Raw genomic sequence first — 71,287 nt, 5'->3', positions numbered from 1 at the left:
CTTTAAAAAATAAAATAAAATACCCTTTTTTTAAAAAGGTTTTTTTTATTTATTTGACAGACAGAGAGATCACAAGTAGGCAGAGAGGCAGGCAGAGGGAGAGGAAGGGAAGCAGGCTCCCCGCTGAGCAGAGAGCCTGATGCAGGGCTCGATCCCAGGACCCTGAGATCATGACCTGAGCCGAAGGCAGAGGCTTTAACCCACTGAGCCACCCAGGCGCCCCATAAAATACCCTTTTACACAGAGTTTAGACTGTAGAACCTCATGAAATTCATCAAGGTTGAATGTCCATTCAGCGGATACACAGAAACCACCCACGTCCATGCATCCACACACCCACACTTGCGCACACACACCTCGTACACACCTGCAAATTGAGGTGAGGAACCCGTGGACGCCCACTGGGGGCTGTGGCTCAGCCAGGCACTCAGGGAACTTGGGGCACTCAGGCAGCTCTGTGCTCTGGGGGGCGAAGACGGGAGGGCTGTCCTGCAGATGTGACAGTGCTGGGTCAACGGCAAAGCTTGGGTGCCGCCGGACTGCCTGGCTCGTCACCTTCACCCCGTTTCAACATCCACGATGACTCACGAAACAAAACCTAAGCACGGATATCCTCCTCCCCCTCACAGAAACAAGCTCTGCTTCCGCTGTGGCCACCGACCAAAGGACGGCGTCTCCCCTAGGTGCTAACCTGGTGTGCCCACAAGGACCCCCGGTCTGGCGGAGCCTGCCCTGAGCCCCACACAGCTGGTGGACAGCAGTCAGAGTCGTGGGAAACATCACATTATTTAAAAGATATACATTGTGATGGTTAAACGTTTATAACCTCCCCGTGATTTTGCTGGAAGTTTACGGCACGAATCCTCTCAAAGGCCTGAACAAATGTCTCCCTAGTCACACACTGTCAGGGAGTGCACCATTCCTCTGCTCGAAGACAGACATCTGCTTCTGAAAGTTCCCTGCAGAGGTGATAGATGACCAAGGTCCCCATTAGGCTCAAGACGGGGAATGTGTCCTAAATCAAAGCCCTCGGCCTGGCCTGCCCACACGCACCTGCCTGGCCCCATTCCATCAGGGAGGTTCTCAGACCCTCGAGCGCTCCCGCTGAGCCTGGGATGCCCAACGGTCCCAGCTACGGTGGGAAGTGCTCTGCCCTCGCTCGTGTGGACAGCTCGAGGGGACAGCCCATGGCCCTCTGACCAGAGGCTGAAGTCCCAAGTGACCACGGATGACCACCCAGGGCCCTGTGCTGGTACGGCCAGCAGCAGCCAGGCGCCCTTCCAGGGGACACCTGTCCCTTCTCAGCCGGGCCCTGGGCATCGTATGGTATCTATTCGCTACATCACTCCTGACTTCGCTGTGGCAGGTTTTCTTCTCCAAGACTCCTTTTAAGGATGGAAACCAGCAGGAGGGCCTAGGAGAGACCTGTGGGCCAAGCTTCAAGCAATCAACCCTATTTCGTCCCATCGGCCAGGACGGATTCATCGTTTCCCAGCTGTGCCTCAGGCTCCTCATCTGTGATGAGCAGCTCCGGCCAGCACCTACGGTGGGTGGCTGTAAGGCTGAGCACGGCGTCCGGCACACAGGGAGGCCTGGGGCCACCAGCTGTCACCGTTCCTGCTTCCGGCCTCAGGCCCAGACACTGCCAAGCCCCAAGTGGGGCCAGCTGGTGGACAGAGGGCCGTGGCCAGCACGGGAGCTGCCCTGCTTCTACTAACACTGTTTGGTGACTGGGGACAAGCCACCAACTGCGTACGGGTGTCTGTTTTCTCATCGGCAAAACATAGGGATTTGGGTCCAATTATTGGAGGCGTCCCCTTCCGCTGCCACAGTTTGATGAGTCAGATCGAATCGGTCTTCTGTTTTTGTCTCCAAATCCACCTTCTTTAGGAAAAATAAAACTATTTTCTGCAAAGATGGGCAAAAATCCAGATACCCCAGCTCTTCTGGCTGGCAAGGTCAAGGTTCAGAAGGAAGGGCCCAGCACATCACTACCGGGGGCCTGTGGGTCACCACGGAAGTCCTGGTTGGGGGAGGGCACAACCCTTCGTGAGGGACCTCGTGCCAATCCACCATGATGCTCATCCGGGGAAGGACCCCCCGAGGAGGCTCTCGGAACCAAGAAACCCCAAGTAAGAGACAGTTTTCTGGGCCATCTGAGCTGACCGAGTGTCCAGGAAACATGGGCTCCAGGCTGGGGCACCAGGCAGCTCCGTCCCCAGAGCCCGGAGCATGTCCTGCCAGGTCTCAGGGAGGTCACGAGAGGAGCCAGCGAAGACTACTGCAGCCCTGGGCAAGCCGAGAGCAGTGGCATGGGACGCTGGCCGCCTCGCCCGCTCTGCCAGCTCCTCACACGCACGGCGAGGCCTGCGGACTCCCGCGGGTCCTGCAGAGTGGGGGGCATCACTGAGGGCGCAGCCGGCAATTCCCAAACATTGACAACGACCGTGTGTGTGGAGCGGAAGAGCCCTTCCCAGTGGTCCGGCGTCCTGGGAGCAGGAGCGGCCCCCTCAGTGACAGTCACTTCTCAGGGCAGGTGAACAGAAGGGCTGGCGCCTGACCAGACGGTGGACACCACCCAGCCCCACCGCACCTCGGCACGGGGAGGCTGCGAGAGATCCCCTCTGTCTGTCTCCACACCACCGCTCACACCCAGACAGATGGTCGGTCCCACCGCTCACACTCAGCGTTCTGACACAGACGGTCAGTGCCACCGCTCACACTCAGCGTTCTGACACAGACGGTCAGTGCCACCGCTCACACTCAGCGTTCTGACGCAGATGGTCCCACTGCTCACACTCAGCTCTCTGACACGGATGGTCAGTGCCACCGCTCACACTCAGCGTTCTGACGCAGATGGTCCCACCGCTCACACTCAGCGCTCTGACACGGATAGTCTGTCCCACACCAAGGAATGCTCTGACACCAGCTGAGTGTCCTGTGGTTTTAACTCCACTGGGACGTGACCAGTCAACCCGGACACAGCTCAGACCCTGCAGGTCAGGGGCTCAGTCCCACGAGACCACCCCTCCCCCACGGCAGACCCCGACAGCAAGTCCAGGCCGTTCCCCGTGCTTCTGCCGACTGGCTGTGGATCAGAGCTGCCCACCACCCCTGGCTCAAGTTCCACAATTCACTGGAGTGGCTCACAGAACTCCGTGAGTCGTTTTACCTCCTAGATGACTGGTTTACGATAAAGTATACCACTCAGGAACAGCGAAGGACAGCCCAGCCACCCAACCTGTTCCAGCCATCTCATCCAAGGTCCCGACACGGAAGGAGGTCGCGCAGGCCATGTGAGTGAGACGAGCTTTGCCAGCCGCTGACCTACCAGATCAAAGAGCGTGTGCATGAACACTGGAGAGGACAGCATGACGACCCTGCGAAGCCACAGGATCAGGAGAAATACTGAATTGTTGCCTTTGAAGCCAAATGAATAAAGGTCGGGCACGACTGAGGGTTGCCTACACCCCACCCACCGTGCCCCACCCATAGTCAGTGAGGCCAGAGGAGCCTCTAAACCTCCTAAGTGGCCCAAGGGTCATCCTTTACAAAGCACGCCGCAGAATCTGGAGTTTGCCAGAGTGTGACCTGTTTCAGGCAAGGTGGGTCACCAGCATCCAGCCAGGGCCGTCTCATGCCCCCCACACACTGGGTTCAGTACTCCGTCCTAAAATTGTTTCACACATCATGTTGCACTGGGCCCCTCCAATATGACCCTCCATGACATTGACCCTTCGTGGCAGGTAGGCTGCCGTCCCCCGGGGAACCATACAAAGTCCCTGCGGGTTTCTGCTTGCTTTCTGGTCCTTGAGGTCATTTGCCGCATCAAGAGATCCTCCTCCTGGGGCCACGTTCTGACTCAGGCCAACACACAGGTCTTTGCACAAAGCGAACCGAAGAAGGAAACGGCAATAACGTTGCCCTCGAGGTGGCTATATTTCAGAGCAGCTGTGCACACTGAAGGGAAGTGCTCCCTCCCCAGTCACCGTGCACGGTGGGCGGGAATGACAAGCCATCATGGAAACCATGTGACAGCTCCTCAAAAAATCAAACCGAGAATGACTCTGTGACCCAGCAATTCCACTCCTCTGTACCTGCCCGAAAGAACTGAAAACAGGGGCTCAGAGAGACAGGCGGGCACCCAGGTCTGAAGCCGCATTATTCACAGGAGTGAAGGGTGGACACAGTCGGGTGTGCACTGTCAGAGGAGGAGACAAGCAGAGGTCCACCCTACAAGGGAACTTTGTTCTGCGGTAAACAGGAGGGAAAGTCTGATACTGGCTGCGGATGGATGACCCTTGAGGACATCAGGCTCAGTGAAATAACACCGTCACAGAAGGACAAATATTGTGTCCTTGCGAAACTCGAGGGGTTCTGGCAGCTACTTGGGCTCAGAAGAACCGCGCTCCCCCGGCTGTGGCACACAGGCCTGCGCGACCCCAGAGCCTGCTGTGAGCGCCACGGGCAGGGCCACGGACGGAGTAGGACTGTGTCCATGGGAGGGAGCGGGTGGGACCCCTCCTGCTACACAATGCAGCAACGCAGTGGCCACCATCCAGCACCGGCTGAGACACGGAGGGTAACGAGGCCCACAGCTCCTTTCAAATGCAGGCTCCGTGCGCGTCCCACAGTCTGTGGAGCCAATCCCGGGCCCCAGCCCCGGAGACACCAGGCGGCGGAAGACCCTCCCCGGAGCGGAAGGCCACGTGTCCTCCCCCTGACACCTCCCTGCGTTGACCCTGGCTGAGCAGAGAGGCTGAGCCGGGTCTGTGCTTTCTCTTGTGCGTGAGCGTATATGACTACAGCACCTAACCCCGTCCCAGGGCTGCAGCCGGGGGTCCCCTCCAGTGTCCCCCGCAGGAAGCCGCAAACTCCCGCTGCTGTACTTCTAGCTGGAACATGGGCCCGTGTTCATCCCGTTACACTGCACCTGCCGCGCCAGCCCCACCCACGTGTCTGCGACCTGGATACTGACTGCCTGACCCGCTGCCGTGTCACCCCCCAGCACCAGAGGCTCCCGCTGTAACCTCTCCCAGCGCTGGGGTAAATGTACAGAGATTATTCCAGAAGCCCCAGTAGGGCTGGCTTGCCGTACTCCCTTAGTGAGCATTTACTCGGAGTTTGAAGTGTGAGTCCTTAACTCTGCCAGTCTGGTTCCCGGGGCAGTGGTGGCGGTGGCGGCAGGATCCCAGAGCCAGAGAACCGTGGCCTGAGGGCAGCAGGGAGCCATGGCCAGATCACACAGGCCGGCAGGCATGCTAACGTGGGTCTAGTCGGAAGTGCGGTATTGTTGGGGGGCCCCGCCCAAGCTGGGGGTACGGGGTGGGCAGGGCTGCAGTAACCATTGGTGCCACCGGGTCTCTAAAGGCCAGCAGGGCTTTTCTCGGCCCATGAGCAAACCACGGGCCCCGCAGGTACCAGGCAAAGGCCCACCGAAACGCTTCCTCACAAGCACTCTGTCCATCTTCCCGCAACGCAATCACAAAATACAACGTTTAATGTGTTTTTATGGAGGAAGACCCAGGAAGGCCGAAGTGCCCTGGAGAAGGGCCGGGGCGGGGGGGGGGGGGGGGGGGGGGGGGGGGGAGGGGACGGGAGAGGGCAGGGAGTTGGCAGGGAGGGACCTCCAGCAGAGCCAGAGGCCACAGTCAAGAGGAACAGGGGAGGGGGCTGTGGCACAGACCCTCCCCAGGGCGCAGGCAACATCAGGCATGGAGGGATAGGGTGAGGGGAACGAGCCCCGAGGGGCAGGAGAGCCAGCTCCAGGCGGGTGGGACAGTCAGAGCAGCCCATGGAAGTGGGGGTTCGGGGGCGAGCACCGCCCTCCTCCCACCTCACCGAGGGTCCATCTCCAGGGACCTCATGCAGCAAAGCACGGACCTTACACTCCCATCATCCACACAACCGACATATGCACACAGACCAGGGAGCCAGCTCCGTGCTACCACCAGGGCCATGACACCCCCCAGCCCCCACCCAGCCCCGCCCCCACCCAGCCCCTCCCCCACCAGCCCCCATGCGGCTTCGACAGCCACCCCTGAGGGACAACATCTGTGCAGAAAACCCCTCAGCTCGGCCACTCAAGGCCAGACACTACCTGTAAAAGGGAGGGAACTGTCCACACAAATACCTTTGGGGGAGCCCGACCCTGCCCCTTAGCAGGGACTGAGGGCGCAGGCGCGGACCCAGCCTCTGTGGGCCTCTAGGGTCCTCGCTGCTGATGGACTCTTCGAACGGCTCCAGTGGCTTCCTCTGGCCCGGAGTCAGGCTGCTCCTGCCCCAGTGCTCTCTCGCTCAGCCTAAGGGACCTTCCAGCTCCCACTGAAGTCCATCTCATTCCCACCCTCAACCACGAAGCCACCGATGGCTCCCCCATGCTGCATGTCCACTCAGAGTCCACAATCTCGTGCGGACCTTGTGTGACGCGATGGGTTGTGTGCTGGCCTCAAAAGATGTATCCACACCCTGGTGTGCAAAACCAAGGAATGTGACCTTATCTGGAAATAGGGTCCTCGCAGATGTAAGGTAAGGACCTCGTCCTGGATTATCTGGGTGTTCCTTAAATCCAATAAAAGTGTCCTTTGCAGGGACAGAAAGGAAGACACGGAGAGACGTCCACGTGAGGATGGGGGCAGAGACTGAGGGGAAGAGGCAGGAAGGACCCCCAGAGCCTCCAGAGGGAGCGCGGCCCTGCCCCACCTTGACGTCAGACTTCTGGCCTCCAGAACATGCGAGGATCAGTTCCAGTTGGCCAGTGTGGGTCACTCGCCGCAGCCGCCCCGGGATAGCTTGTACAGTTAGCACGCGGTGTGCCCGTGGGGAGTGAAGAGCTAATGTCCTACTCCCGCCCTGAAAAGCATGTCTGGGGAAGGAGATACACAGGAGAGACAGTAGGGAAACTCTCTGTACGGAGCCACCAAGGAAATATTAGCAGTTCCCAGAGCAGCCCTCAGGCAAGTCAGGGAAAAGAAGGGATCCCGGTAAAAGCAAAGGAATCTAAACACTCAGGCCCTGGAGGGTAAGGACCGGAGCCTCGTTCAGAAATTCCGGCACCAAGAATTCAGAACTGCTTGCCCCGAAGTAGGGTTTCCGTAGCACCGAGACAGGGTGTGCGGAGAAGCAAGCATCTGGCAGACAACCCGAAATCACCAAGTGTGGGCGAGGCCTGTTCTGGGGACTCCAAAAGGGGCACGGGGAGGAGAGACAGGGGCCCTACGGCGCACAGGCTCTGGTCCCTGGAGCGGCCGCCGCAGGCCGGAGATCGGGGTTCAGCTCAACATCTGTGGCACTGGGCGGCCCCTTGACCGGAGCGCGCCCCCGGGGAACGCGCGCTCTTCTGGGACTCAGGTTCTTTTGCCTTTTCACAGCAACACACTTCTGTTTCCGTTTTTGTTTTTGTTTTTAACGTTGAGTGACTTCAAACAAAAGCAGTGATGAAATATACACGAGCATTACCATGCGTGGCTTTTTAGCTAGAAACATTTCCTCACGGGTAGAGAACCTGCTTCAAAAGGTGCGGAGCTCAGAGCCATTTGATTAGGTTAACACGGGAGAAACAACATTTGCAGGAAGCACAAAGCCGATAACCACGTCTGGACCAGGAAAAGCAAAGTATTAATGAACACGAATGAGACACTGAGCTCCTGGACGCCTACCTGAGCCCGCAGAAGCGTCCACAAGACGCAGCGCCGCACCCGCGGGTGCCAAGAAGCACCGGGCCAGGCCCTGGGCCCCGAGCCCGGCTAACCACAGCTGCCCTGCCCCGGGGGACACAGGTCGCCTGCCTCCGTGAAGACAATTCTGAGGCCATCCGAGCTCCAGGGCTCCCTGGGGCTGCTCTGTCGGGGCCGCGGCTGCGCTCAGCGCCTCCCTTTGCGCCGTCCTGCCCACAGGCCCTTGCAGACGTTGCTCCAAGAGCCCTTGCAGAAATTCCTCACTCGAAAACCTTTGCCTCAGAGTCCGCTTCCGGGGAACTGGACCTGTCCTGGCTGAACCCCCCCACCCCGTCCCCACTTCAAGAACGCCTCCCCCTTCAGTGTCCTGGAGGGACCCGAACTCTCCCATCTTCCAGCTGTTTTCCGTGGTGTGCATTTTCCTTTGTGGGTTCTTCTCACTGTCTCAGGGCCGTGAGTTTTGTTTTGTTTCGTTTTAAAGATTTCATTTTTAAGGAATTTCTATGCCCAACGTGGGGCTCGATCCCACAACCCGGAGATCAAGAGTCACACGCTGCACCGACTGAGCCCGCCAGGCGCCCCTGGGCTACGAGTTTCTTACTGTGATTTGTCGTTTTGTTTGCTACTTTTCCCGTGGATATTTTCCCTTTTATCTGTTTTTAAATTGCTTCAGCCTGGCCCTAAAGCCTGTAGGGCTAAAGCAGTTTCTACAACAAGCATTTGGGGCTGGAAAATCCCTGTTTTCTCCACTCCATCTGGTCCCCACCTTTCCCGGACCCCCTTCAGAATCTGTTTACCCCATCCTTTCCTCCAGTGCTGGGCCTGGGGGTTTTCCTCCTGAACGTGGTTTCTTCTATTTATGTACTTACGCATTTCAGTTTGCTTATCGCTGGCGTCAGGACCAGAGAAGGGAGGCCCCACTCCCCCACCTCGGCTTCGAAGTCCCGCCCAGCTCTTCAGACAAATGCACGTGCTCAGAGGCCCTTCTGCATCCTGAGCCTCAAGCTGCCCCTCCCTGTTGTCTTTACTGCTCTTTGTCCAGCCTGGGAAGCCACCCAGGGAAGGCAGCCTCTTCTGATGTCCTGCCAATATGTGGTCCCTGATGGTGGTTCCAATGCCTTTTTGGGCTAAACATCCCTGTGCTGCCTAAAACACAGTTCTGGAGACTTTTACTCCTAAGAAATCCTCCCCTGGATACACTCCCATGTGTCAATTCATATTTCTCTTAATAAAATTTTCTTAATAAAATTCTCACCATTTCATTTTGCCATTGACAAGTCTACTTAGACTCCTAATTTCACTGCCGGAATCCTCCTGCGTGCACAGAAGTGTGCTCTCATGGCTCAACGACCCCCCCAGGACACCCCAATAGGTGGCCAGCCTGCCCTCCCTGGAATATTCTGGACATGGAGAACACAAGAGTTACCAGCCAGTTCTCAGACCACTGGGCAGACACTGGACATGCTGGTTCTTTCACTGAGTCCAAATCTTCCTTCAAAAAGATGAAAGTGCAAGGACACCAATCACACCAGCCCTTCTCACGGAAAGCTGGGGGGGGCATGCAGGCCAGACACCCAAGCACCCGTGAAGTAAGGGAGGGATTAAACAAACTGAGGTAAACCATGCCCAGGGAGAGACGAAATTTGTAAATGCTGACATCGTGTTTCTAAAGCCACAAACTGTCCAGCACACACTGTTGTGGTGGGAGTGGGGGAGGGGTCCAGTCTGCTCCAACTGTTCCAGCAGAGCTGCGAGGCCAGCGGGGTTCTATCTAGAAGCTTCCTCCTGTTCGTAAACAGCTGCCATGTCTGCTCTGCCCGCCCACCTGCCACAGGAAGACCGACGTCCCCCAAGGGAGCCCCAGCCTCCGTCCTGCAGCCCCAGGGCTCCGAAGGGCCAGGCACAGGCAGCAGACGTGGGGCCCTTCACAGCCGCCTCGCAAAGCCAGTCGCACGCCGCCCGGCTCCCAGGGAGACCCCCTCAGGGGAACGGGTTTCTGCAGAACATTCCAGAGGACGCTCACAAACCCTGGCCAGCTGAGCTAATTAAGAGAAGGAACATCATGGTGAGAACACCGGGAGCTCCTGCCGCCTCCACGGCAGCAGCAAGAGGCAAACACAGGCCGCGCGAACCCCAAGAGCAAGCAGGCTACTTCTCCACGCCCGACTAACGCCCCCTTCCTTTGGGAGATAAGTTCCCACAATTCTTTCCTCGACTAGACCAATAAGCTGCTACCTAAGTGTTTTCGTTTGTTTGTTTTTTGCTTAAAAGCTTTCTTCATCCCTCACCTCAGCTCTGAAACCAAAGGCCCACGTCGAGAAGCTTCGCGAGGCAGGGAGGAAGGTTTTAACTCCTTGGTCCTCAGTCCTTCCGGTTCTCGCTCCATCCGGCGCCTCGCCCTGTCCTCTGTCCTTGGTGCTGGACGAGGAAACCCGACGGCGCAAGTCCTGGGGTGGGGCCACGCTCCCCCTCTGACCAGCTGGTGGCCTTAGGCAGCCCTGGAACGTGGGAGTGCCCCCTGGGAAGACGGGCCTGCCTTCTTACCAGTGCACGTGCTGCCTCCCCCCAACCAGCGGGCCCCCCAGATTCACGGAGACCCACGGTTGAGGGGGAGAAGTTGGGGCTTTGGGCTCAGACCCACAGACCTGGGCTCAAATCCTGCTGTGCACCCTGCCCCATCCTCACCTCTCTGGACCTGTTTTCGGCCTCCAAAATGGAGTCTCAGTCACTGTTCGGCTTTGCTGCGAGGCTCCAGTGTGAGCAGGGCACCGGCTCACTAGGCACTAAACACCCCAGCCTGGCACAGTCCCTCTACCTCGTCTGTGTGCAGCCTGGCGCTGCAGAAGAGGCACGGTCCCCAGCAGACCTGAGCCCCATCCAGGACGCTCGCAACAGAGACAAATGTATTAACCTGTGCTGGATGAGGACGCTCTCTCACTCGCCAACCCTGATGCGTCTTCCCAATATACTAACAGCTCTAACGAAGATGTGTACAAGATTAACACGCGCAATTAGAAAGAGGGCCTTTCTGTCTCATTCGATACAGAATCAGCTTTTTATTGCACAATTTATAATATCTCCACATTTTCAAAGTCAAGGAACACAGAAGGGAACTCGGCGCGCCAGAGTGTATCACGTATAATGATCTTTGGAGGAAAATGCGAACAAACGCATGAGATAAATCTCATTGCTCACTGAATAGTGAAACCCCACAAGAAACTGTGTTCACAAGAACCCTTTAAATTGGCTGGATACACCCTTTGTGACCTTCAAGAATGTGGTGAAGTGACCTGGCCAGCATTTTTGACCTGAAATAAGAACATTTCAGGAATCACAGTAGCAGATTCTCAGTGGGTTTTCATAGCCTTGCTGCCAAGGTCAGGAAGACCAGCGCCAGGAGCACTGCGCTGGGCCACATTCACCTGCAGGTGGGGTGGGAGCAGGTCCCGGTGCGCGTCTACCTGCGGGCTAGAAGGCACAGGGCAATGGCCAGGAGCCCCGAGCTGCCCAACAGGCTCTGCCCATGGCCACCGAGCTTTGCAGAAAGGACACCTCCTCCCCCGTGCCTTGTCCATGGTGGTCAGAGGCGGGGAGGGCACTGCCTCCCTGAACACGAAGGAGGCAATCATCCAGAAAATCACTGACCTGCGGGCCGTGCCAGCATCACCGGGCTTTCTGGCCCCCACGGTTAGATAGAGGTCCTCTTCCAGCCAGCATCTCTGACATGGCAAGCTGAGAGTGGCCGCCAAGGCACAGGTGTGCCCCTGGGCATTGTGGGGGGCACAGAAGGCAGAGCACCCACCAGCCAATTCGAGGATCTGCCCCTCAAAGCTCCAGGCACAGGACACAGGACCACACCTGGAAGAGTTACTGTGTTATCACCTGACACCTGCAAGTCCCCCAGCCACCTAACAGGGAAGGGGGTTAGCATGGGGAGGGAAGTGGGGAGGGGACATGAGAGGAGGGAGGGTGTGAGGGGGAGAAGTGAAGGAAAGGGTGTGGGGAGGGGAAAGAGGGCAGAAGAGGGTAGAAGAGAGGGAGGAGGGATGGGAGGAAGGGGAGAGGAAGGGGAGGAAAAGAATGGAAGAGGAGGGAGAGGGAGGGAGGATTGAGGAGGGAGGGAGGAGGAGGGAGGAGGGTGAAGGGAGAGGAGGGAAGAAGGCAGGGGAGGGAAGGAGGGAGAGGGAAGGAAGGAGGGAGTTGTGGGGGGTGGGGAGGGCAGGCAGGGCTTTCCACAGATCCACAGCAGCCAAAGCTTATGGGAAAGAAACTATTTCTTGTGCAATTCGTATAACAAGAGCATTAAAAATAACCTGTGGGAATTACTTTGACTTTCAAGAAGCTCTCCTAAAAGGCTACTTCCTCTCTGGAGGGTAAGGAGCTTTCTGATGTTACAAACCCAGGAAGGCAGCAAAGAGCAGTCTGGGGGGAAAGCGGGTTGTAGAGACGCAGAGACGCCAGGAGGTCGGGCTGTTCTCCGGACCATCAGCCACCCACAAGTGGGATCACCTGTTCGTTCCCAGCAAAACCGGCTCTGGGGGCTGCGGGGGCTGCTGGCAGGGGCAGGGCCCCCAACAATGGGGACACACGTAGCACCAGCGACTGGACACTTAAAACGGAGACGGGGATGAGTCTCGCGTTGTGTTGACTTTGCCATAATCATGCAGACGAACAGGTTTTCGAAAGCTTTACGAGCACGCAGTGGGGACCCAGACCTCCTGGTTGTCCTTTGCGCTCCCTGGCGGGGACCCCTCCTGGCTCACTAGAACTTTCCGGGTCTCTGCTCCTTCGGGCTGGGCCCTGGCACCTCCACGGTCCTCTCCCGGCTCCCAGGGTCCCCAGCTAGAAAACAAACCTGGCCGGTCCTCGCCCCAGGACCGCACACGGCCTTCAGCCAGACCCAGCTCCAGGACGTCAGCACCTCAGCTAGCACGGAAGCTCGGGGCTCCATCTTGGGGGCGGAAGCCCTTTGTCGGGGGACCCGCCCCCCCCAGACCTGCGTGTGCTGAGGCCACATGGTGCCAGCCTCCCCCACGCCATCCTTCCTCCAGGACATCAGGCCTCCCCCAGTCAGGGGTTGCGGGGGGGGGGGTAGTGACTCAGGCCCTGGCAATGTGGCCAGGCAGTGCCCTGCCCCGGGTGGCCCCCCAGCCTCTAGAACCCCCTCCCCGCTGTCCCTGCTGACAGCCTCCTGCAACGGACACCTCCACAGCACTCCAGGGCAGCGCCCCTCCAGCCGCTCACCGCTGGACCGGGCCTCCCTCTGCAGCTACCCCCCCAGCTCCTGCCGTGTGGGACCCTCCTGCCCCCATGAGGGAGGCCACTGGGGAGCTCCTCAGGGGTGCCGGAGCCCTGCGCGGTGTGCCCCCCGACCTGCAGGCTCTCCCGAGGGACACACCCCGGCATTTTCCCCTCACTCGGCTCCCCCAGAGTCTGCCTCTAGGGGCCACCACTCCCCGGGGTCCTGCTAGCTCGTCCATATCCCATGTCACAAATCCCCTTTTCTACCTGCTGTGCTACAGCTGAGGGTCAGCCCTGTTGTGGGAAACCAAGGCAGAAGGAAATGGAGGTCAAATCAAATGTCCTTCCACCTTGGGGGCTCAGTCGGCGAAGGGCCCGCTCAGGTCGGAGTCCCGGGACCCGCATCATTGTGCCCCCCACTCAGTGGGGGGTCTGCTTCTCCCTCTCCCTCCAACCCAGCTCATGCTCTTGATCTCAAATAAATCTTTTAAAAGAAATTAAGTGTCCCTAGAACCTGCAGCCCACAGACAAACACTAGAGGCGGCAGAGAGTGAGGCCCGTCCAGGAAGCTCCCAGAGTCCTGATGTCAGGGCCTCGCTGGGGGGAAACCCGCCTCCTTTGACAACAGCCAGGCCTCAGGTGTCCCAAGAGTCTCCTTCAGCAGATGAAGGTCCTTTTGGAGTTTCCCTTCACTTTACTTCCCCAACCACAGCCGGAGGCAAGGATCACAATAGGGCTGAGCCATGGGCAGGCCCAAACTGGGCCGAGGTAGTGTCCTGGGGCCCACAGGGGAGGCTTGGGTCGGCGGGCCAGAGGTCTGCACTGTCTTCAAGCGCAGGGAAGCAGGGAGCTCCAGTCGGCAGTGGGAGGATGGGCCCCTTCTGATCCCAGATCCTCAGGGACCCCATCCCACATCTCAGGTCCTTTTGCTTCCCCTGCCAAGGCTGAGCTCTGCTCAGGTGAAGCTTTGGCTGCCCCCATGGCCGGGGTGGGGGCTCTAGCTGCTGCCCAGGGCCCTCCCCCTGGAACATCCACTGTCCCGGAGTGCCGTCCCCCTGCCCCCCTCGCCATGACGAGCCCCACGTTCCTCCAGCGCCACGGGCTGCCCCTTCCCCAGCCACCAGGCCAGCTCCCCACTGCAGCTCACAGTTCTCAGAAGTGACCCTGGGTCAGGCGGGGCCCCACACCCACCCCCCAGAGGTCAGTCCTCACTACCCGCTCCCAAATCTCACTGCAGTGTCTGCTCTCAGAGCCCCCCTGGAGGGGACCCGCCCTGCCCTGGAGGCCAGTGTGCAGTAGGTTTCCTAGGGGCCCTCAGAGCAGGACCCTCCGGGCAGGGGGAGCCGCAGGGGGTGAGGGGCGAGGTCGGCTTCCTTTGGTCCCCACAAGGGCTTCAGCCCACCCCCGGGGAGCTCTACTACTGGGACGCCCTCCACAGGGCTGACACCCCGGGAAGGGGCAGGACCTCGGGCCTGCGGATGGCAGCCCCCCGCAGCTGGGGGCAGGACGCTTTCCACCAGAACAGCAGCTGGGCACGGCACGGCGTCTTCCACGAACGGGGGCCCTCTGTGTCACGCCACGAGGAGACGCCATGGAGAACGGATGAGCGCCTGGGGAATGGTGGCAGCCGCACAGGGACACGCGGGCACCCCAGGTATGGAGAACTCACCCAGGGACTCAGAACAAAAACCCTCACTTGAAGCAACCACACTCGCCGCTCAGAGCCATTCCTCAAGACCCATCACGGTCCTCCGGCTTCCGCAGCTGCTAAGACGCTGAGGGCGCCGTCCCCATTCACGGAAGGAGCAACAAGGGGCAAAGGGTCACGGACAGCCAAATTCACGGACAGCCAGCACCCAGGATGCGTCTGCCCCGTGCGCTCCCCCCCGCCCCGCACTCACGGCCGGCAGCCCGACCTCGTCTCCGGCGCTGGCAATCCGGGTTCACGGAGGAGTCAAGGGTCTTGGTTAATGCGAAGCTGACTGGGGCCCCCAAATTATGGTAAAACACACAGAACGTAGACGTCACCATTTTTTTTCTTTTTTTTTTTTTAAAGATTTTATTTATTTATTTGACAGAGAGATCACAAGTAGGCAGAGAGGCAGGCAGAGAGAGAGGAGGAAGCAGGCTTCCTGCTGAGCAGAGAGCCCGATGCGGGGCTCGATCTCAGGACTCTGAGATCATGACCTGAGCCGAAGGCAGCGGCTTAACCCACTGAGCCACCCAGGCGCCCCCCGACATCACCATTTTCTAAGTGCACAGTCGAGCAGCACAAAATCCATCACCCTGTGGTGTGGCCGTCCCCTCTGTCCAGCACACTACACACTTTGGGCTCATCCCCCTAACACATTTTTAGGGCCCCCCACATGGACTGCCCTCCTCTGTGCAGGCCCGAGCAGCCCCTCTGGACTCAACATGCGCAGCGGCCCCTGAAGAGTGCGGCTGGCCCCGTCCCTCCGACCCCTGCCCGCACCCCTCAGCCAGGTCCTGCTGCTGGCGCCCTTGCTCCCTGCTCGGACCCCCACCCAACCACACGCGACAGCCGCTCTCAGGGACAGGTGCACCCCACCGCTGCCCCCCACCATGGACTCCACCAGGGAGCACCCCCACCCTTCCCGCCAGGCCCTTTCTGCCTCGCTCCAGCACACAGCTGTCCCTCCAGGGCCCGACTCACTGCTGGCACACTGCCACCCAGGAGTGACCCCTGGGGGCATCCACCACACCCTTCGCACCAGCCCCACCTAAAGAACAAACCGAGGCAGAGCGCTGTCGGGGACCACGGGGCTGCCCAGGAGGACCAGCCCAGCACATCCAGCTTCACAGATGGGGGTGGGGCGGGAGAAGTCTCAGCCAGCAGGGGTGGGGTGCAGTCCGCCAGAGCACACACTCCAGAAACAGCCCTTCCTGCCTTCTCTTCCAATCAGAGGGACGGGCTCCTGGGCTGCCTCTGTCACTCCCAGGGCCTCCCTGTGGCCTGATGCCCAGACATCAGGCTGATGAGGGCAGGGCCACAGCCCCGCCAGGGTCATCTCTACCCTGCCCCAGGGGAGCTTCCAGTCCGAGGTCCCTCCCTCCACCCCATCCCAGTGCTGGCCCCTCCTGCTGTCCCACCACCACCTGGGGAGACCTTGGGGCTCTCTGTGCGCCCCCAGCCAGGGAGGAACCCATGGGGGGGGGGCAGTTGTCTCCTCTCCCACTCCCAGTCGGCCTTCCTCATTCCCCCACCCCCTGTCCCCCAAACCGGGCTCCTTCCTCCCCCAACCCCATCCACTCAGAGAGCTGGGGGAACAGAGGAGGCCTCCCTCCCCACCACAGGATTCCCCAGGACACAGCCACTAAAGGCAGACACCTGCTGGGACGAGGGGAGGGGGACTGAGGGGGTGTACACGGAGGATTAACACAGCAGAAAAGCCAGCAGAGCTGATATGCAAATATCTCGAAGTCTGACATCCCTCTAGGCACACAGCAACTGAAACCTGCAGAAAGCCCAGAGTCCCTGATTTCCACCCTCCAGCTGCTCCTTGTAAATCCTTGGAGCCAGGCCTGTGGCTTTTACTGAGCTCTGAGGTCTCCTTTCTAAGTGAAGTCCACACCAAAGGGCAGTGCATTTTAGAAAGCAACTTCGGGAACCCAGCCACCGGAGCTCCAGACGAAGCCTTCGGACTGGGGAAGGGGAGGCCGGGGCCGACTGGACGGTGGCCCTGGGGCGGGGATGCTGGGTGCTCATCTGGGCTTCCGGAAATAACGAGTAGTGAAGGTTCGAGGGTGTTTTTAGCAGTAACTGGACATTCGTATTACTGTTCACAAGTTGCTTTCTCCATATTCTGCTACCCAGACCTCGCTGAGCCGGAGAGCTGCTGGGCAGGTCGGCTGCGAGGCCCCCACCCAGGCAGGGTGCTGTTACCTACAGCCGGGAGCCAGGAGAGCTCCAGGGGGGACTCCCTGCCCCTTCTCCAGCTGAGGGTGGGAGAGGACACACTCCTCACAGAGATCCAAGGGCTGTGACGAAGCACAAATTTCAATCGGCCAGACATCTGGTGTCTTTTTCACAATTTCTATCTCCAGCTATGTTTGGAATCAATCATTCACACATTGCACAGGTAGCCAGACATGTTCCCCGCAAAACCGTCCATGAGCAGCGTGCCTCCATCGCTGCGTCCATGCTCGTGCGGAGGAGAGAAGGCTGGGCGCGGGGGGCGGTCCACACACCTGGCCCTTCTCCACGGGGTCTGCCCAGCGCCCTCCCACACAACAGTTAGGTCACTGGCGTTTGTGGAGAAACTGGCAGCACCACTATCCCTTTCCCTACAGCATCTTCTGGGCCGAGGGTCTCAGCCAGAAGCACTGAAAGAAATCAGTCCCCAGTTTTTTATCTGCTAACAGAAGAAAGAGTCTCTTGGTTCACCCTGCTCCACGCCTCGAGAAGAAAGCTGCAACGAATCCGACAGGGTCCAGCCAACGTAGAGGATTTGGAGCAGACAGGAATGTGGGGGGCTGGGGCATGTCCCCTCCACTTCGGAGCCCGTGGGACAAGTCCACCTGGGGAGAAGCAGCCTGGTGGGCATCAGCCAGAGCCGCTGCCCCCAGGAGGGCAGTCTGGATGCCCTGCAGGCCTCCCTCAGTCCGGAGCCGCCGGTGGGGTGGACAGGACCAGCTAGTCATTGACCTTGACCGCATCTACGGAGTAGGGACTGGGTGCCCCATGGTGGCCCGCTGTGCCCACGGCTCCCCACAGGATCCTGTCACTGAGAACAGTCACTCCAAGGTAGGGACTGAACCCAACGTGCTTCCAGCACCACTCCGCAGGGCCACGTGCAGACATCTCGGGGTCTCTCCTGGACAGCACACTGGGCACTCACACTGCTGAGGGCTGCAGCTCTGCCGGCGCTCCCGCCCCAGCTCCCCTCTGCACTCAGATGCCGACCTTCCGCAAAATATCCCAGGGTTGTGGACAAGAACACAAACAAGACGCGCTAGAGATGGGCCGTATATTCCCACACACGCACACACATGCACACACATCCACACACGTCCACATACCCCCTACAGCAGCCTCCCCTCCCAGACTCAGCCTGGGACCCCGGCACCAGCCACTGTCCCAGCAGCTCAGCCGCACCAGGTCAGGCGCACAGATGCCACCTCTCCCTCCCTGCACGCCGGCCCCTCTAGTGCACCCCTGTAGCCCCAGTGTGTGCTCCTGGACCTGGGGTGCCTCTGCGGCTGCCGAGGAAAGGGCCGGGGACCAGCTCTCCCCCGGGATCCAGAGGCACTGAACCTGCCCACTGCCTTTCCCGGACACCGTGCTACCGTGAGAACAACCCAGGCTGGCCGGTGGATGCGGGGAGGATGAGAGACCCCACAGAGCCCGGCCCACATATCCCGTGTGTGCGTCCCCCGCACCCCAGCTGGTAGCAGACCCACGAGGGTGCAGACAGGCCAGGGACAGGACGTGAAGGGACAGAGTGCTCTTACTCGGGCCACAGACAACTAGTACAGGCACGACAAAACCCTGTCCTGTTCACAGGAAAGCGTCATTAACACGGAGCACTCCCAAGACGCGTGTCTCAGTAAGTCGCCAGGCGGCGCCCAGAGCTCCGACCCTGCTCCCCCACCCCGGACACCGGACTCCTGCTGGGATAATCGGGTAGGTGCCACCTGTCCGGGCGCAGCTTTGAAACAGAGCCGGTGTCATCTGGTCAGGGTTGGTGGCTTGCAGCGTTAGCGACACCGTGCTGGTAAACCACCACGATGCCCTTACGGGGACCAGGGTGAGGCACCCGCGTTTCTGTTATTTCTTACAAGTGCATGCGAACTGGCTATTACCCCGAGTTTTCTCCAAGTCCCACTGGCCAACGTGTACGCAGCAGGCTGGAGCAGCCCAGAAGCTCGCAGGGGCCGGGCAGCTCCTGCAGGAGGCCTCACCCCGGGGGAGCAGAGACCCAGGAAGAGAGCGCATGTCTGGACCTACTGGGGATTCTGAGGTTTGGCAGGTGGGGACCGCCTGAGGAAGCAAGGATGGGAGGGCTGCTGGGCTTTTGCAGTAGGGAAGAAAGAGAAAAAAGGTTTCTCCCAGGATGCCCAGCCTCTCCCCCAGGCTCCAGAGTGAATTCCCCCCAAAACTGCAGAGTCTCATATGGAAATAAACCAAACTTATAACTTTGATAGGTCATTTGAGTTTGGGAACAAGTCTACCTCGCCAAAACGATTCTTCCTTCTTTAATTAAAATCCTTTATTAACTGCCAAGCCAATACCGTTCCCCAAGACAGACAAGATAATGAGCCCACATCCAACGGCCAGGCGGGATGCAGTCCTAGCAGGTGGGGGTGGGGGGTGGAGGCTGGGGGGCACAGGATAGGGGGCTAGGCCCCCACAGACAGCCTCCCTCGGGCTGTGAGCGTGGCCCAAAACCGGGCACAAACTGCAGGTGTGCCTGAACCCCCTGTGGTACCCAGCAGGCACAGGCACACTCCAGCCCAGAACTTTGCAAAGTCACCTTTCCTCCGCGGTGCCCACACTGCTGGCCAGGAAAAGATGGGGCGCATGCCCGATGGAGGAGGCCATCTGGGAACACAGGGCCCTGGTCCAGCAGGTCTGAGGCTTGCTCTCAGTCTGTGTCAGCCGAGCAACAGCACTGAATATGGCAGGTGCTGGACGCCAGCGGAAGCTGGGCCCGTGCCCCAGGAGCGTGGGATGGGACCCCAGACAGGGAGGTGGGTCAGAGATAGGCCAGAAACACCCGGAGCAGCCGCCATCCCCACCACAGGGTGCCACGGGGATGGTGACTGTCCACCTGCTTGGTTCAATCCCCCAGTGATGGCCCTGACTCCGTTTTTTTTTGTTTTTTTTTTTTTTCACTTCATTTGAAATACTCCAAACACAGACCAGAATAGAGACCCCTACAACAAAAGCCTTGCACCTACCACCAGCCTCACCCAAGTCTAAAACCATTCTCTCTCTTACCTTGAAGTCTAAAACAAATACCCATGAGTCCCACTGGCACACGCAAGTCATCGGATAAATAGATAAATGGGAAGAAAAGACTAACCCGCCAACGTTTCCACGGAGAAGAACTCCAAGCCGTGTCATCAGATAGTCCCACCAAGGATGGCCCCGCAGTGCCGGCTGCGCATGGTGACCTCCTTCCAAAGAAGCAGTCCCTATGGACAGCAGTCCGTAGACACAGGGTCAACTCTGGGTGGACAGGGTGCAGACAGAGTGTAGACACGGAGTAGACACGGTGTAGACACGGTATAGACACAGGGTAGACTTTGCAAAGACGCAGTGTAGACACGGACTAGACTCTGGGTACTCAGGGTGTAGACACGGGATAGACTGGGCACCCTCCGGTCTACCCGCTCCATGTTTCTGTAACTAGTCGAGTCTGACACCAGTCTAGAAAATACACGCTGATTCTGAAAATCTACTCATGTGGTCCCCGGTGTCCCCCAGGCCCCTGGGCTCCGGGCTGTGAGGGGACACCAGGGAGCCCCCCGCAGGGAGCCGCCCCCACGCAGGCCGGAGGCGGGTCAGCTGCGGCCCTGGGGCGGCCTGCGTACGGCGTGCTGAGCGCTGTCCCCCTCCGCAGGGCAGTGAGGGGCGGGCTGGGCAGTAGGGGACGGTGCGCGGCCTCCCGGAGGCCTAGGCAGGGACGGAGCTGCCAGCAGGCCCAGGTCTAGGGCGTCCGCCCTGCGGGGGTCCCCTGCCGCCCGGACCCCGGCGGCTTCCAGGGCCAGAACACCACGTGAGCCCCGGCGGACCTCCGCACAGGTGCGCGGGGCGCGCTCCCGGGAAGCCAGGAAGGCGCGGGACTCCGGGCCCTAAGGCGCGCTCACGGCCCGGCTCTCGGCGCGCTCACAGCAAGGCGCGCGTGCCCGGCTCCGCGGGCCGCTCTGGCGCGCTCCTCGGTCCTCGCACGCCCCCTGGTGCCCCGCAGCCTCCCTGCAGGCGGCGCGGGCCCGTTCGGGACGCGGTGCGCAGCGCCCCCGCGTGGACACGTGCGGCCTCGGCCCGAGCGGAGGCGGGCGGCGGGCGTGGAGGCCCTTTCCCGGCTGACCTCGCGCCGGCAGCTCCAACCCAGCCGCGGCCGGGGAGCGGGAGCCCTGGCCGGGCCGGTCTGCCCTCGCGGGAGCCGAGGCTTGAGAGGTTCTGACTCTTTCCGGACGCGGCAGCTCGCGGCCCGTCCCTCCGGGGTCGCCCCGGGCCCCCGCCCCGCCACGCCACGCGGGCTGGAAAGCTCGGCCTCGCCGCCCGCCGCGCTGGGGCTGCCGGCTGACCGGGCGCTCCTGGAGACCCCGCGACCGCGGCGCGCCGGGGGCCGGGGCAGGGACCCCGCGCGCTTAGGGCTCCGACCCGCACACCCGGCCGCAGGCACGGGCGGCGCCTTCCCGCGAGAGCCCGCGGCCGGCCGCACGCACGGCCCCACAGGCGGGGGCGTCCCGGCTCCGAGCCCGCGGGGGGCGGGGGGCGCCCTCGGGCCAAGCCTTAGGGAGGGGCGCGGTGGGACTTACCTCCCCCGGGACTCGCCCTGGAGCCGGGCCCTCCGGAAAGTTGGCGCGCCCGGGCCGAGCCAGGTGGGGGAGGGGGGCGGGGGGCGCGGGGTCGGCGGCGGGCGGCGGCGGGCGGCGGCGGGGCCGGCGGCGGGCGGCGGCGGGGCCTGCGCGCTCCCTCCCCGCGGGCCGAGCCTGCGCACAGAGCGCGGCGGGCGGCCGGGCGCGCACCTGTGCCCTGGAGGCGCCCGCGGAAGCCCGGGGTGGGCCGCGCGGTGACTCCCCGCGCAGACGTGCCGCTCCCGGCCTCCGCCCGCACCTGCCGAGGTAAGAGGGCAGCGCACGCGGGAGCGTTTCCGTCCCTGGATGTCGAACTCCGGTGTGTGCGCCCAGGGTTGGAGGTCGGCGCCCCCGCCTGCCCCGGGCGCGACGACCCCGGAGGCCTTGCCCCAGCGCAGTTTCCCTCTGACCACGCGGCGGCCGGAGCACACTTCGGAGGAGGAGCGCGCGCCGCGTCCCGGAGCGGCGGGGATGGGGCCTGGCGCGGTCACTGCCGAGCGACTTGGGCGAACTGGGCACCTGCTCCCCGCGGGCAGAGCGGGACCCTCGGCTGCCGCCGTCCTGGGCCCTCAGCAGTTCCTCCGTGCCCGGCCCCGAGCGCCCGGCCGCGCCTGGCCTTTCGCGAGAGCCGCCCCTGGGGCCATCGGCTCTCCCTCCTGGTGGACGCGGGGGAGGCTCGACCTTGCCCGACCTCCTGCCCCGCTCAGGGCGCGTGGCGACCGGCCCTGGCCCGTGCAGACCGGCCCCGCGCCCTGCCCAGCGCCCTCGGCCCCCTGACTCAGGGAGGTCGGCGCCTATTCAGTGTCTCCGCGAGCGGGAGGGCGGACTCTGGAAGGAGAGGACCCAGGGCCACACCGCGGGTCCAGCAGCTACCAGGTGACCTGGACCAGTTCTTCCAGCGCCGTTTCCCGGGCTGTGAAGCGGGGCTGGCGTCCGTGAGTTCTGCGGGGCAGCAGTACCTGACACTTCCACACGGAATGTCGTCGTCGCAGGCCTTCCCACGGACGACGGGCCACCGTGTTGGGCAGTGGGGACGTTTCTCGAGCGAACAGTTTGATCAAGTTCGAGAGAAGCGGCCTTAGCAGGCCAGTGGTTAGGCTAAGCGGCTCTTGAACAGAATCTCTAGGAAAGATGGGGGGTGGGGCGGTCAGGGATAGGTCCCCAGTCCCGCACTCCTCAGACTACTTGCTCTGACGCAGAGCAGTCTCCGTGGGCCTTACCCAGCCCTGCACTCAGACGGGCCCACGCTATTTTCATACTGTGTCACCTGGAAATTCTTTCTGGTTGCACCTTTGCACTCGGGGTTTGTATCCGCGGAGTAGTGGGATGATGGAGCGCGCCATGGGAGGAGGGGACGGTGTGATAGGCAGGTCCCCTGTGCTCCCCCACCCCACCCGCACACAGCATGCCTGATGCCCGGTGGCTCGAGATCCCAGTGGCCGCAGCACGAGGAGGTCGGTGGGGCTCAGATCAAGGACAGGTGACTCGTGACACCTATGACGGAGCCGTGGGGACCACACAGCCCCAAGCAACCATGCCTTCCATTCAAACCAGAGCTCGCCTCGTTCACCAAAAGAACAGCGGTCTCAGACGACCAAGGAACCCTGGCCCCCGAGTTGTCAAGCCTGTGCCAGCCGGTCTGGTGCTGGTGGAAGAGGAAGCACCGCGGTCCTCCTCCGCCCTCCTCCACGCTGAAGGCGCAGTACTGAGAGATCGTGCGCCCGATCAAGAGCTGAAACGGGAAGTCTGGTGTGTGCAGCGTTCCAGCGTTATTAACAGCTCGCAGCGCTGCACGAGCTGCGGCAAACCCGACGCCAGGCGTATTCCAGGGACACGTCAAATGCTCCTACATCTGCATTTAAAACCACCATTGCATGACGCAAAGATGGACGCGCACTAACAATTTTTAGCTTTACTTAAAACGTTAAATTGCAAATTTTGAAAACTTTGAAAACTAAAAAACCCTTGTTTTAGCACCTCTAAGGGCACTTTCTTCCTGCTTGTTTTTTTGTTTTGTTTTCAAGATTTTATTTATTTGACAGAGAGATCACAAGTAGGCAGAGAGGCAGGCAGAGAGAGAGGGGGAAGCCGGCTCCCGCTGAGCAGAGAGCCCGATGCGGGGCTCCATCCCAGGACCCTGACATCATGACCTGAGCCGAAGGCAGACGTTTAACCCACGGAGCCACCCAGGTGCCCCTTTACTGCGTTTTGAACGAGGGGCCCAAGTTTTCATTCTGCACTGGGCTCTGGGAATTACACAGCTGGCTCGGCGCTCAGGCCCCACCCAAGTGAAGCCGCGGCTCCTTCCCAGTGGCAGGACACGCCTTGGAGAGCCTTCTCTGACGCATCGGGAATGTGTTCTCTTCGGAATGGAAGGCCAGGTTGTTTGGCACAGAGGCTGACCGGGAAGCCCCAGCACTGTGCCCGGAGGCCACCCCCTCCAGCTCTCCCTCAGGAGGGAGGGGTCTTTGAAGATATGCACTCCTTCCCTGTTTCATTATGTCATGGTCCTTCTTGTAAAACAACACACAGAAAAATACTATAAAATACTAAATTTAACTCCTATAAAAATACTACGGTCCCTTCTTCCTGAACAGATGTCCAAGGCCTTGTTGAGAGGCTAGACTGTGTCTGATGGCAACACTTGCTCCTAGAGAAGAATCCTTACCAGGACCACAAGGCAGGCATCCCCCAGGCGACCCCCAGAAAGGGCAGGCTCTCCCTGTAGGAGTTCCTATGGGAGACTTGTAACTTCCCCAGATAAAACTTGGTGTTTCAAGGGAAGATTAAATAATATGATCTACAGATGATAACCATTTAGATAAAGGTGTGAGGGCATAGAAGCTTTTTATGGTCACAATTCTCCGAGGCCTAACACTTGACACTTAATTTTTAAAAAGCCACAATACTCCTAAAATGGATGTAAAACTGCTGTCATTTCAGAAGCCAGCCTTCTGCAAGGAGACTCGCAGGCAAGGCCTCCTGGGGCATGTGGCCTGCTCAAGCACAGCCTTGGGGCTAGGATCGGGGTCCTGGCTCAAATTCTAGTTCCTGGCCCTGGAAACTTGCAGTAACATAAATGCACCAGGAGTCATTTCCCAAGGGATGCTCAGTCCAAGATAAGCCAGTACGTGGGGAGCCCAGGCACATGCCCAGCACACAGGCACCCGGTCACCCTCCTGGTTGGGCACCTCTCTGTCCTCGAGGTCAACTGAAGTCCTGTCCTTCGAATCTGAACATCTCTAGGTAGCTGACAAAATTCCAGGGCGGGGAAGGGGAGGACGAGACTCTGAAACCAGGGTGGGGAAGCCAATTATGAAACCTTGTCTTGGAACTACCCATTCCAGGGAATGACGCATCCCTAAGTTCTTTCAAGTTCTGTCCATTCCCAGAACCCAACATCTGAAACATGTATAAAACACTGAATTTGTCTACAAAGAACCAAATCGCTTTTCTTTAGGGAAAAAAAAAGGTTTGGATTTTGGTAATAAGTACCAATCGTCCAATTTAAGAAAACGGATTTTAATTAAAAATTAAATCAGAAATCGCGTTTCGTATTTCAGTCTTAAGCTTTTAACTCTTCTCTGACCGCAGGACAGGTCTGCTCTGTGTGACACTTTCCAAGGAGACAGGGAGGATGACCTGAGTCCAGCCGTGGTTTTACTGATCAGTTAAACTTTTCAGGACTACATTGTAGTTTTAAGTTACTAAAGTGAGATTTTCTATTTATAAAAACATGTGATTTTTAAAAACCAATCTCAAAGAAATAAAAAATATAGATTACAAAAATCCATCTCAATTTCCCAACTCCTTAGTTAGATTTTTGTACACTGAAAACGGAAAACCACTGTTTTCATCCTTCTTGAGCAGGTCGTCCATCAGTCAAGATGGACAGGCCCAGAGTTCCTGACTTGGCGAGGCTCAGCTGTCCCACAAGGTGACACGAAAACGTCTGCGCTGCGTCATGGGCAGAGCCAGCCCTCCGTCTTGTTCTCTTGTTCAAGAGGGACATGTACGTCAACACAGCAACTTCTAACACATTTGCCTGCCAGGCCTCCTTCAAGTCAATCCTCGAGTCCCTTGGTGCAGCCGGCAGGAGGGATCACCTGCTCTGACGCCCAACAGAGGGGCGGCCCCAGCGAGAGCAGCCCCCGCGCCCAATTTAATTGCACAGCCTCACCGGGGGAGGCCTCACAGAGGCAGTGGGCCTCAGCTTTAGGGAGACACATTATCCTGGAGGGGGACCCCCGCTCCAACCCTATGGCTGTGCCCTTGAGCAAGTTTTGACCTTCCTGCCTTCCTTTCTGCGCAGAATGCCCAGCTCCTCTCACTGGTTTTGTTTTTTCAATTTTTGGTTATGAAACAAAATCAGAGCTTAAAGGGGCTGTGGTCCATTCCTAAAGGCTTATCACCCCAGGTGGGTGCCAAGTCCCTAAGAAGGCTTCCCTTGAAAGGAAGTTCCCTCCAGTCCTGGACAGACAAGTCAAGAGGAGTTACCTGCCCTTCCTCCAGGCCATTCTGGAAGGGCGATCCTGCGGGTGGGGTAACAGGCCAGTCACAATGCCAGCTGCCCCTTGTGCCCTGCAGACTTAACCGCCTGCCACAGCCCCTCAGGGTCCCACCATGAGCTCCAATTTACAAGGAAACTCAAGCACTTGGCAGCTGACGGAGCACAGCTGGGATGTGCAGAGCCCTGCAACCCAGACGCACACCCCGACTCCTCCAAAACATCCCAACTCACTAAAACCATCCCACAGCACCTCCCTGGAGTCCCTCCCACCACAAGCTCCCAGCAAAGCTTGGACGAGGCAACATCCCAGTGACACGGTCACCTTACCTAGAGGGCTCCACAGTCTCTCGAGCACTGGGAACAGCTTTCTCTAGGATTTGTAGATTGGAGACGGAGAGGATTTCAGTTTTGACAAAACATTACAAGGGTAGGCTCCATTTTTATTAGAAAATTGGATCCGGGATTGCCCAGAGAAACTGAAGTTCAGTTGGGCCCAGGAATCGCTTGCCTTGCTCCTAAAATACACCTAATAATCAGGTTAAGAATAGCTAAATCCGTTCGCATGGTTGAGATCTCTGACCTTCTCAACGGCTAGCTGAAAACACCTGTTAAGCAGAAATGCGTGCCACCGCCGCTGTGACACTCCTGGAGCCAATGGAGCCGACCATTTACAGAATCCAACCAAGGGCCAACTCCCCGAAAACTCTGAACACTCACCCTAACTCAACCTGTGATGCTCAAGGACGACATCACCAGTTTCGCACCATGCAAGTCACCCACCGGGAGGGGAGGCCGTCCTGCCACGTGCGAGCTTAGACGCTATCAGAGCCACCACCCTAGGCCCGGGCGCTGTTTCCCAAATTGGAATGGGCACTTGTTAAAACGTATGCCTTGTGTTGATTTAAATGTGCATTAGGAAAAAAAGTAGCTTATCAACTCTGCAGTGATATATTCTTGCTTAGGATAAGGCAAAGCTAAAGCTGGCTTGTTGACAGGCGGCCCTTGCAGACCGAGCAAAAATCACGAAGCCCAGCACAGTACTTTCAGTGTGGGTCCCAGGACAGGAGAAAATTATGCACTTCTCCCCCGTGGTTCACGGCATCCCTGAAGTCAATGGCTTAATAGAGTTTGTTACAATTCATTTCCATCTACATTTTAAAGGTTTCATTTATGCAATGATTTGTTTTAAATGGAAAAAAGAAATTCACGGACCAGTGCCCAAAGGAGACCCATCTAATTACACACACTGGCGAGGAAAGCCACCACGACAGATGCAGTCCTCCGACAGGAAGCCCGGGGCCCTGCCGCCTTTAGGGTCTTGTGCAGACTGCCCTTGGTCACACACACACACACCACAGACGTCGGCACTCTCCTGCACACAATCGAATGGGGCAAGGGGGTGGCCGGGTGCTCGAGACCCGGTGAGAGCTAACTTCCCTCTGGTTTCTCATGAAAACGGCTGACTTCTGCTCCCCTTTCCTTACTCAACCAGCAGACGCTTCCGTGGAGCCTCAGCCGTCCAGGCCGACAAGCTGGAGAATCTGATGAAGGGACACGGTCATGGCCACTGAAGTCGAAGAACCGTGGAGGCGAACTCAGCCACTGGCTTAAAGTGAACCGGACAAAGGCCTAATGGGGCAACTATTTTTTTTTAAAGATTTTATTTATTTATTTGATAGAGAGATCACAAGTAGGCAGAGAGGCAGGCGGGGTGGGGCAGGGGAAGCAGGCCCTTGCTGAGCAGAGAGCCTGATGTGGGGCTCGCTCCCAGGACCCTGAGACCATGACCTGAACCGAAGGCAGAGGCTTAACCCACTGAGCCACCCAGGCGCCCAGGACAACTATTTTTTAAACATGTGAGATTCAGGATCAAAACTCCTGTTGAAATATTCATGGACATCAGGATGTTCTCAGCCTATGCAAGGGCTAAATCAGTGCTTTCGACAGAATGACTGAAATAAATTGTGGTGCGTAACACACCCTCGTGTCCAGCTCTTCTCCCTGTTGTGAAGAGCGTGAGGCCAGGAACACGGTCGCCAGCACCGATCGTCCTCTGCTAACACGTGCCCTGGAGCCTTCTGAAGCGAGTCTCCGAATCAGCGGAGCCCTTCATCACCTCTGCAGTCTCACTGGGGCCACATGCAGGGATGCTGTCAGAAACGCACTTTCAGCTGAATTTTTCCAAGCTGTAAAGAGCTCTTTGGCCATTGAGGGGAGCCACCGGTTTGGTGTATGAGCTGTTCTAAAGAGGACCGCGGCTTTCCGACGCCATCACCGTTCTGCATCTTCTGAAGCCTGCCTGCTTCTCAGCTCCTATCAGGTACCCACAGAGTATGAAAAAGAAATTTAAACTTGGCTAATTACTATATATCTAACATCTATAAAAAAAGACCGCTTTTTTACACAAGTATTTTTAATCGGATTTGAAGATGTTTATTGCATCCTGTTTGGTGAAAAACAAACAAAACATACATGTATTTAGCACAAGCTGGTGGGATACACCGAGCCTAACGGGTGAGCAGCGGTCTGAGAATGGAGTCGTGCGCGGCCCGGCTGTGACGAAGGTCTCCCGTGGGTCTCCCGTAGCAGCCGGGCACCGAGCGGACACTCCCTAGTTCTCTCCTTTCAGCACCGGCAGCAGCTCTCCACTGTCTCTCAGTTCCTAACAACAAAAACAGAAAGCAAAAATAGTATGTACACACAGAGATCAGAAACAGAAACCTCCCAGACTGTACCCCAATCTGCGAACAAGAAGCAACACTGGACTGGAATGAAACTCCAGCCACCAGCACGCCGGAACCAGGTGCCACGCCATAAAACTGAGCGCACCATCGGGTTACAAAAGGCACTCAAAACCCAAGAGCTTGTTCAGCATTAACGCAGACAACAATCAGAGCAACACAATGACGCCTCCTATTTGAACAACAGCAATAAATACGGGGGACAACTGTGAGTGACGTGCAAGCACGAATGTGGAAGAAAGCGGCAACGTGCTGGTCAAGGCCACTCCGGTGCGAGGTACGGGACACCCGCAGCCACACGGGGTCACGATTTCAGGCCAGCCCAGAAAGACCACAGTACTCATACAAAATGTACACGTAAAGGCCAAAAACCACTAAAAAGACATAAACATCCAGAAATATTTTCTGCTTTCAGATTTAAAATTTGGAACACAGCTATCAAATTTAAAATGTGCAAATAAATGGTAACTGAGATTGAGATAAGCACTTAATTTGATGTCAATATTCAAGTTATTACTAAGCAACATGAACATCAATCAGTAAAACCACTAAAATCCATTTGACCTCCTCGCTGGTTAAACCCTAACAGGTGTGATCCCGTCATACAAACTAGACAGCACTCGGTGATGTCTTGAGATCTCCCACCTCCAGCCCGCTAACAAGCAGGCGTCCTACCGCACTGAAGGAGGAGGCAGCACTCTTCTGAGTGCCAGACCTGGGCCGGGGCGGGGGGAAGGGAGGGGCATGCAGCTCGTGGCGAGGCCCGGCAGCCACAGCTTTCCTGGCAGCCCAAACTTGTGTGTGTCTGTGTCCCCTCATCTCAGGGCACTGTGAGGACGGCCTAGCACAGAGGCAGCGCAGCTGGCACGCGGCGGGACCCTCTTCACTAGCACCGCTGCTACCGGGAGCCGAGCTGGGCTGAACAGTCTCACCGTCGGAGCAAACGTTCTGCAGCAGGCGCCGAGCGCTGACCCGCTAACTAGCGGCCGTTTCTCGCAGGACACTGGACTGACCGAGTCATGGAATCACGGGGTCACTCCTTTCTCCAGCCCTCCAACAACAAAGGCTCTCAGTGCCCCGAGGGCCAGCCAGAACGCACGCGAGCGGAACACCACCGTCGTCCCAGGAACTGGAGGCGCAAGACTGGGCTCTGCAGAAAACCACCACGTGGCAACCTAACCGTCCCCAGCTGTCTTCCCGGGGCACACGTTCCCAGCATCACACACTGCCAAATGCTTGTTTTTAGCAGGTGAACAAGAGTCCTCTAACGTCCGGATACACATCTACAGAGAAGTCGCCCATAAAGCTCAGCTTTAGAATTAAATGAGATTTATTGAGCATTATCTTCCCACACGTTAACAGTGGCTCAGGCAGAGGCTACAAAACACTCAGACGATACAGGCTCAAGAGTATTTGGGGTTTGAAGGCTGCCTGTGTCTTAAACAAATAAAAGTACATATAACACAACAGATGCACATGTATTTTTGGTGCTTCGGGGCTACTCAAGAGCTGTTAAACGTTTTCTTCTCCTCCAGGAATGAGACACTTCACTAGGAAAACCGCCTCACAGTGCCCTAAGGAGCGTGAAGTCAAACGAGGACCGCTGCGGCAGGGGGGCTGCAAGGGGAACCGGCAGGATGAGGGGGCTCGGCAGCGAACGGCTCCTGTGCCAGGGCGGACAAGACGACCTGGCCCACGGAGCTGACGTCACTGAGCGCTGGGCTGGGTCCTCTCACGTGATGAAAATAGGAGCTAAACTTATTTTAAAATAGTGCTACTTATCACGTGCTTTCCACTTACAAAGTCAGACATCTGCCCTCAGAAAGACTCTTCTAACCGGCAAGGCAAGCAGAAGGCCGACCGGAGCACTGGACACGGGAGCAGCCGCTCCTGCCATAGAGGTCTGTGCTCCCGCAGCAGAGCCAGGCCTCGTCCTCAGGCCCCGTCCTGGGCCCCCCGACCCCCGCCCACCGCTACCTTCCCCCAACACCACGATGCCCGGCTGAGGTGGGGGGTTAGAGGAAGCAGAGCTGCAGCTCCCCTGTGCCAGCGGGGAAACTGAGCCGGGGAGCACACAGGTGCTATCGGGCAGGCATGCCCGGAGGACAGCCAGGCCCACTGAAATTCACTGCGAGTTTATGTAAAGCAAACCAAAAGGAGTAAGTTAATCATCAAAGATGTATTCTCCAAACATGCTTACAACCGGACAGACCTAACCAGGGTAAAAGCATCTGAGACCAGAGGTGGACAGGAGATGGGCCACCGCGGTTTCGCCCTGTGCTCTGGGAAACCGGGGCCCAGGCTCTCAGATCCGTCACACAGCCGGCAGGCCAGGCGGCACTGGGAGTCCGGCCTCTGCCCACGGCCTGGTGCGCTCCTCTCCATCCCGAGTGCACACAAGGCAAAATGAAAGAACATGAGAAAATAGTATGATATAAATATAAAAGGACAGAACTTAAGGAGGAGGAGCAAAATATCCCTGTAGACAAGAGGGGCCCCGAGGGACACAGAAAGCATGCAAGTATGGAACGTGCCAGCGATCCAAAGCAGAGGAGATGAGGAAAGAAAAGCTAAAAACATGGACGACTTAGCAGAGTGGGAGTAAAAATCAGATTTTGAGCTTGGCCATAATTAGAGCATCTCAGAATGCCAAGTTACAGTTTGGCCCTGAGCGGGCAGTCCCTCGGGAGATGACGGCGGTTGTACAGAAGGCCCCACGGCAGGGGCATATCTGACTGGATCAGGGGAGGGTGAGAATGGTCTGATCCAGCAGGGGCAGTGAAAGAACACGGTACTACGGACACAGAAATGGTAACACGGGGTCAGAGATGACTGGATAGGAGGCCAGGAAGGAAAGCACTCAAGGAAGCCCCATAGTTACCTTTCAGTGTAAAAGGATAATTTTCAAACACGCCAACATTTCCGTCTTTAGGATACCAGATGAACTCCGACCTTACCTTAACAATATCCAGACCTCCAACAAGCTCCCCTTTCACATACAGCTGAGGGTACGTGGGCCAATTCGAGTAAGTTTTTAACCCCTGCCGAACCTACGGAAACAACAGGAACTCTGAAACCTTACTGTAAGACCCTAATGAGTAAAACTAAGGCAAAGGTCAAGAAACAAAAAACATAGAACTTACTTCTTCATCCTCCAATATATCAAATGTCTCATATTCAACACTATAAAAAGGAGAAAACATTTTAAAAGGAAATAGTTTCATTAAACAAAAATTATAAAACCTATTTCATGTTTTAGAAACAGTCAAGAAAAGGAAAGAGTTTTGTTGCTCCTGACATTTATAGTGGAAAATGGAAATGACTTTACTTTTCAATCCGTCAGGTACCCCACAGAACAAATCAGCCCAAGATACAAATTCATCTGGATTCTTCTCTAGACAGCACTGGGTTAGACAGGGGTCAGCTAACCTTGTCTCAAAAGGCAAGACGGCCAACACACAGGCTCTGTCGGCCGGTCCGCTGCATCCGCTCACTGGGCTGCACCGCTCAGGAGCGGCTGGACAGGGCAGAGGGGAGTGGGCGTGGCTGTGTGCCGGTAAAACTTTACGTGCGCGGGTCGGCGACCACCTGCAGTGTGCCAACTCGCAGGTCAGACTTGTACCCGAAGTTTACGCAAGTCTATCCTTAACACCGCATTTCTACCGCCCAGCCCGGGGCTGCTGCTTCTGACCTACTAGCAGGTGCTCAGGGAGCAGGAGGGAGCAGCACTGAGGCCCACGGACACCCACGGACACCCACAGCTGGACCGGAGGCTCACTAGCCGGGACAATGACGCTGTCAACAGACGCCACCTTACGGAGCTGTGCTTTCCCACGTGAAATAATCAGACTTCAGAGCACAGGTGCTGCTCTCGATACGCAGACACCAGCGAGAACGGTCTGGCTTCACGCCATCTAACGAACACCACTTGTAGAATGAATGCCAGTCACTGCGTGGAAACCCAAGCACACGTACTCGCAGGGACGTCACTACCAGGTGGTCAAGGAATCAGCGTGCGTGTCGCACACATTCCCACAGGGAGAATGGGAATATGTGCAGTCCCAAGAACTAGCCAAAGAAAATGCCACATGTAAAAGATTTCGGTTTCCTTAAAACTAAAACCATAGGGAAATCTTTATAGGGAAATCTTGTTCACTTGTAAACAAGTTTCCAAGAAAATGGTCCATGGTGCAGAAAACAGTCAAAAACAAATAAATAAGATGACACAATAAGTCAGGACCAAGTACCAAAATAGGAATGTCTGAAAGAACAAAATAATTAAAAGAAAAAAAAGACCCAGTGGAGGCTGCCCTCCAAGGTGAGCTGAAGGAGGCAGGCGCTAATCTGGACAATGTCATGAAAGCGATGAGTTCCAGAACCATCTCCGAGGGTCCTAGGAGGTACTGGGCCCGCGCGTGCCTGTGTGTGTAGCCATAATGGCCAATGCATCTCCTGAAAGTCCTTGTACAGAGATGCGGTGGACACCTGGCACACAGCCCCTCAAGACGTGTCGCTGGGCCAGTGGAGGGAAGGCGTCAGAGTGGAGGCGCCGGAACACAAAGCCAGCAGCTCGTTCTCCGGACTGACGGCTCTCAGTGCGATCAGTCTGGTCAAGCTAAAGAGCCAGACAGGCTCCCGCCCCGCGCATCCCAGGTCCGCAGCTGGGAGGACTCCATCCCCGAAGAAGCCCCTCTGCTCTGGGGCAGCCGGGCTGGCAAAGCCAAACATCAGACAGATGGGAGGGGCAGAAAGCGACGTTCTGGAGGCCCTGCACCAGACACACGGGCCGCCACGGCCTCGTGGAGGGACACCCGAGGGGACACACCGTCACGAGGGACAGGTGGACTCAGCGTACCATGCCAGGGAGCTATGACAGAGGGAAGACAAAGAAATGATGACCAGAACCCAGCCAGCCTCTCTGACGTCCACGGGCAGTGAGGAAGGGGCAGGCCAGAGCAAGACAAGACCCTAGACTCTCCTCTGCAGATTGTCACAATCTTCTTGTGAAGAAATCAGTCATTTTGCTTTTTATGTCCCTAGAGTTGTATTTAACATGTGCTACGCAACTGACTACTTTCAACCCTGCCCATGAATATCTACGTGTTTCAGAGATTACCTTCCCCATAGCTTCATAGGTTTCGTTAATCTGTTTCAAGCTATGGCTAGAATACTTATAATATTAAAAAGAAGCTAGAATGAGAAAAGAAATTTTTAAAAAAGCCAAAACATTTGATAAACTCCACAGAACATGGGTGAAACATCTCCAAACAAGTGGTTTTGTTTTTAAGCCGAAAAATCAATGCAGTTTTCTTAACTGTCAGCATCGCCGCTGAGCAGATCAAAAAGCATGAACACAGCCATTTAACTTCCCCCACTTCTCAGATGCACCTAACGACCTCCGCAGATGCCCCAGCCGTTTCATAAACTGTTTAGAAATGAGAGTAATTTTAAGGAAAATTAAAAACCTGATACACTTTCCCTAAAATATCTTTACGCATGTTAAGGACTTTCTTCTGGGAAAGTAGACAAACGGTAACTTTAATGATCGCCTTCTAAGAAGCTCCTTTATTTACCAACTGGCTGACACTAGCCAGGAAACCCTACTGTGGTCTCAGCTGCGTCACTCCCAGGACACTGTAGCAAAGATGAAGGAAACAGCTACAGATGTAACAATCAGAGGCATCAGTGGCAGAACTGAAAAGTTGGAATTTCTTTTTTTTTTTTTTAAAGATCTTATTTATTTATTTGACAGAGAGATCACAAGCAGAGAGGCAGGCAGAGAGAAAGGGGGAGCAGGCTCCCTGCTGAGCAGAGAGCCCAATGTGGGGCTCAACCCCAGGACCCTGAGACCATGACCTGAGCCGAAGGCAGAGGCTTAACCCACTGAGCCACCCAGGCGCCCCGAAAAGTTGGAACTTCTTAAACACACCATTTGAAACCAAGATTTACGTACCCAGTACTATTTAGTATTTCCAGAATCTGTTTGCTGAATCCACACTTTGCTTCCTAAATGCAAAAAAAGAAAAAAAAAAAAGAAATGAGTAAAGATGTATTACATTTTCTATGCAGCACGCTGGTGTGGTCCCATGGTACGTCGGTCACCAGGGTGGCATGGACACGCCCCAGCGCATACAGGCTCTGACCATCGGGGAGGACACGTGTCCTGGAACCTGACAAGCTCTATGGTCAAACCTTCCTGAGTGGAGCCTCGACGCTCTGCAGTTCGACTCCCTCTCCATTTCACACTCAACAGATGACCTCAACTCACCTAACCTTTCTGCAATGATGAGGATCATATCTTCCCATTTCCAACTACACAGTCACTCCCATTTTTTAAAATTTATCTCTATAGAGTACTGACTTTTTTTTTGAGGTTATGGCGCTGCGACATGGTTCCTGTCAGGCCCCAAATCCCAGCAATCCCATGGAACGACGAGGCCCCACATAAACTTCTTAACAGCACAAATGATTCTGCTTCCAAAATATATCAACACCAGCCAGGCTTCCAGAAAACACTGGAGAATTTTGAGAATAAATATCTGCTTTAAATAATCACCAAGAAAATATAAAACAGTAACTTTATCCTGAGAAGTATTAACTTCCTCTATTTTGTTTTAATGAAATCAGTGAACCACTCAAAGAATCTAGATCCTACCCTAGTGACCCCAGGATGTGGAAATCTTTACTACCAGCTTCCCAGTCGTTACCTTCACCGTAACAGTTACACTGACTAGTTACGTTAACTAGTTGGTTCCACTGTATGTTAACTCTCATACTAGCTATCACAACCTCATTCTCAATGACCCCGGAGGCACCCCGTCCATGTACACCCGGGGCAGTGGCGCCCGGGGAGCTTACGCGGGCGGCCGACACGCCTGGGCAGCGCCAGCGCCGCAGGGAACGCAAATGCGCGTTTCTCTGTTCTGCCAGCCTCGCCTCTCGGGGCTTTAGCCTCCCCAGCTCCAAAACAGACCACACTGTCCCCCTCTGCCCACCTCCGCAACTGGTTGAGAATAAAGGAAGGTAGCAGAGCCCAGTGTCTGGAGATCTCGCTTCCAGTCCAAACACAGACGATCATCAGTTTTGCTCCAGCTGTCGGCGGGAGCGTTCTCTCAACCTTGATATTCACAATGACGCCCAGCGGCCACGTATCGTCATCCAAACAGCTCCGGGAACCAACCCATTGGGAACAAGAACTGCTGAACTGTTTCACTCATTCACCAAATGGCGATGACCACCCACGATGCCGCGGGGCTTATTTCTCCAGTGCTCACTTCTTCAAGGGTGATCTAGGGCTGTGCACCCCAAGAGCTACGAGGCTCCCTGTGCTCGGGAAGTACTGGGACCAGAGAGCCCACTACACCAGCCCATGGCCTACAAGGTGCCGGGACAGCAGCCAACAGAACCAGGACAGGGTGAACAGTGTTGGCCAAGTCTGGCAGCAGAAAGAGATGCGCCCCGCGGAGATGCTGATGATGAAGTCGGGCAAAATGCAGATTCCTTGATTTGATCTCCATAAGCACCAATTAAGGCCTGGCAACTTCCTGATGCCACTACGGCTTCATTAGCCACAGCTAGGAAAAAAGATTTAAGTGTCCCCTTGTTGCAGATGTTAACATCAAAAGAAATTACAAATAAAACCATTTTTGAGTTCTTTACCTGTTTGTTTCCTTTCATAAAGAGCATCACAGAAGCTTTATTTGTCAGTACTTTGAGCCTAAAGAGAGAAAATTGATATAAAACGGCTCAGCTCAATTATTAAACACCACTTTTGCTCCGCTTCAGGAGTAACATGCATACTTGAAGGATAGCAGGATGATAGTTCACAGCTCTGAGTGGCATTAAACAAGCAAATGCATTGACATTTTCCTTTATTTCATTCTCTCCCTGAGCCACCATAAAACACAATATGGCTTTTAAGGCAATGAATGTTCCCTCGAGTTGCAATTCAAGCCCATCAACTCACAGCACTAAAAAAATAATAATAACCAACTCAAGAAGGAATTGTTCGAGAAGGGGCCATACACGGAGCCCACCCACTACTTCCAAAACCAGATCCTGTGTGCTCCCTGCTCCACTGCGAGGCCGCACACAGCTCCATACTCCCCAGTGCCCGCAAGGTCACAGCAGCAGGGGAAGTGCCAAGGGCCGTGACATCGGGCAGCACCAGCTGCTCAAGTCCAGTGCCCCCACCCTAAGTCTGTGTCCCCGGCCCGCCGGCTTTCACACCCCGCGCCCTCACTTGTTGCCAGGAGCCCAGATGTCTGTGTCTAGCCTAAGGTCCAGTCAGCCGGCTCGGGACACTCTGCATCATGAGAAGGGGCTGCTGGAGACCCTCTGAGCCCCGCGGTGGTCAGGTCACTGGCTCTTCCTCCCACCGGTGCCCTGGGTCACTCACAGCTCACCCCCTCAGGGAACAAAGTGATCACAAACGAAGCACACAACTCACGCTCACAGCCAGGTCACACTCACTTCGGAGAGAGTACTCTGGGCTGACTCTCCGAAAAGAACTAAGGAATACGGCGCTGATCACCATCCATCACCAACAGTAACACAACAATCTGGATCCAGGAAACCCAAACATGTCCCTCCGTCCCACACGCAGAGATGTCACCAGACCCGAGAGCTCGAGCTCCAGCTCTCTACACTCTGGCGGTCCTTCAAGGGATCACTCCAAGCACAACAAATACACGTCCCTGTACAACCTCTCTGTGACTCTGGCTGGTTCAATTCCGGTGTCTGAGCCACAGGAAACAGACATGGCACGTCAGGAAGAGAGAGCAGGTGTGAAGAAGACAGGGACACAAACGACAGCTACAGTGTACCCGACAGAGAAGGACGGGCGGAAAGCAGACGCAAGCACACAGCAAGCACAGAGGACATCGGAGGCTGCAGTGCCTCTACGAGCCGCCCAGGGGTACGACAAAGATCGCAACTGGGGGCACGCCTGGGCGACTCAGTCGGTTGAGCATCTGACTCTTGATTTCGCTCAGTTCATGATCTCAGGGTTGTGAGATCGAGCCCCGCATCAGGCTCTGCATTGGGTGTGGAGCCTACTTGAGATTCTCTCTCCCTCTGCCCCTCCCCCCGAAGAAGACAACTGGGGGCGCAGTCCACAAAGGGACTAGGAGCATCACCGTCCTATCAAAAAGGCAAGAAAGGGTAAAAATCATTTGAGAAAATGTGGCACTTACAGGTCAGTTTGACATATATGAGATACTATTTATTAATCAAGGACAGATAAGTGAGGTGCTATTATAAACAATTTTAGAAATTCTCAAAATGCTCAATAGCAAGAAAATTAGAAGAGGAAGTTTCACCTTGCAGACTCAAGCCCAAACTATGAATGGCTGATACACTGATGTATTTCAAAATAAAATTCTTCTTTAAATCTCTACATTAATTCAATTTTATTACAATAAAAATCCCTTTAAGCCTCCCTACAGGCCAAAGTCCAAAATTTCCATAAGACAAAATCTTTAAAAGCTGATTGAGATCCTTCATAAAACAAAGACCAATTTTACAGCTCCAAAATCTCCTTGAGTTCTAAGTTTCTCGTGGTTAGAAAGGCAGTGTGAAACTGAAGTGTTTACACACGCACCACACACAAAGCCTGCGCTCCTCACATCGGCACCCTTCGCGCTCAGTGCTCTGACAATGCCATGAGCAGGGACTGCTACCTGAGGACCAGGACTGCTGGATCCCAGCTCCAAAACACAGAGAAAAATTGAGTTGTTCCACTGAAACAGTGATGTTTCTATAAAAACAAAGAATATCCTCCACCTAATCATTAATTTTGTGTAAAAATTTCTCCATTGCAAATGAGACCTTCCCAAGTTTGCATGGCTAATCTGACTGCAAACAACACAATTATGACCTCGGCACACAAAAACAAATCCCTGATTTCTATGTGGAAAGAGCAATGCAAAAACCAAGAATTAAGAAATATTTTTAAAGTACTAAACAGCAGACTATTTGAAACTTTTAAAATACTTACCTTTCCTCTAATTTCGGAGCTTTAGGGCAAATTGTACCTAGTTCGTCAGATGCTTCCAGCTCCTGAAATAAACCCACATCTAAATTTAAGAAAACATTCACCACAACATAAATCTCTTTGTTAATACAGAGTATCAATTCATCAGAAATACTTCATATATCCCAGATTCATTTTTGTAAATGCAGAAATTAATTTATATTCTAGATTGATTACTGCACTTAGAAAAGTGAGCTCTAAATGAAAATTCTTCACAAAATACAGACTTCTCGGTTCTAACCTTAATGATATCAAGTCCTCCTATGAGCTCTCCAGAAACATAGAGCTGGGGATAGGTGGGCCAGTTGGAATAGGTTTTGAGGCCCTGACGAACTTCTTCATCTGAGAAGATATCAAAACTGCTAAACTGAATATTATGTTTGTTAAGGATTTCCACCATCTGCTTGCTGAAACCTGCATAGGAAAAAGAAAATCAAGAACTTAGCTTCTTTCTCATACCCGTGATTTCATATCGCTTCACAGCACACATCAGCTACTGACCAGAGTCTGCTGTCTCACCCACGACTTAATCAGCATGCCTATGCGGCAGGTAAGGAGAAAAATGAATTCCAAAAACCACTCATCTGACCTTGAACTGTATCACGTGCTCCAGTATGGCTTAGTGTAAAGCACACGTGTGAGTTTAAAAGTCTGTGCATATTTATCGATGTTCCTCTTACTATTAGGCACATTTTTTGTTGTAGGAGAAACAATTCTAGCCAGAAAGCCCTGGCACCTGCTCAGTCCAGCAGGGAGATAAACAGTTGAGCCCTGCACCAGCTCCCTCCCCTCCCTGCACTTCCCCATCAATCAGAGGATGGACCTGGATGCCCCAGACCATCCCTCCCAGCTCTGCTGTCTGTGAATCTCTACGAATCACCACTGGATGGAGGAAAAGCCCCACAGCAGCCATCATTAACCACTCATTGTGCACACAGACTGGAAACCCAACTGTTTGGTTTCTAGTGCCTTGTACTAGGTCTCTGTGCCTGGTGCAGCCCTTCTCTGTCTTTTGCCATCTCTAATAGAGTAAATTAAAAGTCAAGGAGGAATGTGTTCTTTCAGTTGAAACTGGTACACTGAATTCCAAACCTGTCTTCTCTGTTGTTATATAGGCACTGTCAACAGACCGACAGTGTTCTTTCTCATCTGGTCCCGTAACCTGACAGTCTCTTTTTTAAAACTATTTACATTCCCTAAAGTATGTAATGTGATTTTTTTTTTTTACTGCAGTGCAGTGACAATCTTATGTTCCATGATTTTATTATACTTTTGTGACACATTTTTGTCCTGTACTTTTTTGACATCATTTTCTGATTATGACATTAGCACTGAAGAGTGAGAGTGTGAATATCAGTCTTTTGTAAATCTATTAGTCTTATCTGAAAAGAGGATATTTTTCTTTCCATAAGCCAATTCTTCCCAATTGTTTTTCAATACTTTGTATCACTCCTCTCACTTTCCATCCTTCTTTTCAAACACAGTCATAATTCACTAGAAAATGACCTGTTCTTCAGGGGCAAAATTTCTTCAGGGGCAAAATTTCTGCAGGATTTCACAGCATCAGCCTTTTGAAATAAAATCAAATCATAAAATTCGGTATAAGATTAATTACAAAAATAGGCATCCCCTGCTGTCATGCAAAAACACTTTTACTCTTAAAACCTGGATGTTTTACTGAGCTCCAGACATCTTCCAGATCTACAGTTTATTGAGATGAAGCACTGGTATTTATTTGTACAGCATATAAGTTGCTGTTCCTCCAACTCAAGTGTTAAGTTCATGTACAGCCTGAAGTAAAACACTGATTCTGAAATTTTTTTCATTCATCTGGGAGTTCATTAGTAAACAGCTAACGGCTGATTGCTGATGGTTATTCTGTTGCCAATATATTAACTCATTTCTACTGTAACTGGCTGAGGAAAAGCTTCATTTTAGCTTTAGGCAATTACATGCAGACTAGAAAGATTGATGGGTAATGTTTCATTTTTAAGGGTTAAAGTAGCAGACTGGAAATGTTATGCTTAAGGATAAAATAGTGAGAAGGCTTCCTACCAATAACACAATATTTACACACTTTTTTTTTTTTTTAAAGAAAAAAGCACGCATGCCATAGAAATATTTACAAAAGGGAAAACCACATTTAGCTGCCGCACAACCAGTGCTTCAGTCCGCAGTCGTCTGTATTCACAACAGGAGGCATGAACAGTGCACCGACCTGGGCCAGGCCAGCACTATGCAGTCCCAGTAAAACCCTAAAACCCACTTCTGAACCTACACTGCTTATGTATGATTGAAAAAGAAAACCACACTAAGGGAGAATTTTCCTGCAGAAGAAATGTCTTTCCCGTGGTTCAAATATCCTGTGCTTTGCTAAAAGTTTTGTTACCTGAAATGAATACAAGAATTCCCAAATAACTTAATTAACCGGCATGCTCGAGGATTTAACATTCTGTTTAAAAAGACGGACATCTCAGAGCTTCTTGAAAATCTGCCTAAAACATGAGCGCCCTCTCTCTCCTGTCCTCCTGAGGAACACAGAATAAGGATAATCTAATTCTTCAACGACAGACACCCTATCAACGCGCCAGGCTCATAACACACGGATACACTTTTCTGCCGGTAGAGCCCAAAAGGAAAAGCGATGGAGACAGTGTGTAAAGTGTGCAAGGGTCGGGCTGAGAGCCAGCGGGCTCCACGGCAGACCCTGAAATGGCTTTCAGGGCTTCCTTGAGAAAAAATTTAACGTTACTCACTAATGGTTTTTGATTAATTGAAAGCAAGGTGGGGGCCAGCTCCTTAAAACTCACCACAGCCCTACTCCACAACGGGACCCAGGGAGTCCTGAGCGCTACGGACGGCAGGGCCTTCCGCGGGAATCCTGCACGAAACATGGAAATACCAGCCAGGCGCGTTCATGAGCACAAACGGCTGCTGCTTCTATGAAGGAGGCTCTGGCTACCCTCCGTCCCCGACGTGCCAACACAAGAGCAAACCCCTCTCCCCTAAGCAGCTCAGAAAGGAAGACGGTGAAAGTCAAGTGCGCTCCTATGTGAGAGAACAGCCTGAAATGCAGACAGTGGTGTCGCGGGCACAGCGAAGGGGGAAAACGGGGCCGGGGGCGCATCACTGAAGGAAGTGGCAGGGCAGTCACAGCAAAAATCCCTTCTACCTGATCCTTAAGTAGATTTTTTTTTAAAGAATACCTACATTCTAAAATGATCTGTTTACCCGATGTCACATATTTACTACATCTGACAGAAAGCCATGCTGTTACAGAAATCAAGACATTAGGAAACAGAGAATCCTGTTAAAAATGTAATTCTGAAAATGATAAAGAACAGGAGTGCTGGCGGGGGCTTGGTCAGGTTAGTATCCAGCTCACGATCTGGGATCTGATTATGACCTTGGGGTCGTGGCATCTGGTCTGATGGCAGGCTCCAAGCCCCTCCCCGCCGCCAATCAATCAATCTCTCTCTCTCTCCAAAATAGATAAAATGTTTTTAAGAAATTATAAAAAATAAAACAAGTACTTGTTTGGAATGAAACTGTAACTGGTAAATCATATATATCTAAAAATTTCTTTCAAATTCCTTAATTACATCTTTTATTATCTAAATGTCTATAATACCGTGTTTTTCAGATTATTCTGACATGTTATAAAGCTTCTTTTTTATTCTACCTTATTTATAGTCTTCTAAATGTCAGGCAGTTAATATACAAATGACTAGAAAAACATTATACATTAAGTCTAATAAAAAGGTAAGCAGGAAAATGACTATCTCTAAGCGTAATTCTAACTTACTTGAATAATCATACAACATCTGACCTGAAAAGGATCTCCAAGACTGGCTCCAACCCCAATACCTGCGAAGGAAGGACTGAGGGCTCAGGGAGGGTTACTGACCTGTACCTACATCACCAGGGCAGGAGCGTAAGGTGGTGTCAGGATGCAGCTCACCTGCAGTGCCTCTGGCCACCACGCTTCCGGCCACACCACCTCCCCCTGCTTAGCACCCCTTCCCAAGCTGCACTTTTACCACCTGCCCGTCCTCTCAGGCTCTCACTCAGAAAGGCGTGAGAGAATGCTCCTGTGCCAATCCCAAGAAGAGAGTACTCTATGGGTTTTACTGCAGGCTTACGGGGTAGAACCCGTCCCACGGGCTCATCCGCATCTGACAGCAGTCACCTGCGGTTCAGGACGCAAGGAAGGCGCTGAATAAAACCCATCACACTCGTGTTTGTAAGCCCCTGTTCTCAGGTCACCACAGAAAGTATCAGAAATGTTTTTCCTGCCTGATGAAAGTAAACCAGTTGCAACCACTATTAAAAACAAACCAGCACAACAGAGGCCGGCTGTTGCTATCTGGGGTTAATTCTAGTAGAAATGAAGATTTTCTTTTTTCTTTTTTTTTTTTTAAGATTTTATTTATTTATTTGACAGACAGAGATCGCAAGTAGGCAGAGAGGCAGGCAGAGAGAGAGGAAGGGAAGCAGGCACCCCGCTGAGCAGAGAGCCCGATGCGGGGCTCGATCCCAGAACCCTGGGATCATGATCTGAGCTGGAGGCAGAGGCTTTAACCCACTGAGCCACCCAGGCACCCCTAGAAACAAGGTTTTTCAACATATAAATAGCAGGCATTACCTGATATGTAATAGTAGCAAGGACATTTTTCAAGTAGAACTGAGAGAAAAAGGAACCACTTCTTTACCTTTTTAAGACAGGTCTCAAGATGAAACTTTATTTTTAAAACTAGACTTTCATAATCTAATATGTAATTTGCTAACCATATAGGGAAGAACTTACAATTAAATTTACACTGGAAGCTAGGCTGTTTTTATAAAGTCACACTGGACACGCAGTAATTGGATCAGTAGCACATTCTATTTTACTGCTGCATATCTTAATAAACTCCCTCCTGTACAGTTGAAACAAACACTCCCAGATTCTCAACAGCACCATCAAAGGGCATTAAATGCTCAATTATGAAGCATAATAACCGTGCACTAGGCATAGTAAAAAGAAAATGACATAAACCCAATACCAGAGGGGTCGAATCAACTCTTAAAACTCACTTAAGGACAAAATTACAAGCATATATGTACAGAAAATAAGAGTGACTATAAGCCACAGAATTCAGAATCTTTCCATTATTAGCACCTATAAGCAACAGGTGAACACTGCAGTCACCTAATTCGACTCTGGGACAAGAAAGAAGGTAAAAGCACAGGGGAGACAGGAATGCCACCAAAATTCTACATATTTTTAAACTGCTGAATCTGGATGACATGAGTCAAGAGAGACTGCTAAGAAAGCCAGGAAACTGTTAACAGCAAAATGAACTGAACAGACAAAAAGCCCACTCAGGTGACAGCAATGTGGTGGCTGGAACCTAATGCCAACTCCGCTCCAAGGTGACCTGAACGGCCTCCCCCTCTTTGGGTATTTATGTAAATTAAACAAAAATCTTCAATCAGATGATTTCTAAGATGCCTCTGGGTTCCAGCATTCTCTGTGTCTGCTGCACACTAACTCTCACCACCACACGACAGAATGCCAGTGGGAACTGCAACTCTCCGGATTTTCTAAAGGTATCTCAACACGAGTGTAAGAGCAACGGACAGAACAGAGACGGGCACCTGGCCGCGCCCCACACGGTAAAGCACCCGTTCGGTGTGTGTCCTTGGGAAAGCAGCTTCTTACCACAGCGCGGCTCCTGAGGAGTTCCTTTCATAAACAACATGCAAGGGGCGGCATGAGTTAATTTCTTCAGGCGAAGGTTGAGATCTTCTTTAGGATGCTCGTTACCACTGGGTGGGAAGGAGCCGCTAGATGCATGTCGCTGAACTTTTTTGGTCAACTCAGGGGCATGTGCACCATCTAATCGGTCAATTTTCTGAGAATTCTGAAGTTAAAAAAGTCGTTTAGAATATGTGTGGCATTCTTTCATCATCCTTTTTAAGATCCAAAATTTTAACAAGTCTGAACTCACAGCTCTAGCCAATTTTTAAAGGCATCAACGCTATTATTAGGTATGTTTTTTAAAACCTGATTACCAACTGCCAGATGCATCTCAATTTTAGAAGTACATAATTGTCTTCTTTTTTCTCTTTTTGTAAACATACTAGGGGAACATCACTATGCCTCAAACTCAAACCAGATCAGAGTCTGACCTAACAGAAAAGAGTTCCCCACCCTCACTGGGACAAGTCTATTACTGAGTATAAATGCGGTATTGGGGGGGGGACGTGGTAACACTCCGGGGTGCCCTAAAGCACAGCTTTGCACCTTCTTCCTGAGAGAGTCATTAGCCAAACCAGGACCAGCCAGATGTTCCATTAGGCCCAGGCACATGCCCTAAGTAACCAACTTTTACGCAACTCAGGGAACATTTTGGGTCTACAGTCAAGTATCTGAATTGCTGTCTAGAACCCCCAACTCTGACTGCCCATGTCACTTCTTCAGGATCCCCAGGCCAAGCTTCGGCGTCAGTGTAAACACACGGAGACTATGAGAAGACAGGGCAAAGCCAGGAACAACCAAGTGCTGAATGTTCAGGGATCGGGGGGAGGGTAAAGGGACCACGACAGAGCCCCGTGGCCCACGACAGATGCAGGATCTCTTGTGCCATCTTCATCCTTACCTTGAAAAACAGAAAGGTGGGAACAGAACTAATTTCATATTTTTCAGATACTTCAGGAACAGCTTCAGCTTCCAACTTTAAAATAAAAGAATTTAAAGCTTGATTATAAAAAGGTCCTTTTTTTACTACTTCAATATGTAAATCAGCTTCACACACATCATCCCTTCAAGTAGGTGATGTTTTTAAAGAGGAGGGGAGGAAAGTTTATGACACATTTACATTTAAATGAGACTCACTGGGCTGGCGCGTCATCACTGAGTCTGCAGTGTCAAAACAGGTTCAGAGGTTTTTATTTTGTTGCACATTTCAAAAGATGCCTGGAGGCTGTGAATAAAATTTTTGGTGCACTAGTGACCTAGTAAATTCTCAATCATATGCAGCTACTACTATATTGGAATCCATAAATCACTGACCCCAGTTATGTCATGATTACAGCGCTTATTTTCTGCCCACAGCAATTCTTGCTGTTTGCTCTATTGACTAATTTCAAGAGGCAGTACATCACGACTGACAGCTGTAGCCTTCTGCAAATTATGGAGCAAAAAGGAGTATTTCTTCAATAAACTATTGATGTCTGATAAATTTTACCGTTAACTCCTGCAAGGCTGCTGGATGCTAAGCAGATATCTCGCTAGGCTATTTGCTTCTGGGTCTATTCACACATTTAAATGCATTTTAAATAAATGACTGCATTCTGCTTGGTAATCTCCTTGAGGCCCCTCAACAAGATATGATGCGCTATCTGACATATGAATTTTAAACATACTTAATAACTCAACTCTAAGCAATTAGAACACAATTCCTGTAAGCTATTTATGTAGGACTTTCTAAACCATAAACTTTGAGAAAAACCAAGACATAATATTATATCCTTCCCTCATAGGACTGTCAATTTAATATAAACTCTTTAAAACCAATAAAAATCTGTATTCACATTATACCTGTAGGAAATAAAATGTATTGATAAATTATATTGTTAAAAGATTTAAAAATATATATTCTGTATTTTTCCAGGAATGAAAGATTTCCACTGGGCTTGAAACACTATTTTTATCTAGCACTTTCCCCAATCCAGTATATATCTATCCAGATGAAGCCTGACAGTAAGTGGGAGGCAGAGTCGTTTGTCTTTGCTTCCTACCCTCCATTTCATATATTTCTTGGGTGCTCGTTTCCTACTTTATTTTTTTTTCTTTAAAACACCTTTTTGAAACAATATTTTTAATTACTTTCATTTTTCAAAGTGTACTAAGGTGAAAATTATATACATTTTAAATCAATATCCACTGTCCAATAAACCTGAAAAAATGAACAAGGAGAAGACAAAGCATTTGGAGACAGCTATTTAGAACATACTTTCTCAAAGTTTTTACAACTTCTGCGTTGTTTTCTTTCATACAATTGCACACTCAGACCAAAGAGGAACAGAAAAGCCCATGATTAAGGTGGTTCATTATTTTCTTTCTTTCAAATAAACTCTCAAGGGCCCACCACACTTTGGCATTGGGTTAGGCTCAGTTACTATCCCTACCTTTGGTACTACTGGACTCTAACCGCGAAATAAGACAAATTTTAAAAAGGGGCAATACTAAGAAGAGAAGAAAAAAAAAAAAAAGAAACCCACAACATAATAGTCTTAACCAGACCAGACCAGGAAGCATCTGGACTCAAAAACACAGACCTCTCTGTGGCTAAAAGTTGACCTCTTCTCATGTTCCTGCTGGTTTCCAACAGTATTCCTTAATGACAATTTTTCCAGAAAGCAAACAATCCTTTTGAAATTCCTAAAGCCAGGAAGATCACCACATGCGCCTCTCGCAAAGCAGCTCCCAGGAAGATGCGATCTTAGTAAGACAGCGGTGACATCTTAGTAAGGCAGTGGTGACAGACAAGTTCCCCCGAGCACCGGCCAACAGTGCCACTGAAGGCAAACCCATTCCCCAGAATATCAAGGGTACCTGAAGTTCTAAAACCTTTGCACACTGAAATTCGTTGGGAATATTTTTACTGGATGTAAAACAACATGACAGTTCTATCAATAAAAATAAAGAGTATTGAACACTGACCTGCATTCAGAAAAGACCAAAGGTCATCAGTAACAGCAATCTCCTGGAAAGCCTGCCCAACGCCACAAACCATGACAAGCTCTTTGCAGACAATGGCCTAAATTACTAAATTAAAACCTGGAAAGGTGTATAATACGTAATGGTGGCTACGTAAAGACGTAACTTGTCCAAAGACACACGGTTAATGAGTAGTAGAGCCAAGAAACAAACGCAAGTTTGCTTGACTATAAAACCAATGCTTTATTCATTATATTGTGGTACACTTTTTCTACTGTATCAATCAAAAAGAAAGATGAAATTTCAAAGACAGGATTTATACATGACTTGAGCATCCACCAAACATGAACATTTCCAGAATGGAATCTCAGACAGAATGCTTTTGGTGGGAAGCACTTGCTTGCTGAACCATGACTCTCAAAGTTGGACCCTTCCCCTGAAGTCTGCTTTATGTCTGTGGAGTGGGGTGAAGAGAGGCAGGGAGGTGTTACCACAGCAAGGGAAATCCAGAGGTAGGGAATTCACTCCCTCCAGGGTCACCAAAGACCACTAAGACAGTAATGGTTAATTATCTATGACTAATCTAGGCCAGACACTGTTCTAAGTGCATTCTGTGTATTCAAGGCACAGTAACAGATGCTGTACTGTTAGGAAGTTATCACACCTAACTTCCAGAAGAGCCTGGCACTTAACAAGGTTAGATAAGTCAGCCAAGATTCCAACACTCTTGAGTGGTGGAGCAGGGCAAGTATGGCTCCAGAGCCAAGTTCTGCTCTACAAGGCCATGCTGCCATTTCAGCAAATCCTCTGTCCTCATTTTACTGCCTTTTCAGTATCATCCATGTGACCACACCCAGCTTCTCACCAAGCCTTCACTTGGCTTCCCATTGTTTCTTTTTCCCGAACTCTGAGATGGTCTCTCTGGCTTCTTCCTTCATATCTGGCCAACCTCTACATTACTGGCACATCCCAGGACTTAGTTCTGAGTGCACTTCTCCTATTTATCCTCATTTTCCCTCGGTGGTCTCCTGCAACCCTGTGGCTCTAAGTAACGCCATTATGGCAATAACGCCCAAGTTGTATCCAGGCCAGACCTTCCCCCATCACCTCCGAGCTATACACACAACATCTGCGCTCAGATCTCTACTAGGTGTCTCCCACTAAACCTGTTCCTCCCCACAGCATCTTGATCTCTTTAATCCATCCAGATGATCAAATCAAAAAGGAGACAATTTTGATTAATCCATTTCCCTCACCAGACATCCACTCTATCAACAGGTCCTCCGGGTTTCCCCTCCAAAATATAAGCCAAATCAGACCATCACATCATTTCAATGATCCCTCTCCACTAGAGTCATAGGGTCACTGGCCTGTGAAAACAGCTTCCTAATGAGTGTACTTGCTTCTAGTCTGCATCCTTCCTTCCCCCACTTCAAACCACTCCCCACAGGACAGCTGGAGGAATCAACTTAACAGAAATCCAATTGTGTGTCACTTCCACTGCACTCAGAATAATACCCAAACTCTTCCAGTGTCCACAAGGTCATCTAGCTGTTCCCTACCTCTCCAACCTCTAGCCATAACTTCTCCTCCTTCATTAGCTCCACCGGCCTCCTGTCGGCCCTCCAACAGTGTTCACTTGCTGATGTACGGTCTAAAAGTTCATCCCCAGCTCTTCCAATAACTCCTTTTAACGTTCCTGCTTTCCCTTACGAGATACACCTCTCTAGCCCAACCCAAATAAAGTGCCCACCTGCCCCCAAGTCCTCCTCTTCAATGGCCTATTTCCTTCTTTTCAGAACTTACTACTGTCTGAAATTACCTTGGTTACATGTGACTCGATGTCGTACTGTTCTGTACTCCCAGTGACTAGCATAATGGTGGCATATATAAGTGTTAGATAAATAAATTCTAACACAATACTGAACAAATGTTGGTCGCTACTGCTAAGCCTACAATGGCACTGACCACTGGCCAGGGTGGTCCTGATCCCCAAGGCTGCGAACAATTAAACCTGACCTTCAGAGACATTTTGTTAAGCTTCATAAAGAGGCGTCTTTCTAAATCTTGTGACATGTGATCTAAAAGGAAAATTTTTCAAAATCAAATTCTTTGTCCAGATAGATATATAAATCAAAGTTTTTGGTAGCTTTTAAAAGCCCTTTACCAAACTTAGCCCAGGAATAACTAATAAACTTTGTCAATTATTTGTATTTTTTTATTACCCAGATAGGATAAATAAAAATTGGGGTATTTTTAAGATTTAGCAATTCTACTTGAATTATCTGAGAGGCATTTTTAAGAGTTCCCCCAAAATGGAATCCTACATATGTTCTCTAAAATGCCATCATCATCGTTATTATTATTGTTATTATTATTATTTTATTATACCAGTATTCTCTGGTGCTGAAAAACAGGAATTCGGCTAACTGGTACCCAGCTAGACAGCTGGTTAGTACCCTTCTGGAGATTGCCCAACATTGTCTGTTTACACAAGCTAATTGTACAGACATTTAGAATAAAACATTTTTTTTAAGATTTTATTTATTTATTTGACAGACAGAAATCACAAGTAGGCAGAGAGGCAGGCAGAGAGAGAGGGGGAACAGGCTCCCCACTGAGCAGAGAGCCCGATGCGGGGCTCAATCCCAGGACCCTGGGATCATGACCTGAGCCGAAGACAGAGGCTTTTAACCCACTGAGCCACCCAGGTGCCCCTAGAATAAAACATTTCTATAACCATATAGAATATCTATACTGATTATATAAACCCTTAGAAATTAAATACTATGAACTGTATTTTAAGATGCTTGCATATTCAATGATAAATCAAACCAAAACAAGTCTTAGTTTCTGAAAATAAAAAAATGCTAATTTAAGTATATAACTCCCTCTATACCTCCGCCATCATACCTAAAGCGACCATGCACATAATAAAATTCAACTAGGGCAGGTACTGTGTAGTGTAACAAGATCGTTACTAAATGAAACACAGTAGTACAAACCTCACCAACCAGGCGGAAAATAAGCCTGACTTTGAGAATTTATGTACTAAAGTGCATATAAAGGAAAATGAATACCATAGCCTAACTAGATCAGAATATCAAGCTGGAAGAGGGGTGCGGGAAGGTGACACAGAAGGTGGGGGCCACCTACACAAAGAAAGCAATGAAAACAAGGTAAGGTAAAGGTCTCTATTTCAAGTATCCCACCATCTAGTCAAGAACAAACAAAGGATATCTGGGTAGGTCAGGGGGTTGGGTGTCCCACTTGATTTTTGCTCGGGTTTGTGAGATCAAGTCCCATCTTAGGCTCTGGGCTGGGGATGAAGTCTGCTTGGGATTCTCTCTCTCCCTTCCTTCCCTCACTCCACCCCAAGTGCTCTCTCTTTAAAAAAAAAAAAAAAAAAAGCCAATTAAAACAGGAAATCAAATGACAGAACAGGAAGAACACAAGAGTCTCTAACTAATAGTTGAACCAATGGCGCAGACTAAGTTCAGAGATGAAGGAAAGAAAAGCCGCAGGAGTGCACAGGAGACCTCATAGAAAATGGATTTGAAATGAATCATCATGCTGAGTACTGTAACAACATACAACTTTAATTTGGAGAAAAAGTAATGACAAATTTAATAATTAAAAAGTTGAATAAAATTTCAATAATTAAATCATAATAAAATAAAATGTAAAGTTAAAAATGAATGGCCAGTCCTATAAAAAGATGAATTTGATCTGGACCTCAAACAGAACTAGTGGTACCCAACTTTCCCATCACAAGGAGCCTTGTGCTTCTCTTCCTCCTTCCAACCTCTCCACCAGACACTAGATCTTGAAAGATTCTATCTCCCAAACAAGTGATTAAATGATAAATGTGTTTTCCCATTTTAGTTAAAGCTAAAGTGCCAACAAGTTGACTTTACATAATTTGAAAAGCAAAGGCATGTAACATTTTAATTCGCCATTTAATTTTATTCTGAAGAAATGTTAAGTTTTCAATAAGACTTTCAGCTGTACAAGTAACTCGTCGATCTCCCCTAAGCCCTTGGATGTGGGCAACCCTCCACCTGCGGCCCAGAGCCTCAGGGAGGTCTAGACAGGGTGGCCAGTGCAGGAGAGGACACACCGCACGGTGCCGAGGAGCATGGGAGCCCTCCGCCACTGCACCATCAGTACAAGCAAAAGCGTGCTCATTCAGCTCCAGTAAACCTACAGGTCCTGCCTTTCAGCAACCTGTTCCAGTGAGCAGGACACCCAGGCCAAAATGCACGCTCACTTTTCTCAGGTATTGCTTTTCCATCATCCACAAAGTAAGAAACTACTTATGGTCACAAAACTTCATACTCAAACTCTTTGAAACATCATGTTTAAGATCACCTAATACAATGATTTTGTAAACGTAAGTTAAGCAATCAACTGATCTCTATAATTCACAAGTCAAAAATGCCAGACTAGGGGAACCTGGGTGGCTCAGTCAGTTAGGCGCCTGCCTTTGGCTCAATCATGATCTCAGGGTCCTGGGATCAAGTCCCACGTCAGGCTCCCTGCTCAGTGGGGAGTCTGCTTCTCCTTCTCCCTATGCCACGCCCCCCACCACAGAGCTCGTGCACTCTCTCTCACTCTCTAACAGTATCTTTAAAAAAAAAAAAAAAAAAAAAAAACTAAAAAATCAAATTAAAAGACAGAGGTGGCAGAACATGGGTTCCCTACCCGAGATGGCTCAAGAGCTCTCACTAACAAAAGTGAGCTCTCTTTAAATGAACTGCATCCTCTCTTACTGAGGCATACCAACAGATCTCTCAAATATTTCACTTATTTGCTCAACATTTAAATAACCTACCTTACAAACTCCATGCAAATTATTTTTACCATTTAAAAGAAACACTACTGGGATGCCTGGGTGACTCAGTTGCTTGAGCATCCAACTCTTGGTTTCAGTTCAGGTCATGATCTCAGGGTTGTGAGGTGGAGCCCTGTGTCAGGCTCCATGCTCAGTGCAAAGTCTCTTGAGATTTTGAGATTCTTCCCGCGGACCCCCCCACCTCCACCCAACGCAGCTCCCCCTCCACTCACGCGCTCTCTTTCTAAAATAAATAAAATCCTAAAAAAAAAAAAAAAAAAATAAAAAAAAAAAAAAAAAAAAAGGAAAGGAAGACAGAAAAGCGAAACAACTCCACAGAGTGAATTTCCAGAAAGCAACACCTCCTGGGAGAACTACCCACCTCGTGCTGTCAGCCTTCCCACGAAGAGCAGGTGCACTCAGGTTCAGGTGTCCCCGACAGATAAGGACTTCCCAACCCCTGGCTTACTCAGACACTTAAGCACTTCAACAACTTAAAATCTCACTGCCAAGTGTGGTACCAATGTGAGAAGGAATTCTATAGTCGCTTTAAATAAATCATTCAGATGGCAACTAAGAACAATGTGCTACCTAACCAGTAACATGATACACATAAAGCCAGACATGCAACAATTACCATCATCTTGATTAATCTTATGATTGAAATGTTTAATCATTCATTTCACTGGTAATCATTATCTTTTATCGCTGACCAAACATGCAGTTTTAATGTCTCCTTCTATTATTTATATTGGACATTTTAGGGTTACATTCTAAGGTTACATTACACATTGCATTGGAATTTTAAATAAGTCCTTAAATTTTAAAAAGCTAACTATTACATCTATATTTGCTCTACCTTCATAAAAAAACACTGAAAAGATTCATGCAAAATTAATTTAAGTAGTTCCTTCTTTATAGGGTGGGACACCAGGGCTGACAGGGAAGAAATGGGGGAGCGTTCTCACTGTATACCTTTCACGCTGTTCTGATTTTGAGACATCTAACTGCAAAACCTATTCCAAGCACACTTACCTGTATAGAAATTGCCTGAAAATTACATCGCCTGTTACACAGATGAATTAGCCTGTCAGAATTCTGTTTTCAGTTTCCATGAAAAGCGGAAAATGCAGAAGATACCACTTTTAGCCCCATATATGGGTATATCTGTCAACATGTGCTCTCAACTCACTAATTCTGGTTTTAAAAAATAAGGATTTGGTACTTTTTGTTTCTTTAAATCCTAAGGATTCAAGCTCTTGAATACAGGGTGTGCCTCCTTCCCAAAACTTCATTTCTAAGATTCCTGACTCCTATTTGGGCTTTGTTGCCTCAGCCAAGACCAAGCCCTGAATGACGGCACGAAATGTGGTCAAGCAAGTGAGCTGCTCCACAGCCTCGACCACCTCCCGGCGCGCGCCCCCACAAGAGGCAAACCAGGGATGCAGAGTGTGCGAAGCTGGGGAAACAAAGCACGGCGGGGAGATGCTGGGTTCTTTTCTCCTCCGCTTCCTAAACAGGTGAGAAAAGCTCTCCGTTTCTCCTGTAGGTCTGCATGTACCCGATCGCAGACAGCGGCTCTTCCTGCCCCTGTCCCCTGGCCCCCACACACCCTCCCTTCACTGGCTTTCCACATCACACCCTGCGCTTCAAGGAAGCAAGCTTTGTTCATATTGTTACTATACTCAAACCACGATGATCCACAGTGAATGATGAGGCTGCTTCTGCTGGAAAACACCCCCACTGCCCCTGTGCAATTCACCGGCTCTGTCCTCCCGCCACACACGTGTCAGGGAAAGTGTGCTGATGGTCACAATACTTGGTACTTGAGAAATGCAAAACAATTTTAAGATTTTTAAGAATAATCTACTGCAGGCAACCCTGTCAAGATCCCCTTGCTTTTAAGTACTTTTTCTAGATCTTCACTTAATAAACCTTTAAAATAATAATAATAATCTACTGCAAAAAGAACACTAACAGCAATTATAAACATAAGCAATTATAAACAGCAATTATAAACAATTATAAACTAACAGCAATTATAAACATTTCACATCCCTCCTCCCTTGTGTTGATAAAATGCAGTCTGCCTCATAAAAAAGTGACGCCACAAACATAATACCTTCACAAATGAAACTCGAGGCTGTTCTTTGGCCAACTCTGCCATTACGTCGTTCATCTGAGCACACTGTGGGGCCCATGGCGCCCAGAAATGGACCACAAGGAGGGACCTGGAAATCAACAAAATACAATGTTTTAAAGTTACAGTATCAGGGTGCCTGGGTGGTTCAGCGGGTTAAGCCGCTGCCTTCGGCCTAGGTCATGATCTCAGGGTCCTGGGATCGAGTCCCGCATCGGGCTCTCTGCTCAGCAGGGAGCCTGCTTCTCTCTCTCTCTCTCTCTCTCTCTGCCTGCCTCTCTGTCTACTTGTGATCTCTCTCTGTCAAATAAATAAATAAAATCTTAAAAAAAAAATAATAAAGTTACAGTATCTTTAGAAATAAGGAAATACTGACAGAGGTTAAATTCTATTACTAAAACAACCTTTACAAGAAGTGCCTGAACTGTTTTTCTACTGCTGGAATTCTATCATATTAAACACAGACTGGAATACAAGGCTTGCAACATCTTGGCAATCTTTTAGATGAATTTCCAAGTTAATGATATTTCTTGAGTGAAAACTTAGCTCATATGAAGTGGTTCTAAATATTCATCCATCTCAACTAACAGTCAAATAAATCAATTGTGTTTTCAGACCCTTAGGAAAGGTGAAAACTAGACTGCGACAGCCAAGGTGCCCATCGGCGACAAACGGCCGCACGTGCACAGTCACTCCGCAGCATTCACTTTTTAAGCACAGTACGGTGATGCCAGTGTCTAACTGTGACCATAGGAACAGGAATAAAATGTTGAAAATGCAAGGCACAAAGGCAGAAAACAAGGGAAAAAATGGAACTCATTTTCACAAAGACGGGCTTTTTTTATGTTCTACCACAAAAGATTTTCTCAAAATTGATGGTATGAACAGACAGAACAGTGGATTAATAAATTATTGACTAAGTTCTTGGGCATCTCAGCATGTACTTATCAACTATTTTCATATAAAACAGTCTTGGCTAAGCTATCCTTCAAGTCTATCTTCATATTGAACTGAAAACCCCTTCTATAGGATTCTAAGTACAAGTTACAACCATCCCCAACCAAAAAAAATCTGAAAAATCAGCAAGAAAACACATTGAAAAATACGTTATCCAGAGAAAGGAACTAAGGACAACTAACCTGTGGGCAAGAAAAGGAGTGGCAAACCGTAAAACCAGGGGAACAACACAGCTTCGAGAAGCAGAAGCCCCCACCCAGCGCCTGTGAGCAGAAGCAAAGGGAGGTCCTGGGGGAGAGGTAGGAGGGGCAGGATCTGGTGACCTTGGAAGCACGTCTAGAGACTCCTAGCTTCTGGCTCAGTGACTGATGGCGCCTGGTGGCAGGAGCCACTCATCACATATAGAAGCTGCCAGCCTGAGAGGAAAGGACACCTGCGTGGGGAGCTGTTAGCGATGGTCCAGAGCACAGAAAAGAACTCTGTGATTTACCCACAGACGGTTTGGAAATCAAGAATAGAGCTGGCACCCCTCCTACACGAGAGGATAAAAGACAGAGGTCAGAGCCTCTGGACTTAATCGACAGTAAGTTAAGACAGATGGAGGAGAAGGAACCCAGGCAGTAGACCAGAGAATGGAGCCTAAACAGCACAGCAAGATTACAAGGCCTTCCAAAAGTCAAGAAAAGGATGTCGAGAACCAAGGAGTGACAACCATCCAGGCCAGCCGGGCTGGGCCGCGGCAGGCAGCGACTGAACGGAGAAGGGGCTGTCAGCCGCTAGAAAGCCGCCTGTAAACAGAGAGAGTGCTAGGCAGAGGGAAAGAAAGGACCAAGGGATTTGCTTTTTCCTTTAATGCAAGAAAATCTGCATGTTTGTTTCATAGGGTGTAGTCCAGATGGGGAGGGAAGGATGAAGATGCTAGAGAGGCTGAGGATACAAGCTCTCTGGGGGTGGCAAGAGAAGGGAAATATAAGAGCAGAGAATTCACCATGAGGGAAGGGACAGCCTCCTCTGGGTCAGGAGTGAAGGAATCAAGAATGGGTAAAGCTACAAATAAATGTTAGATGTTGCAGGGGGGGGGGGAGTAGGAGGAGAGTTGGGGAGATGCTCCTGAAGTCCGGTTTTCCCAGGCAGGAAGCAAGGTCATTTGCTGAAACAAAGGAAAATGGGGGCCTGCAGTCATAGACAGCGGTGAGGAGGAAGGGAGAGCTGCCCAGGGGCTCGCAAGAGGAAAGCGCGAAAGATCCACGCAAGGCTGGAAAGGGCAAGGCTGGAAAGGACGTACCGCGGGTCCCTGATCCACGGCTGCTCAGTGGTGTGCCGCAGAACTCAGAAGCTTCAGTGTGCAGTTAGGTGGGCCTCGCAGTCTGTGGCAGAGACTATGCTGTGTCCCTTTCCTCCCGGGCACAAAGCCTGACGACACTGCTCAGTCATCCCTGCCACTGTCTGGGGCCCTGGAGCTGAGCTCTGGCCAGTGAGCCTCTGCAGAGGACCCTGGGGAGGCCCCAAGGCCCGGGGCTCCCACAAAAGGACAAGAACTGCACAAGAATGTTGAAAGCAGGGGCGCCTGGGCGGTTCAACTGGTTAAGTGACTGCCTTGGGCTCAGGTCATGATCCTGGAGTCCCAGGATCCAGTCCCACATCAGGCTCCCGGCTCAGAGGGAAGTCTGCTTCTCCCTAGGGCCCTGCCCCCCAACTCGCGCTTGCTCTCTCTCAAATAAATTTTTTTAAAAATTAATACATAAGTAAATAAAAATGCTCACAGCGTCTCGGACCCAACAGCCAAAAACTGGAAATAACCCCAAATGACCACAAGCTGGAGAAACTGTTTTATGTTTATACGACAGAATACTAGTCGGCAGTGAAAAGGAACCACCTCCAGGTGCACACAACAACGTGCACCTTAAAAACATGATGCAGAAAACATCCCAGAGGTACAAGACCATGAGCTGTGTAACTCCATTTGCATCAAGTACCAAGAACAGGCAAAACTAACCTATAGTAACAAAGAGCAGGTCAGTGGCAGCAACTATGGGAAAGAACATTCTGGGACTATGTTGTTTTGAATGGTGGTTACTTGTGTATATACGACTGTCAAAATTCATCGCACCTAGCTACTAAGATCTGTGCATTGCATTATGGTATGTTAAGTAATGCCTCATCTTTTAAAAAAAGCCAGGATACCACTTCTAACTAAACTGAAAAAGGATTTTTTAAATAATAATATTCTATGATTAAAAAAAAAAAAAGATGGAAGGAACCAAGCATTTCCATATCCTTCTGGTAAAAATTAAATTGGAACCTTTCAGAAATTTCTTACACACTGTCAAGTATCCTAAGAAGTAATTAAAGACACAAAGATGTATATATATGAGTACTTTCCCATGATCTTACACAACATTCAACAGGAAGAACCAATTCTTCAACAACACTATAGCTTTTTTAATGGTCCTATAACAAAATATTATCAAGCCATTAAAAATCATTTCAAAAAACTTTAATGACATGGAAAAATGTTGACAATATGATTTTATTTTTTTTTTAATTTTAAGATGTTACCATTTTTTTTTAAAGATTTTATTTATTTATTTGACAGACAGAGATCTCAGGTAGGCAGAGAGGCAGGCGGGGGGAGAGAAGCAGGCCCCCCACTGAGCAGAGAGCCCGATGCGGGGCTCGATCCCAGGACCCTGAGATCATGACCTGAGCCGAAGGATGAGGCTTAACCCACTGAGCCACCCAGGCGCCCCAAGATGTTATCATTTTTAACAATATGAACTGACATGCAAAAAAAAGATACCCCTTAAACTAATATACTATTGTGTATCAATTATACTATAATAGTTTAATAAAAAGGAAAAAATGGCATACCCACACAACTTAAATTCCATTACCACTGACATGGTTTTGAAGAGTAATTTAAATCTTAATTTAAATGTGCAATCTTAACTTCCATATTGTAAAATAGCAGTAACTAGGGACACCTGGGTGGCCCAGTCGCCTAAGTGTCTGCCTTTGGCTCAGGTCATGATCCCAGAGCCATGGGATGGAGCCCCACATTGGGCTCCCGGCCCAGCAGAAGCCTGCTTCTCCCTCTCCTTCTGCCTGCTGCTCCCCCTGCTTGTGCTCGGGCTCTCTCTGTCAAATAAATAAATATTTTTAAAATATTTTTAAAATAAGGGGGGGGCGCCTGGGGGGCTCAGTGGGTTAAGCCTCTGCCTTTGGCTCAGGTCATGATCCCAGGGTCCTGGGATAGAGCCCTGCATTGGGCTCTCTGCTCAGCAGGGAACCTGCTTCCTCCTCTCTCTCTGCCTGCTTGTGATCTCTTTGTCAAATAAATAAAATCTTTAAAAATAAATATATATATATGCATATATACATATATATTTATTTTATATAGAGCACCTAGGTGGCTCAGTTAAGGATCTCCCTTCCACTCAGGTCCTGATCCCGGGGCCTGGGATAGAGTCCCGCATTGGGCTCCCTGCTCAGTGGGGGACCCTGCTCCTCCCTCTCCGTCTGCTGTTCCCCCTGCTTGTGCTCTCTCTGTCAAATAAATATTTTTTAAAAATATTTTAAAATTAAAATACAATAGAAATACCTGATACCCTGGGATACTGGGAAGATCAAACAAAAATATAAAAACATTTGAAAGATAAAAGCATGACATTAATATTAATAGTAATTTTACATTATCCACAGTAACCTCCCATTTAGATGCTCAGCTTTCTAATGAAGTTCACACTGCCTAGTAGCACAAGACTATAAACCTGAAATGAACACAAATGCTGCCACCCTCTCTCAGGTTACAGGGAAGAGTGCTCTCTGCCTGCATGAAATAACCCAACTGGCACAGTGCACTGTTTGAGGAAAAACTTTAAAGATCAGGTTCAAATCCCAACTAATATAATTTTAGACAATGTAATGAATACCAGTTGTACATCAGCAAAACAATTAGTGGTCAATGAACAGCTGTTTCTCTGTTACTACTAGGTGCTCTGCACCCAAAGCGACTTATCCTGAGAACACCAGCTACCATTTACCAAACACTATCCTATACTAGACTCTTGAGTATTCTACAAATGGGTAACACCTCTTCCAATTCCTCTGCAGATGGGAATCAAAATCCTCACTGTATAGAACAGCTGAGATGACTTAAGGAAAGCTAAAAATATAGGTATTTTTAAAAGATTTTATCCATTTACTTGAGAGAGAGAAGGAGAGCACCAGCACAAGTGGGGAGAGGCAGAGGGAGAAGCAGACTCCCCACTGAGCAGGGAGCCTGATGCGGGGCTTGATCCCAGGACCCCGGGACCATGACCTGAGCAGAATGCAGACATTTAACCGACTGAGCCACCCAGGCGCCCCCACGTAACACTTTAAAACTGAGAAGTGGTATTCAGGAAGTAGATTTTTTAATGCTTAGGGCAACAAGTACTGTTCATTATTTTTCCGCGCTTCCGTTTTCACAAAAATCGGCAGAGCGGCGCTCGCTCCGCGGACCGTCACTTCCAGGGCCTGTTCCGGCTCATCACTAAGGAACAGGTGTGCGGCTTCCTGCATCACTTCGGGTACAGACCACTGGCAAGAGCACAACCAAATCGTACGGACTGTACGATCTCAAGGGTTTTTGTGATAAAAAAAAATGAAACATAAAAACGAAAATGTGCAGCACGAGGCAAAACAGTCTTTCGGACGTTTAGGAGGGGCGGGCGCACACGAGCCCGGCTGCTTTGAAGAGGCCGCCTCCGGCGCCGCCGCCACCTGCGCAGCCTGTGTCACCACCCACCCTTCGTCAGTGAGGACGGTCACTTCCCTTTTCCTCCCTAAATACTTTTCCAAGGAAACCTGAAATGTCCAACGGGCCGTTCCGGTTAACACCGTGAACTCCGTCACCTCCAGGACGCGCGGCCAACCAGGAGCAAGGCGGGACCTGCCGCCGCGCTCGGCTTCCCGCACAGGCGACCAACTCCCCATCCCACCCGCTCTCGGAGCAGAGCGCTACCGGCCTCCGCTTCAGATCCGGCGGGCAGCACAGGGCTGGGGTCCACAGGCATGCCCTGCCCGGAACCACGCAGCCACTCGGCCCCGCACGCGAGGCCAGGTCGCACCGCCCGCATCATCTCATTTGCCCGCGCCACCCACTCGGACGGGGCCGCACGCCTCCAGGCCATGTCGCCTCCGGGGAAACTGAGGCCAGGTCTGAAACCTGCCCAGGGGCTCCAGGGCTAGTTAGAGGCGGGGCTGGGGCAGCCTCGCGGGCAGTGGGGCCCGGGCTCCCTCCCGGTCCTCGGAGGGCTCCTGGGCCCGCCGGCCTCCAGGTGCGGAGCCGCCCCGGATCCCCGGCCTGGACGCGCACCCCGCACTGTCTCCGCGCCCGCCCCGGGTCTGCGTTCCGGGGCGGCCCGAGAGCTGGAAGCACGCGTCCCAGACCCGAGCTGACCGCGGCCGCCGGCTCCCGACCCCGGAAAGCCTCGCGCGTCGGCCGGTGAGCTGCACAACCGGAGCACCGCCCGCTCCTCGGCGCCCCGAACGCTGCGCGCCCACCGGGCACGGCCGCCCCGGCAGCCGGGCCTTCCTGAGCCGCCGGCGGCAGACAAAGCGAGCCGGGCCCGGGCCTGAGTCGGGCCGGCTGGGTCCGCGCACCCCCTCCCCCCAGCCCCGGGGCTGAGTCACCGCGTCGCCCGAGGCCCCGGAGGCCGCCAGGCTGGGCGGCGGGGCAAGGCCGGGCCGAGAGGCCGAGCTCGGCCCTCTCTCTCCCGTTCCTCTGCCGGGGCCGGGGGGCCGGGCTCGGGGGCCGGGGGCCCCGCCAGTCCGCCGCCCCACCAGGCCCCACCGGCCGGGCGCGAAGGAGCCGGGCCGCCCGCCGCCGCCCGAGAGGCCGCCCCCCGCGCGCGTCCCCGCAGCCCTGCCGCCCGCCGCCCCGCTCACTTGGCTCTGAGGCGCAGCAGCTCCTCAAAGTGCTGGGCTGAGCCGACCTCCACCACGGCCGCCGCCGCCTCGGCCGCCCCCGCCGCCATGCTGCAGCCGCCAGACAGGAGCAATCGAGCGCGGGCGGCCGGTGGGGGCGGGGCCTCCGGAGGCTGCGCGCGGGAGCCCCGCCCCTGGCCCCGCCCCGGGCCGGCGCCGGCAGCGAGCGCGGAACCAGGGCGGGGCTTCCGGGGGAGCGTCCGCGTGTTGGACCCGCGCGCTGCCGGCTCCCGCCCCCTACCCGGCTTCGCACGGTCCCCTGGGCTCCGCGCGCTCTGGGCAGCTCCTACGGCCGCTGGGAGAGGGGGTACGCGCGGGTGACTGAGTGTAGGTGAAGTCACGAGGTCTGGACGTTCAACAAGATGACATTTTAACCTAAAATGAAATTAAGTAAAAGACGGGCATATTACCGAAAATGGGAAATCACGTTCAAAATGCAGTAAGAGCCACGAGGAACTGTTTTTTTGTTTGGTTTTGGTTTTGGTTTTGTTTTTTTGGACAGACAGAGACCACAAGTAGGCAGAGAGGCAGGCAGAGAGAAAGGGGGAAGCAGGCTCCCTGCTGAGCAGAGAGCCCGATGCGGGGCTCGATCCCAGACCCTGGGATCACGACCTGAGCGGAAGGCAGAGGCCCAACGCGCTGAGCCACCCAGGCGCCCCCGAGGAACTGTTTTGTATCCCAACTGCGGTGGTACATATGCAAACCTAAACATGGGATTGCGTGGGACAAAACACACACACACACACACACGCTTTCCAGTAACACTGGGGAACCCGAAGAAGAGGGCGGATGGCGGAAATGTGGACATCCCGGTTGTGATTTCGTACTACAGCTTTGCGAGATGTCATCTTTGGGGGGAGAATATGCACAGGATCTTTCTCTATTGTTTCTTACAACTGCATGTGTCACGAAATTATTTTAAAATGTACCCCAAAAAAGTCTTTTTTTTTTAATAAATGAAACCTAGAGATTACTATGCAAAAATGCAATAGAAGGTGGGGGTAAATAGCCCGTTGCAAAATATGATGTATGTACTCCGATGGCCGTTTTAAACAGAATTATAGGTAAGTAAATTAGCATGACTGCATATAAGCTGAACAGTACATAGAAAAAAGGTCTTCAGAAGGATATGTCCCAAAGTGTTAGCAGAGCTTGCCCCCAGAAAAGAGGGGAATCAAAGGGAGGACCTTCCCTTTTTACATCCTGTACTTTTTAGTGTCATTTGCATTTTTTCAAAGGACAGGGACTGGCTTTGTCATTTAAAAAATAACAAAACTGTAATGCACTAGGGAAATGTGCTATAGTCATTCTTTTTCAAAAAGCAGCAGTAATCACTCCCTCTAATGTGGCTCTTTTAAAAAGCCTGATTTTCCCCTTAAATGGAATTTGCTGAGAGCAGCACACACCAGCTACCAAGCACCTCTCTACTTTCAGCAAAGAATGTTAAGGAAACTCCAGGTTACATTCCATTCCACTTCTGCCTCAGGCTCTCTCTGCAGTTCTCACTGTTTACATCAACAGGCCTCAGGGTTAGAAGGGGACCTCTGAGCTTTAAAATGCTCTGACTTAGGCGAGAGAGACCTCTCTGTCGGGCCCAGAGCCCAACCAGTGTGTGGCCATTGCTGGTGAGCCGCGGATCTGTAGACATATATACCTGCCCCTGCCAAAGCCTTCACTTGCATCTGTATTTATCACTCAATGCTCTGTCCAGCTGCTGATGTAAAGACATCACCGCCTACCTACACATCGTAGCTAAGGAAATGCCCAGACCCACAGCAGGGAAGGGGCAGCATCAAGACTCGCCCTAGGCTTTCTGTTACCACCTCAAGCCCATCTGGTGGCCCACCACAGCACCCCATCCAACCCACATGCTGTTAATACCCTGTCCTCTCTCTAACCACGTCGCACCCAAAGGGGAAAACTCCTCCTCATCATTTTAAACTGGTTTGGCCTGTTGCCGAGTATTCTGGACTTGGCTTTGCCAACACCCCTGTTAGGGCTCAAAAGCTTAAAAACACAGGAAAGCAAGATACTGCAGCTGATTTTGGCCTCTGTCCCCAGACACTGACCTTCTGCTGACCCCATATTTAAGCATCATGTAGCCATGTCCTGTTCCCTCGGGGCGTCCCCTTTGGGAACCCAGTGATATTTTACCTGAAGTGTCCCTGGGGCAGGGCCCTCTCCTGGGCTTCCATACTCTCCTAAGTCAGGAACAGCTGTCCCAGGACAGCAGCACAGTCCTGAAATGGATGTTAGGTCTCCCCAAGGGTGCTGTGTGGCGCCTCAGGGACCTGGAACGTGGGGACCGGGAAGCTGAAGACGGAAATCCTGGCCTAGGAGAGCCAGAGCTCTAGACAGAGCTGCAGGGGACCTTCCTGGGAGCAAAGCAGGTCCACCGACGCTGGTGAATTGACCCCATTTTAAAGAAGGGTGTGTGCGAGAGAGATGGAGGTGTGATCATTTTTTCCGGTAACAACAACTGACACTTACTGCTCCTAAACAGGCAAGGAAATATTTTAGCCGTGCATTTTTAATGACACATCCTTCCCTCCCGGGGCCAAGTGTCACTCCCTGGCAGGGCACAGGGCCAAGGGCAATGCAGACACCAATGAGCCATGGTGGGGAGGAGTGCCTGGACACTACAGAGGAAGGCTGGGAATAAAACCCCAGCCTGGCAGGGGGGCGGGTGGGGGGCTGCTTCGGAAGGGGGTCAGGTTGTAAATTTCACCCCAAGGCGCTGAGAGACACAGGAGTTCTGAGAGGGAGAGAATGAGCCAGCGTTTTTAATGGGCAAAGCATGGCATTAAAAAGTGTTGTTATTCAAGTAAAATGGCCAATGTTTCCTTTCTTTTAAGAGAGACTCTTAAATTCCAATTACTCCGCCCCCGAAGACCAGTTGAGAATAACCCCAACTGGAGGGAATTAATTTCCTTAGGAATTTCCCTGTTACAAGATTAATGGAGCCCCCCTGCAGAGAAACAGTAAAACTGTAAGTACAGTAGATTTGCACCTGAAGGATACATATTTTAATTTCTGTTCTCAAGCTGGGATAACATCTTCTCCAGCTACTATAAAAAGCATAAATGAGCACCCGCATGTCTGCTGAGAACCCGCGAACATGGAGCTCCCCAGGAGGGGTCCGCACCTGGCTGGGGACGACCAGGAGTGCCCCCCCTTCCCCCCACTCCCCGCGGGCTCACACTCTGTCCACATGCACTGGTGGCCAGGCCTCCTAACCAGGGGCACGGTGACCACCGCTGGGTACAGGGCTGGGAAGGGCCCAAACAGCGTACCTTCTAGAGAGCCCTGACAGGTGGGGACTGGAAGTGACCAAAATTCAGAACAGAATCCCTGGGCCAGATTCTGTGAAATCCACCCTAAACCCTGTGCCCCACCCTGCACTCACCCTGGCACCGCCCTCTCAAGAGACCACAGCTCTGGACACAGAATAGGGAGAACCAAAAGGTAGAAGGTCTGTGTCCTGACCTCCAGAGCCTGCCCAGGACCTTCTCACCCCACTGTCCATCAGCTTTGGAGGCCCCTTCAAGATTGGGTCTTGGGGAGGGCGTCTCACAAACCATGTTGAAACATGCCGGCAGCTGGGATGTTCCAGCAGTCCCCGACAGTCAGGGACTATCCTGACAGGGAAGTGGCCACAGGCGGTGAGGCTTTGTCTGTCAACCCTTAGGAGCCCAGTCTTGGATCTCGGCACCAGCTGGCCAATTTTCTGTGTTCCTTTCCCTACTAGAAACTGCTTTTATTGGAAGAACTCTATGTATATGCTGGCTATAAACGTTGTTTATGCTGTCATAGCTAGATTTTTATTGGTTGTATTTTTGCTGCACTTGCTTGAAAAATAATTATTTTCAAAGAAAAGAAGAATTATATATCCAGTAAACTAAATAAGACTCATGTTTATTAGGGACCCCTGACAGCTCCTCAAACGTGAAAAAAGATTTCGAAGCAGTGAATGGACAATTTATGTGCAAGTTTATTTGTAAAACAGATTTCAAGACATACTTCATCTTGGCTGTGCCAATAAAAACACATTCCATTTCTTTTCAGATGTGTGTGTTATCTGATGGTTCCACAGCCATCTAGTTGTTTCTCCTAAGATGTGACTACATGGGTAAGCGTGTACCCGCTCACCTGATCTGGAATTGGGTTGAATGTTCTGGGCTTGCCACACACACACGCGCGCGTGCACACACACATGCATATGTCCTAAGGTGCTCTCTAGAGGAAATATATTTATAAGAAATGTATTCACAAATCTTAATCCAATTACTCTGATCTCCAAAAACACTTTAGTCGATAATTTTTAAATTCACGTTTAATTATTTATAATTTATCAGGAAAAAAAGTTATCCTAGAATTGACAGCCCGTCTTTCCATCCCCAGCGTAAATTCTAACCTCTCCTCCACGCAGGGCCCGAGCGGGCAGTGGGATCGGCTGCAGACTGTCTGCAGGCTGTAGGTGGCTTCAGCTGCCTCCTCAGGCTGGGCAAGGAGCATCCTTTGTTGGGGGGCTTCTTCATGCAACATCGAGAGGCCACCGTTCAGGCTTTACGCAAACTGATTTTGCGTGTGTCGGCACTCTGCTGATCCACTAAACACGTGCTTTTCCCTGACCCGCCAACTTCGAGCACCTTCCCGGGCCCTTCTCAGTTCAGTGGCTGACGGACCGGACACCCTGTGACAGTTCCCGAGTCCGTACCGCGCCGGGGAGGCGTGCCCGTGCAGGGCTGGGGGAGAGGGAGGGTGCTGGCGGGGACCAGGCTGTCGCTTGCAAGTGCACATGCGTGTTTGTTTGCGGGTGTGACGGGGCAGGTGGGGATACCGGGACACTCTGTTGATCATGAGTGTTTGTAATCTCTGTGCATGTCTATAGGCAGCTGCCTGTCGTCTTGGGTCAACTTTCCACATGGAAACAGTACTGCGTGTGCCCATGTGTGTCTGTGTAGGTGTTCTCTAAGTCCCTCTCGTGTTAATTCTCTGCTCCCATTTATAATTCTTGCTTCAGTTTTAAGAAATAAGGACACAGATGAACTTGATTTGGTGTCAAACAGCATCGCTTATCAATCAGAAGTAATTCTTAAGGGAGCTAAGTTTTAACCAGGCAAGCTCCTTCAGGCTGTGTGGCTTCCGCACCTGAGGTCCTACCAGGGACCCTTCCAGACACTGGCTCTGCACCTGTGTCATCTCACGGGAACACATGGGCCTCGGGTGCGCCGACCTTGGCATTCTCTCACGGTCTGCTCTGGCGCGGAGATGTGCACGTGGAATGGCCGTCTGGAGCATCCAGTGGGCACTGTGCGTGGAAGTGGCCCTTCTTACCTGTGGAAGGAATTCAGGGTACAGAGGTCTAGGAAACACCGGGAACGCACACGCACGTTCCTTAAAGACAGATCTACGCAGCGCGCAGCTCACAGTCCATCGTTGGTTCTCAACACACGGCAGATGCCATCGCAGCCCGAGAAGCTGACCAGAACTTTAGTTAAATCCATGACCACAACAGTCTCACCCTTGCCTCAATGCCTCGAAATTCGGCCACACACACTTCCTGCACTTTCTATTCTGTGAAAGAGAACAGTGACGTTTCCCCAGGTACAGGACGACGGGATACTAGGATTCTGCTTTCAGTCATCTGAAATGTGTATTCCTGGGCCTCTTCCAGGGCTGCTGTGTGAACGTTGGCCCGGCATGACGGCCCTCGCTGGAGTCCAGTGGGCCATTCGGGGTGAAATGTATGGAGTTCAATGCACCCGCCCTTAGCCGGCTCGGGAGCCCCGCTCTTGTCAGCAGCTGTTCTCCAGGAAGTTCAGGGGCGCTTTCGGGGGGTGGCAAAAGAATGACGTAACTCTGGGTGCTGGGGACCAACCCGGATTTGCTTCGAATCCAGAAAGGATTCCCGATTCAATGGTCTCCAAGCTGGCTTGCCCAGGTTGGATTTTGATGGCTGCGACAGTTTTCCTGCCAGATCACTGCTGGCTTTGAATTCCTTCCTCAGAACCAAACAAGCAAAAAAGAAAGGAGAAAAAGCAAACCACTGATATTTACACGATGCACGGGCCCTGTTGCCCTGATGTGTATGTAACATAAATGAGGCAGCATTTCATGTTCTCATGATGAAGTAGCTGAGTTTACACCTCCAAGCATGTGTCCTTCTATCAGAGGACAGCAAACCTTGGTATTCACTCCATCGTTAGCCTACCTTCAGTTAGCATCAATCACTCGCTCCTTCGTATGAAATATGCTCTATTATTTATTTAATATTTATTTAATGTTACTTATTACTTATGTAATATTTAATTCATTATTTAATCAGAATAAATAGCTCACTTAATCATTTCAGTGCCACCACCCACTTTAGACTTTCAAAGCAAGACACGCATTCTTTTCTCAGTCCGATTGTGTTGACCCACAAAATGAATAACAGGAGATAGAGGGGAGAGTCTCCTTCCTTTGATAAGAGGAAGGGGTGTGGGGTGCCTGGGTGGCTCAGTGGGTTAAAGCCTCTGCCTTCGGTTCAGGTCATGATCCCGGGGTCCTGGGATCGAGCCCCGCGTTGGGTTCTCTGCTCAGCGGGGAGCCTGCTTCCCCCTCTCTCTCTGCCTGCCTCTCTGCCTACTTGTGATCTCTGTCTGTCAGATAAATAAATAAAATCTTTTAAAATTTAAAAGAAAAAAAAAGATGAAGGGGTGTGGGGCCCCGGAAAGAAGAGCCCTTGATGGCCCCGGTCTGAAGGAGACAGAGGCGCTAAGCCCCACCTGGCAGGTTCTGCAGACCCTAAGGACAGCTCTGCTGGGTCCCGAGCCTGGCAGAGTCCGGCCGCAGCAGCCCTAGGGGCTAAGGTGGAAGAGGACAATGCTATCTGGCATCCTTTGTCCCTCCGTGGGGGGACCCCTACCAGTCCCACCTTCTATCCTGCTATGTTTTATTCCTATCGTCCCCGACTCTCCAGTCTTCTCTCAGGACTGGTCCAGACCAGGAGGGATGCTGTCTGCCATTTCGATGAAATCCCGTTTTCGAGTTTTGCACACACTTTTTGTCCCTGAATCACAACAAGCAGAGACGGACCCCTCTTCAGGAGGCACAGTGAGTTTCCGGCCACCCAGTGTTCTCTCCCCTTGAATCATCATTCCTACACAGGACCAAGTTATTATTGGCCATAACCATATTTACCCCACAGAAATATGTCCTTTTACATTGGGATGTAAATATGAAACGACAGTGTTCTAGAATACCTGGTCACTAACACGGCAGGATGAAGCCAAACTCCAAAGGATCCCAAGGCCTAGCCATGTCCTTAAAGAGAATGTTCTAAGGGACGGCCATACAAACCTTTAACACTATTTAGCAATCTCTTCGGAGGGGCTCTGTCTCTTATATACTGGGAGATGTAGCATATGAGCTTCCATGCCTTTGCTTTTGTCTTATAATTTCAAATTGTATATAGTCATGAAATACTGCATTCACTGGCAATCAATTTATTTTGATTGATATAAAGGGGTTAATAAAACCCCCCTTAGAAATAACAAGAAGGGGACAGCAATATATCTTTCTGGTGCCTTCTTTCGTGGCACATAAAGAGAGCAAGCTTCTTTACTTCTCCCTGATAAGTCTTCTCCTTTATTTTCTATACCTAGTGAGTCATTTATAACCCTTATTACTTCCAACCCACACATAGTCATATTTCCACATGCTACCAGGGATCTCCTTGCTATGTCGTGAGAGCCGAGAGGCAAAACACCCTGTAATTCATATGAAAATACATGCCAAAAATGGATTATCGAACATAACCAATGTGACTTCGTACACTTGCAAATAAAAGAAATTTAGGATGAAATATAAAACATCATGCTAAAATTTCAATCTGTTGTTGAGACATAGCGTAGCACAGAAAGTACACTGATGTCTGGCACTTGACAAATATTACCAAGTGATTAGGAGCAGATATAAGTTAAGATGAGATACAATTAATACTTCCATTCAAACAGAAAGCTATTATTGATTTTAGAAGGCACAATTGTGGGTTATTAATATTCTTATTTATTTACAGCAGCTGGGAAGAAAATGCAAAACGGCAGACCATGAAATGCTTGCCTTCTGTACGTGCCAAGTGTTTACACTCACATTCCGGGAGGGACTGGGGCACGTACCTTGCACAGCATCATATACATGTCTCATTTGCACTGGTCATAAAGTCTTTCGATATTAAATAAGTATCCACTACTGGTCATCCCCGAAGAGCACATTTACAGGAGCAGGAAATGATGTGGGGAACTAGCTTAGATCTCAGAAGTCTCCACACAGAGATATTATTTTGGAAGTTGAAATATGGTGGGTCTTTCTTTCTTTCTTTCTCTCTCTTTTTTTTTTTTGCCTCAATGAAGTATTCCTGGATCATTATAGAGACGGCATTTAGCGAACTCTTACACCAAGTCTTGCCATGGAGGAAAATAGAGCCCAAGCTAAAACGGCATTGACACAAACCATGACGTCCCCAGAAAAACAAATGTGCGCTGATCTTCTGGACGGAAGTGCGTCTCTCAGACCTGGATCCTCCAGGAATAAAGCCACCTGTCCCCGGTGAGAGGCCCTTACAAGTTGCCCATTCATTGTAGAGCTGAAGACCACGCCTCACAACGAGGGCCAAGAGACAGGAAAGCTTGTCATCCTGTCTTTTGTCCAGCGACAATAAATGTCATTTGCTGATAGCAGGCCCGAAGAGGTGAGAGGCCAGGGCACCTCTCTTAAGGCCTCCTGGCCTCGGCGGGAGCAGACACAACTCCGATAACCTTGCGCGCTCACTCATTCACTATCTTGGCCCTGAATCCCCACCCTGGGCCCTGCCTGTGCTGGGTGCTGGGGACATGAAGATAAAGACACTCTTAGAGCTTCCGGCGAACAGAGGGTCAGCCTCTGAGTTCACGGATAACAGACCTGCTCCTACTCAGAGAACCTTCCACTTTTCGGGCAATGGAATGTTTCCGAGTGAGTGAACAGGTGTGCGCGAGTCTCGGTCCCCCATCAGTACTGAGCCTTTGCCCTTGGAGTTCTGACTTTGTGATGTGTCCGCAGATGGTCTGACCGGTAAGGCGGTTCCTTGTCAGGACTGAGAGGACTTCCCCAGGCAGCACGTACTCCCTGTTAAGTCACCAAGAAAGAACGTTTGTCATATGCCCGCTCTATGCAGAAAGTATCCAAGTCCGGAGGGACGCAGTTGAGAAGATAAGGACAGCATGACAGAAAGGGGGTGGCTTCCATGGAGGACCAGGCCAGACCCCACAGTGAAGGGGAGTTCCCATGGGAGAGACGGACGGCCGCTGGACTTCGAGCAATGAGGAGAAGGAGAGAGGCCAGGCGTGCACAGGGCCCCAGGTCAGGGAAGGACCCGGCAGACCCAGGCTGCTCGGGGAGGCGGCACACAGCGAGGCAGAGACCTGCCAGGTTTTTAGGGAGGAGAAGGCCCCTGACCACCCACTCCCGCGCACGAGCCACTTCGGGCACAGAGGCAGAGTGCAGAGTAAAGGTGTACAACAGGGTTGTCCCTTGCAAAGGCTGTCTCTGGAGGGCTGCACTTTACAGCAGGGGGCCTAGAAACTGGGCTGCGGAACCAAGGCCCGTGGGGCAATTGGCAGACTACAGCCCTTGGGTAGGGGTGGGGTGTGCGGCTTGTGACCCGCCACTCAGTAAGGAGGCTCTCCACAGGAAGGAAAGGCGGAAACAGCAGGCGATCCAGGCAGGGTTGTGTCAGAAGTCAGGGCCGCCCCCCAGGCCTTCTGCAGCCCTGGGCACCGCGGGCAAAGCGTCCGAGCCTGGTTCTTTATCTGAGCACGAAGACAGCCCTGCAGCACTGCTGTGGGGTTCCCTGATGTCCGGCGTGCCAAACGGACTGCTCTAGCCTCCAGCGCCTCCGTCCAGCTGT

The 71,287-nt window shown here is 51.7% G+C and overlaps 1 protein-coding gene across 2 annotated transcripts; it reads right to left on the bottom strand.

The window, feature by feature from the left end:
* Positions 1–28,382: 28,382 nt before the first annotated feature.
* On the bottom strand, positions 28,383–61,445 carry LOC111144708 (glutaredoxin 3). 2 transcript variants are annotated; one of them, XM_022499144.1, is made up of 11 exons: positions 61,318–61,445; positions 54,412–54,520; positions 45,393–45,467; positions 44,453–44,654; positions 38,990–39,162; positions 38,713–38,774; positions 36,375–36,432; positions 34,669–34,721; positions 31,859–31,898; positions 31,673–31,765; positions 28,383–28,636 (listed from the first exon to the last, which is right to left on the bottom strand). In XM_022499144.1, the coding sequence occupies exons 1-11, from the start codon at positions 61,404–61,406 to the stop codon at positions 28,586–28,588; spliced, it is 1,005 nt and encodes a 334-aa protein (XP_022354852.1). In that variant the 5' UTR covers positions 61,407–61,445; the 3' UTR covers positions 28,383–28,585. The 2 variants fall into 2 exon arrangements, with proteins under 2 accessions (XP_022354852.1, XP_022354853.1); XM_022499145.1 differs by lacking the exon at positions 61,318–61,445 and adding an exon at positions 57,781–57,872.
* Between the last annotated feature and the right edge of the window lie 9,842 nt (positions 61,446–71,287).

Source organism: Enhydra lutris, unplaced genomic scaffold (genome assembly GCF_002288905.1).
Source record: "Enhydra lutris kenyoni isolate GAN:26980312 unplaced genomic scaffold, ASM228890v2 scaffoldscaffold12, whole genome shotgun sequence".
In the NCBI taxonomy this organism is placed as follows: Eukaryota; Metazoa; Chordata; class Mammalia; order Carnivora; family Mustelidae; genus Enhydra; species Enhydra lutris.
This window is presented reverse-complemented; position numbering and strand designations above follow the sequence as displayed.

Coding starts and splice junctions, on each gene's coding strand:
- LOC111144708 (XM_022499145.1), bottom strand. CDS start 57,872: ATGATTTTTAATGGCTTGATAATATTTTGTTATAGGACCATTAAAAAA. Junction 39,163..44,452: donor TCCTCAGGAGCCGCGCTGTG/GTAAGAAGCTGC, acceptor TTTCCTATGCAG/GTTTCAGCAAGCAGATGGTG. Junction 28,637..31,672: donor GAGGTCTGGATATTGTTAAG/GTAAGGTCGGAG, acceptor TTTTGTTGTTAG/GAACTGAGAGACAGTGGAGA.